We start from the raw sequence: 69,695 nt of genomic DNA, 5'->3' as shown, positions 1-69,695 counted from the left end.
ATGAGCCTGTCATAAATATAAAGGGAAGGGTAACCGCCTTTCTGTATACAGTGCGATAAAATCCCTCCCAGCCAGAGGCAAAACCCTTTCACCTGTAAAGGGTTAAGAAGCTAAGGTAACCTCACTGGCACCTGACCCAAAATGACCAATGAGGGGACAAGATACTTTCAAATGTGGAGCCGGGGGAACAAAGGGTCTGTCTGTCTGTGTGATGCTTTTGCCGGGAACAGATCAGAAATGCAAGCCTTCCAACTCCTGTTAAATTAGTAAGTAAGCTAGCTAGAAAATGCATTAGATTTCCTTTTGTTTAAGGGCTGGTAAAATAAGCTGTGCTGGATGGAATGTATATTCCTGTTTTTGTGTCTTTCTGTAACTTAAGGTTTTGCCTAGAGGGATTCTCTATGTTTTGTAAGGTATTTACCATCCTGATTTTACAGAGGTGATTCTTTTACCTTTTCTTTAATTAAAATTCTTCTTTTAAGAACCTGATTGATTTTGCATTGTTCTTAAGATCCAAGGATTTGGGTCTATGTTCACCTGTACCAATTGGTTAGGATTCTTATTAAGTCTTCCCCAGGAAAGGGGGTGTAGGGCTTGGGGGGATATTTTAGGGGAAGACATCTTCAAGTGGGCTCTTTCCCTGTTCTTTGTTTAAAACGCTTGGTGGTGGCAACATACTGTTCAAGGACAAGACAAAGCTTGTACCTTGGGGAAGTTTTTAACCGAAGCTGGTAAGAATAAGCTTAGGGGGTCTTTCATGTGGGTCCCCACGTCTGTACCCTAGAGTTCAGAGTGGGGAAGGAACCTTGACAGAGCCATATAATCACATCGTTCTTTTCTTAATTGAAATACCATTAGCACCCTGATGCATTCTTGTCACCTGATGTGTGTGACCCGAAGAACATAGCAGAACTGAGCCAGGCTGATGCACAGGGGAAACCCAGGGAGAGACACCCGCAATGGAGATTCACTTGTCACAATACCTAGACTCCCCAATCGCCCCACAGAGGAAATATTGCCCCAGAGATTCAAAAGAAAAACCTCAAGGATCCCAGACTGTCACATCGGTGACACCAAGGAGGCAGAGAAAAGCAGGAGAAATAACACAAAGAAGGACTCTACTGTACAGAAACACAAATAATTATCAACCCACAAACTTCTACAGAGTCGCTTGTGCTGAGAAACCTGTTCGTTCAGTGCATTTATCCCTTTTTTCTCTTCAGAAATCATCCACACAGTTGTGGTTCCCATTTGTGTAACAAACATATTCTGTGAATGTGTCGCCTCCCACAGGTCACTCCTGAACTATGGGCTTTGCCTATTCCTTATTTGATTTGTTGTCTGTCCGGTCACCTGGTTTTACTTCTGCTCTTTGACTGAATGGCTGGAAATTTAATGACTAGGAGGGGAGAAATCAAAGAGTTCAACACAACTCTGTGCAGACTTGTATCCTGAACCATTGTGCCAATGCATTCGCAAGACTGTTTGGTTTGTGCCATTTCTCTCTTTCAAGCCCCTGTCCTGCTCTCCCTCCCCACCAGAGATGTTCATGGAGAAGAAATTGAAAGGCGAATGAATCCCATTCAAGCGCATGGATGGGGTTAGAGCCCAATGGAAGTTCATGAACATTGAAATGCAACATATCCTCTGTGGGGCCACTGGGGGGTCTAGGTATTGTGACGAGTGAATCTCCATTGCGGGTGTCTCTCCCTGGGTTTTCCCCGTGCATCAGCCTGGCTCAGTTCTGCTCTGTTCTTTGGGTCACACATCATGTGACAAGAGTACATCAGGGTGCTAATGGGATCTAAAGCATCATCCCTGCTGTGGGGCTAATTAAGAAAAGAACGACATGATTCTATGGCTCATTAAGATATCTCTGCATGAGTCTTCTACTACGCGGCTGGGCCAGAGAGCCAGTGTGCAGAATAGGGAACGGGGAGGGGTCTCTCGCAGGGACAGATTCCACTAATTGCTCTAGAAACCCATGAAGGGGGTAAGGTTTCTGTGGCTTCACAGGCTGTGTCTAATGTTACCAGGGAATTGCCTGCTTCATTCCATGGCCATATCAGAGCAGGTGGGAGATCAGAGAAAGAGCAAGAACCAAGCAGCAGGCAGGGCACAATTTGCCCCTGGCAAGGGCTCAACAAGAAGAAAACGGAGCTGCCTTTGATCTCGGAATTACCCTACTCCACAGAGAAGTTTGGCAAACAACTGATGGAGAGAGATGAGAGCTGGTTTCCCTGGGGATAGAACCTAGATAGGCGTGGGGAGATTTGGGGGCTCATTAAAAATGCAACCTCCACCCCCCATCCTCTGACAGACGCCCATTCGCTATGCAGGAATGAGGAGCACCATCCGTTCTAGAGGCTCCCTGCACTAGACGGTTGTTTGTGGCTCACTTCGCGCTCTGGTTGTGTCACCATAGTCTTCAAAGCTGTTCCCTGAGCAGGTGAGTCGAGCATTTTGCCCTGGAGACACTGAAGGCGGCTGAGTCAGGTGAGAGAATCTGAGACAGCAGGAGAAAACACCGGGTAAAACAGACTCAGCACTGACTTTATCCCCAGTTAACATGATCTGCAGGGAGCCAAGGGAAAAACTGAACCCCTCAGAGCACCAGAGCAGTAAGTGAGCAGCGTGAGCAGCAGAGGGGCCCAGGCCATGGTGAGAATCCAGACGAGCTCGGCTTCCTGAGGCAAATGGGTCTGTGGCTGGGACCCTCCAATTCTCTCTTAAACCCCCATCACTGGAGAACGACCCCTTCATGGTCTCTCCCAGGGGGAGTGAATGGGCATTGCGTGGAGCAGTGCCCCCGCACTGATAGCAAGGGGAGGCTGAAATGTCTAAGGAGGAGCGATCGTTGTCTCATCGATTGCGGGCAGGAACCAAACTGTGCAGCTCATGCAAAGCACTGGCTGGAGCAGGACATGAAGGCAAGGGAGGTTTTTGTCTCAGTTCCCCATCTGGCTGGATCACTGTGATTCGCACTACCAGTCCATACAAGACAGTAATAGTCAGCCTCGTCTTCTGCCTGGACACCGGTGATGGTCAGGGCAGCGTTGTTACCGGAGATGGACCCCGAGAACCGGGCAGGGATCCCGGAGGGTCTGTTGTTAGTGTTGTATATAATCAGTTTCGGAGCAGAGCCAGGTTTCTGCTGGTACCAGGCTGGATAGTTGCTGGTGGTGACGGCTCCAGTGCTCAGGCTGCAGGACAGAGTGACAGCCCCTCCTGGGGCCACCGACATCAAGGGCTCCTGAGTCACCACGGGCTGCGAACTGACCCCTGAAATCAACAGTACAAACACACTCAGCACAAGGACTCTGGATCCTCACAGACAAACCTCCTCCCCTGCAAGTGCCCTTCATATTTTTGTCACTAAAGGAAACAATCCCCTCACCTGAGCAGTAAGTGAGCAGCGTGAGGAGCAGAAGGGCCCAGGCCATGGTGGCGAATCCAGAGGAGCTCAGTTTCCTGAGGCAAACGGGTCTGTAGCTGAAACCCTCCGATTCTCTCTTAAATCCCCAGCGCTGGGGAACGGCCCCTTCATGCAAATCTGCCTGATGCTGGTGTTATCTCGTATCGAAGCTGAGCCCCGGAGATTGCCTGGGCAAAATCGCTCTCTAAAGTCCCGTACGACAGAAGTAAGAAAGGCCCCTCTGCTTTATCCTTTGCTCAGGGAAAGCCAATGTGATCCCAGAGTGGAGAGCTCCGACTGGGAAATGTGCCATCACTCATCTACCTGCACAGAGCACGTGGATTACGATGGGATCTCCTAACTCCCTGCCCGCCCCCGGCACACACGTGCTCACAGGCACGGAATGAGCAGGAAGCGTTTGTGGTCCCATTAGCCCCGGGGAATGCTGCTGTGACAATACACCGCTGTTCTTAATTGTAATATTATTACGCGCCGAGCGTGGCATAATTATGGGGTATTTTGTGCAAGATGAGGCATGTGAGATATCATTGAAAAGGTTTTGATTTACTGACTGTGATTATCCTACTTGTATGCATGTATCAGTTTTGAATCTGTAGTTAGGAATATTGGCTACATATCTGTATTGCAAATACGTTTACCCCTGGGGAATGCCCACTAGGAAAAATGTAATCAGTCTCGATGGCTGGCTGGGAAGGGCCGTTAGGGAGAACAATAGGTCTTAGAAGATGCTAATCGCTCACTGGGGAACCTTCCTGAGGACACTAAAACAGCCTCTGACTCATGGCTGCTAGGACACTATGGGGTTATGTGACCAAGTCACCTGGTACTGGACTCCATCTTGGAATACCAGTGTTTGTCCACTGCAAGGTGTGGGAACTAAAGTTGGAGACAAAGGGTTCCTGCCATATTCAAAAGCTATTTAAGGCAGGGGAGTGACATCATCATGGTTCTTCTCTGACTCCCCACCCCAGGAGACTGCTGGAAACACCAGAGGAACAAAGACTGGACTAGGGGAGAAGGGCTGAACCCAGGCTAGAGGGATTTCTAGCCTGTGAAAGGAATACCTGGGATTTTAAGCTGCAAGCAAGTGCAGCTTGCCCTCAAGAATCTCTGAAAACTGCCTAAATCAACAGGGTGAGAATTTGCTACTCAGATACAATCTCTTTAGCGTATTAAACTTAGATTTGTGTTTTTGTTTTATTTGCTATGTAATCTGCTTTGATCTGTTTGCTATCCCTTATAATCACTTAAAATCTATCTTTTGTAGTTAATAAATGTATTTTTGCTTTGTCTAGAACCAGTGTGTGGAAATTATAACTTGGGGCCGAAAGCTGTTGCACATCTCTCTCCACATTGAGGGAGAGGGTGAATTTCATGAGCTTATACTGTACAGTTCTCTGTGCAACGCAAGATGGTATAATTTTGGGTTTACCCTTCAAAGGGGTGTGTGCACTTGAATAGCTGGGCAGTTCCTTACCTGACCTTTCCCATGCAGAGCTGATCTCAGCATCTGTGTGTGGCTGCAGCTGGGTGTGTCCTGGAGGGAGCTTGAGAGCCTGTCACAGCAGGACAGTGGAAAAGGAGCCCAGGCTGGGGGATTAGGCTGGCTCAGTGGCACCCTAGGGGGAACCTATCACATCGCTCTCCCGCGTGTCCTGTGGAGGTGCCCTGGGCTGACTGGTTCAGACTCTAGGGCACAGGACACAGCTCTGGTGACTGACACCTGGGGAAGTAGGTAGAGATAGGACGGGAGGAGGGAAGATGATGGGGTCCCATCCGGAAAAACTCTTGCTGGGAGCTCGTGTTCCTGCTCTGATCTCTGCTCAGATCCCGGCACAGGGACAGGTCAGTGTCACCCCCGAGAATGACACGTGCTGGGTCCCAGGAGAACGTTGAATTAAACTGTTGCTGCAAAAGTCACTTGGCTTCTAGCTTCGTACCCGCTCTGGGCACATGCCCCATCTGCACCGGCTTGTCTGCTGCCCACCCCTGTCTGCCCCTTTCCCCCAAATCAGTAGGGAGGGGGGGTCCCTGGAATCTGAAGCAGGTTGGGGAGGGGACGGACACTGGAGTACAGAGGGCAGGGGGATGCGTGAGGCTGGTTTCACACTATTGCAAATGGGAGATTTGTTTGTATAGGACACAGGTGAACACGCCCAAGAAGCCCAGAGAGGCCTCTGTGCCCAGCTGTTTGTAGCCTTATTCTTCTCTGGCCTGGACAATGGACATTATGGATGAAGAGCTCCCCCTGGTGGGGAAGGTCACATTTACAGCGGTTCCCAGCAGGCACTCTAAGCTGCAGAGCTCAGCGGTTTATAAGAATTGTCTCTAACCCCAAGGCTGCCTTGTTCGACCAGGATCTCTAGTCCCCTGGGATCTGGGCTCCTGGCAATTTATAACCCTGCTTGGGGAACACAGGCCTGGTGCTCAGGGCCTGCAGCTGCCCTCACTGCTGAGCATTGGCATGGAAAGAAGAAAAATTCTGCCTGATTCGACAATGATCAGCTGGGTAAACCAGGGGCTGAAGCAGCTGATGGCACCATTCCCGTCCCTCCAGAACTCCTCCCTTCCTGCCGAAACCTGCATTCTGCTGGGCTCTGGGCCGCCCTCCATGCTGCACAGCAGACAGTCAGGGGCGCGTTCAAATGGGGTTGGGGCCCTGCTTTGCTTCTTCCTGCTGAAGAAGGGGCTGAAAGGTTTGCAGCGAAACCCAGGCCCGACTCCCTGAGCTACGGGAGAATGGATCTGTGTCAGCACCACGGGGCCTGTGAGACAGTGGGAAAGTTAGCTGGCAAATTCCCAGGTCTCACAGGCAGGTTTTGTGTCACCAGGGTTAGGAGTGGGGGTCTGTGACCTGAGACTGTTTTCAACTGTGTCCTCAGCTTTCTTATGCCCTGCTGCCCCTGTGTGTGCGTCTCCAAGGACTGAGCCAGGGCTGCGGGCCAGAGCCCTGAACAGTCTCCAGAGCCCATTGGTGTATCTTTTGGGTAAGAACAAATGGGATTTTGCTGTAATCTATTATCTGATACATCCTGTATCTGGACACTTCATCCAGGCGTGGGGACGGGGACGCACTACGTGTTCTGATAGGTCTTTCTTTTATCCTCCAGGCCATTCAAGGGCTTGCCCAGCTGGTGGGGTAACACCAGGGAACTGGGTCAGGGGAGACGTGTCTCTACCCAAGGACCATGTGGCCGTGGGCTCCCAGTTTGAACCCGGTAGCGGTGGGTCTGCAACACAGGGATCTACAGGGCACGGAAAGCTGTTCCTGCTGGAGAGACGGAGCAGAGAGTATAAGAGCGGCTGACATCTCCCCGGGGAGTGATTGGGGAGCAGCGGAGCAGCGTCCCCTGCTGACGGCAATGGGTGGCTGAAATCCATAAGAAGGAGCAATTAATGTCTTATGTATTGCAGGAAGGAAACAAATTGTGCAGTCAGTGCAGAGCCCAGGCTGGAGGAGAAGACAGGGGAAGACAGGGGAGGTTTTTGTCTCAGTTCCCCATCTGCCTAGATCACTGTGAGACCAACTACTACTGCTACCCGTATACACAGTACAGTAATAATCAGCCTCATCCTCTGCCTGGACAGCGGTGATGGTCAGGGCAGCGTTGTTACCGGAGATGGACCCCGAGAACCGGGCAGGGATCCCGGAGGGTCTGCTATTGGTGCTGTATATAAGCAGCTTCGGAGCAGAGCCAGGTTTCTGCTGGTACCAGGCTGGATAGTTGCTGGTGGTGACGGCTCCAGTGCTCAGGCTGCAGGACAGAGTGACAGCCCCTCCTGGGGCCACCGACATCAAGGGCTCCTGAGTCACCACGGGCTGCGAACTGACCCCTGAAATCAACAGTACAAACACACTCAGCACAAGGACTCCGGATCCTCACAGACAAACCTCCTCCCCTGCAAGTGTCCTTCATATTTTTGTCACTAAAGCAAACAATCCCCTCACCTGAGCAGTACGTGAGCAGCGCGAGGAGCAGAGGGGCCCAGGCCATGGTGAGAATCCAGATGAGCTCGGCTTCCTGAGGCAAACGGGTCTGTGGCTGGAACCCTGCGATTCTCTCTTAAACCCCCAGAGCCGAGAACAGCCCTTTCATGCAAATCCGCTCTCTGTTCATTGGCTGCAGGGCTTTTGTAAATCTAAATCCTGATATTAACGAGTACAGAGATGGTCATGTTTCAAATTTAACCTCAAATTTATTTTAAATACATTTTCTTCTTGACAAAATAACCCCCCATAAAATTGTACATTTTCATGTATTATTTCAAGTTCAAATTGAAACAGGGTTTTGCTATTATTAATTTAATACAAGGGGTTTACTTTAACCTACGTCTTGAATAATATTTAGAACAAGCAGATGATGCAGCACACAGACTGCCAAGTTCTCTCTAACTGCCTGTGCAGGGAGCTAGATCTAGGAAAATGTGGATTTTTAGTTACGGGGAATCACATGTTTACAAGCTGCGCATGTAGCAGAGTAAATCTGGTCACTACTTTGTCTCTCTGACCAAACAATTTCTTAGCTGCAGCTGCTGCCAACAGACTATCTGCATGGAAGCAAACATCAATATTACATGGTGCCAAACACTTTGTAACGATTGTCGTCTAGATTCTCACCAGGGACTGAACAGGAGAATTCGAGAGCTAAAGCAGGAGTCTCTATATCTTGAGCCAAAGGAGAACGGGGCAGAGTTATGAAGGTGCCGAGCTACATCTTTGTGCATCTAAAAACCTTTACGTGAGCAGACGGGGATGTCAGTTCCATGTGGGTACAGCTGGGGGCGCTCAGCTCTGAATTTGGCCTTTACACTGTGAACGGCCGTTACGGGGTTGCTGGGAGGAGCCGTTAGCGTCATGTTAGCGCAGCACGTCTGACCTGTGGAGAACAATGGACGAGCTTTGCATCGCTGGACACACAGATATTTTCTATCACATGCCCATGGGGAGGGGTCACTGCCACCACCACTGCCGTGCAGCCGGGCCGGCTTCCCCCACACAGCCCCTCACGTGTGGACACGCGCCCTGGAAACACCCCCAGAACTATCTCATTCCCCTCCTTCCACCCACCCTCCCTCCAGCCCTCCTTTGCTATGATGCCTACAAACAAATTGCCAGCAGTGAGGCCGTGGGTGTGCTGAGACCCTTCCCATCCCGCTGCCAGGATTGTCTCATTGCTGCCTTCTGCTCCCACAGGTCGGTCTGTCGCCCCATGTTGTCTCTTGTCTCATACTGAGATTGCTCCCTCCTTAGCCGGGACCGTCTTTGTGTTCTGTGTTTGTACAGCGCCCAGCACAACGGAGACCCGGGCCGTGACCGGTCCTCCCAGGGGCTCCAGAAATACAGATACATAATAATCACAGTGATGCAGCCACCTCTGAAGGACATTCCTGGACAACATTTTGCAGAGATGTTCAGCATTAAATGTAATGTCAGTCAACTGAATTGTAATTTAAAAAACAAAAAAACACACATCACAGCAATTACAATGAGAAGTGGTTCAAAAATCTACAACCGAATACAGTACATTTGTGTGCCTCTGATTTTGTCTCTCACTCCTCCCCCGCCCCCACCACTTGGTCTGAATGAGGGAAATAAATGGCCGGAGCTGGTCAAACACCACGGTCTGTGCACCAGACTCCCGAAGATAAATGTGTATTTAACAGGTTTCAGAGTAACAGCCGTGTTAGTCTATTCGCAAAAAGAAAAGGAGTACTTGTGGCACCTTAGAGACTAATCAATTTATTTGAGCATGAGCTTTCGTGAGCTACAGCTCACTTCATCGGATGCATACCATGGAAACTGCAGCAGACTTTATATACACACAGAGAATATGAAACAATACCTCCTCCCACCCCACTGTCCTGCTGGTAATAGCTTATCTAAAGTGATCATCAAGTTGGGCCATTTCCAGCACAAATCCAGGTTTTCTCACCCTCCGCCCCCCCCCCCACACAAATTGTGGGGTGGGAGGAGGTATTGTTTCATATTCTCTGTGTGTATATAAAGTCTGCTGATCACCAGCAGGAGACTGAATTTGTGTGGGGGGGGCGGAGGGTGAGAAAACCTGGATTTGTGCTGGAAATGGCCCAACTTGATGATCACTTTAGATAAGCTATTACCAGCAGGACAGTGGGGTGGGAGGAGGTATTGTTTCATATTCTCTGTGTGTATATAAAGTCTGCTGCAGTTTCCACGGTATGCATCCGATGAAGTGAGCTGTAGCTCACGAAAGCTCATGCTCAAATAAATTGGTTAGTCTCTAAGGTGCCACAAGTCCTCCTTTTCTTTTTGTGTATTTAACAGTTACTTTATTCCATTGAAAACAATTCGTGACACAAAGGCAGGGAGACAGCGCCCCCTGCTGCCCATTCGTAACTGAACTATGTCACCCACCTGCGAGGCGTAGATGGGGAAATATCCAGGTGCATCTCAAATCCCCTTTTATTCTCTCCAGTTTCTGGAGTTTAAGGAGAGATTCATGACAGGTCCCAGCTACCCACAGCCCAGTTTATTATTTATGAGTGTGGCTGCGTGTTATTGTGTCCCTCCAATTAGTCCAGTTAGTCCTTCTGGGCTCATATTTACTTGAGGAACAGCTTGGACTTGGGAACCTCTGTGACTTGTCAGATACGCCTATCGCAGGACTGGGGCAAATGGTGGGGTCTTTACTACGTGGTTGCTCTCAATGTCCCTACCAGGGGGAAACCAGTCTACGTCTTGTTTATTCTGGTCATTTTGCAGGCTCAGCCATTCCTGATGGTGCTGTTTGTATCGTGGCCAGGATCTGTTCCTTTCCTGCCCTGGCTTTGTACTTGTGTGTGAAATGCCTGAGCTCTGAGATCTAACACCCAGCTGTTTGGGCTCTGAATCTCACTGGGTTTGCACTGAGGAGTGAGCTGGCATTTAACGGACAGGAGTCCCTCCTCTCAGAGCATGTCCTTGGGAACAGGACATTGGAGTGTTTTGGGGGGTTATCACTAAATCTAGGTATCACAGTGAGGCTCCATAAAGGGTGAAATCCTAGTCCCATGGACAATGAATGGCAAAATGCCCATTGGGTCACGGGGCCCAAGATTTGGCCTTCAATGTCCAGACCCTGATCATCCTTAGTAGCGCCCCTTACTGATGACAGGAATGTGCCTAATTAAACCCCAACACATCTGCGCGGAGGAACATCGCACCCAGACACACAGAGACTGGAGTCATGCACAGGGTGGGCTGCTGGAACACAAGGGTTTGGTCTAAGTTCTCCACCTGGCTGCATCACTGAGCTGCACCCCCACTCAGCGTGCCACAGAAATCACCAGCTCATCCAAGCAGTACCCGTCTTGTAACAGGGCTGGGACATCAGGCCAGTCTCTGCCGACAACTACAGGCCAGGGGAGGTCTCTTACTGGGCTGACCCTCGGCTTGTACATCTGAGCTTGTATTTCTCTGTCTAGCTCCACTGCTGGGCACACTCCTGTCACTCCATGTGCAAAAAAAAAAAAAAAAAGTGTGCACCAGAAAATGCCAATCGAGTGTGACAGCTGGGAGACTGCACCCGTGAACGAGCGCCTGCCCGCCCCTGGAGTCAATGAGTTCTCTCATTTCACGGGCGGCCACGGTACCAGTGGAGTGCGCCCCCTACCCGAACCCCAGGAGTGGACAGTCCTTTCGTAACCGGCCCATCTGACCACACAACCGTGTTCTCCTGACTGATTCCTGGGCTTGTCCCATGATGACTGAGGTGCTGCTACCTCCTATGGTACGGTAGAGACCAGGAGGCCTAAGAATTTCTCTCCCCAGATGTCCCCCTCGCCAGGCCACGGTCGGGGTCTCTGTCCCCTTGCTTCCCTCACAACAGTCGCCTGGAACAAACCCTTTGGTCGGGTGGCTCAGCATGATCAGCTTCCATGTAGGTCAAAACCTCCAGACCCAGCTCTGGGCTGCAGCCGTGGGAATGGCTCAAAGAGGACAAGGTCTGTCGCCTTGTCGAAGGAGTTTGTGGCAGGCTCCAGCCGTCGTGTGACCATAGCTTGTAAACCTTGTGCTGCCCCTGCCAGGGCACGCCCGGGGCAAAGGCTCCGGCCTGACCTGGTGGCAGAGTGCTTCCGGGCTCAGCCCCAGCCTGTACACACTGGCTTCTTCTACCGCTCTGTAGGACTGCGCCCTGCTCATCCGACAGAGCTCAGGAGCTCCCGTGAGCTTCTCCCGAGAGGAACGGGGCCACTCCAGCTGCCCAGGAGGATTCTGCCCATCCTGCTGCACTCGCTGCCCTCTCAAAACGCCTCCGAGTTGTCACCTGGGCCTAATTTTGCCCAGACGGGCCCTGCTCTGGCAGAATTTTCTTCTCCCAAAACTACCTGGGTCCCTGAGGTCCACTTCCCTGGGCACAGCAGGAAATGTTCCTGCTGAGCCTGTTGCACGTCTACCTGTTGTGGCTGCCCTGTGGGGCTGCCAGCGTGGGGGCTACACCCTCCATGTTCCCCGACGGAGAAACAGAGCCTTAGTCTGTCTGTCTGTCTGTCCCTCCCCTCTGAGACAGTCTACCCCTCTCTCAGAGGGGGTCCCCCACAACCCCATTTCTGGCACCAATATGTGGTGGGGCGCACTCATCCTCGGAGCGCCCCCTGCGTCCAGGTGCAACATCACTGGTCTCTTCGGCTCCCGGGCCACCCGCTGCCTGTTTGCCTCTGGCCCGGACCTGCTGTGGCTCAGGCCTCCGGCCCCGTCACAAAGTTCAAACCCTCCCTGGGCATCATGAACATGTGCAAATGAATCTGCCTAATTCCTCTGCCGCCTCAGGCTGCTTCAAAAACCCCATCTCCGGGCTTCCCCTGTAAGAGCCGACCCTGCCCCTGGAGCAGTTTCCCCCCTTTATCCTCCGGTTAAAGCCTGGCTCTGGGCTTCTCCCTGCCAGAGACCTGCCTCCCCTGCTGTCTCCCTTGCAACTGAGCCATTCAGTCTGTTTAGTATGGCTTAGCTCCGCCCCCTCAGCCCGGGAGCCAATTGGCTCCTCACCTGCCCAGGTGCAAAGCGTGACTCCCTGGGTGCACTCACTCACCTTGCAGGTGAGGGGGGTGAAGCCCAGCACTGTGGACATGCACTTTGCAATGCACTGTGGGGCTGGTTTGCTCTCTGAAAGGGGCGATGCTGCATTTGGACGTAGCTGACGCTGCGTGTGAGGGACGCCAGCCATACCCTGGCTGAGAACACGCCCTGCATGAACTGAAGACTAGCTCTGGTCAGGGGCATGCTCAGATAATGCCTCCCAGGGCTGAGTGTGAGAAGAAAGGTCACTTGGCAGCTTGATTTGTGGCTTCTGAGGAGGAACATGCCGTGAGTGCTCTGCTGGCCCTCTCAGGGCTCAGAACATCCCGTCTGCCAGCTCCAAACACTTCACATCCTCTTGCCCAGGTGGTCTTCTCTGCTGCTATGGTCTTCAGTGAAGGCAGCACATGCCTCTCCCCCGGTACCACTAACATAGCCACATTCCCGCCTCCCCTCTTTTACTGGGATGGGAACCAGAGCCCACCCGGACATACATGCAGGGGACGACGTTCTCCTCTGCCTCGGCTGTAAACCAGACTCTGCAGAGCGTGGGTGCCAGAACGCAGGCTGAGGGAAGGGAGGTTTTTGGCTCAGTTCCCCATCTGACAATATCACTGTGAGTTACGCTACCACTGCTGTACCACATGCTACAGTAATAATCAGCATCGTCTTCTGCTTGGGCATTGGTGATGGTTAAATAACCAACATTGCCAGAGGTGGGACCAGTGAACCGGTCTGGGATCCCATCGCCTCTGCTGGTGGTACCGGACAGCACAAAGCGAGGGGCTTCCCCAGGTTTCTGTTGGAGCCAGGAGATTGTCTTCATGCTCCTGCTGATGGTGTTGTCACGGAGTGTGGGGGAGTCCAGGCCCTGCACCCCTCTTCCTGGGATCCACTGAGACTCTCAGCCAGCCAGTAAAACAGAAGGTTTATTGGACAACAGGAACACAGTCCACAACAGAGCTTGTGGGTACAACCAGGACCCCTCAATCACGTCCTTCTGGGGGAGCAGGGAGCTTAGACCCCAGCCCTGGGGTTCCCTGTGTTCCTCCCCCCAGCCTCCCAACTGCCAACCCAACTCACCCCGCAGGTTCCCTGCTGCAGCCTCTGTTCACATTCCTGGGCAGAGGTGTTACCTCCCCCTCCCCCTCCTGGCTCAGGTGACAGGCTCTCAGGTCTCCCATCCCCAGGGCACATTCCCAGGTCAACACTCCCCCCTCCCTGCTGAGTCACATCGTCACATCTCTCCCCCCTTCGAACTGAACTGAGCGGGGTCACTGTGACCAGTGACCTGGGGAAGTTCGGGGCCCCCTCTCCGGGACAGCGCATCCGCTATCAGGTTGGCACTTCCCTTCACGTGGACCACGTCCATGTCGTAATCCTGCAGGAGCAGGCTCCATCTCAGGAGCTTGGCGTTGGCTCCTTTCATCTGGTGCAGCCAGGTCAGGGGCGAGTGGTCGGTGTACACGGTGAAGTGCCGCCCGAAGAGATAGGGCTCTAGTTTCTTGAGGGCCCACACCATGGCCAGGCACTCCTTCTCGATGGCCGCGTAGTGTTGCTCCCGGGGTAGCAACTTCTTGCTCAGGTACACGATGGGGTGTCTCTCCCCCTTTTCATCCTCCTGCATTAACACCGCCCCCAGTCCCGTGTCGGAGGCGTCGGTGAACACCACAAAGGGCTTGTCAAAGTCTGGGTTTGCCAGAACTGGGCCACTGACCAGAGCCTCCTTCAGCGCCCGGAAAGCCTCCTGGCACTGCTCGGTCCAGACCACCTTGTCTGGCTTCCCCTTCTTGCATAGCTCAGTGATGGGGGTGGCTATGGCGCTAAAGTGAGGCACAAATCTTCGGTAGTATCCTGCCATCCCAATAAAGGCGTGGACCTGCTTTTTGGTGTGGGGAGCGGGCCAGTCTCTGATCACCTCCACCTTGGCTGGTTCCGGCTTTAGGCGGCCGCTCCCCACCCGATGGCCCAGGTAAGACACTTCCGCCATCCCCACCTTGCACTTCTCCGCTTTTACAGTCAGCCCAGCCCCCTGGAGTCGGTCCAGCACTTGTCTAACCTGGGACACGTGGTCCTCCCAGGTCTGGCTAAAGACACAGATGTCATCAATATACGCCACGGCAAAACTCTCCATCCCCCTCAGGAGCTGGTCCACCAGGCGCTGGAAGGTGGCCGGCGCTCCCTTGAGGCCGAAAGGCAGGGTCAGGAACTCATAGAGCCCCAGAGGGGTGATAAAGGCCGATTTCAGCCGGGCCTCTGCATCCAGCGGCACTTGCCAGTAGCCCTTTGTAAGGTCCATGGTGGTAAGGTACCGAGCTCCTCCCAGCTTGTCTAGGAGCTCGTCCGGCCTGGGCATGGGGTAGGCATCAGATACAGTGATGGCATTGAGCTTCCGATAGTCCACACAGAACCGGACCGACCCATCCTTTTTGGGGACCAGCACCACCGGCGAGGCCCAAGGGCTGGCAGATGGCTGGATCACCCCCAAAGCCAGCATGTCCCGGACCTCTCTTTCCAGGTCCTGAGCAGTTTTCCCTGTGACTCGGAAGGGGGAGCATCTTATCGGCGGGTGCGACCCTGTCTGCACCCGGTGGACAGTCAGATTAGTGCGTCCAGGCTGGTTGGAAAACAGCTGTCGGTACGGATGCAGCACCTCCCTGACCTCATCTTGCTGGGCAGGGGTTAGCTGATCCGAGAGGGGAATTGTTTCCAGGGGGGAACCAGCTCTAGTCCCAGGGAATAGATCCACTAAAGGGTCATCTCCCTGCTCTTCCCACTGTCCACACACGGCCAACACCACATTCCCCCTGGCATAATATGGCTTCATCATATTCACATGGTACACCCGGCGGTGGTGCGCCCGGTTCGACAGCTCCACCACATAGTTTACCTCATTGAGCTGCTTGACGACCTTGAAAGGGCCCTCCCAGGCGGCCTGTAGTTTGTTCTTTCTCACTGGGATGAGAACCATCACCGGATCCCCGGTGGCGTAGGCACGGGCCCTTGCCGTGCGGTCATACCAGACCTTCTGCTTCTTCTGGGCTCTGGCCAGATTCTCCCTGGCCAGGCCCATGAGTTCAGCAAGTCTCTCTCGGAAGATCAGGACATACTCCACCACTGACTCTCCATCGGGAGTGGCCTTCCCCTCCCACTCGTCTCTCATCAGGTCCAGGGGGCCCCTCACCCTCCTTCCATATAACAGTTCGAAAGGCGAAAATCCGGTAGACTCCTGTGGCACCTCCCTGTACGCGAACAGCAGGTGAGGTAAGTACTTGTCCCAATCCTGTGGGTGCTGGTTCATAAAGGTTTTCAGCATCATCTTTAGCGTCCCGTTAAACCTCTCCACCAGCCCGTTGGACTGGGGGTGATAAGCTGAGGCCCAGTCGTGCCGGACCCCACATTTCTCCCACAAGCACCGGAGCAGGGCCGACATGAAGTTGGAGCCTTGGTCTGTCAAGACTTCCTTGGGGAACCCCACTCGGCTGAAAATGGTCAGGAGCGCATCGGCCACGGTGTCTGCTTCAATGGAAGCTAAGGGCACTGCCTCGGGGTAGCGGGTGGCAAAATCTACCACCACCAGAATGTATTTCTTCCCCGACCGGGTCGTCCTGCTGAGAGGCCCCACGATGTCCATGGCCACCTTCTGGAAAGGCTCCTCTATGATGGGCAAAGGTCTCAAAGCCGCTTTCCCCTTGTCCCGGGCCTTCCCCACCCTCTGACAGGGGTCACAGGATCGGCAATACTGCCGGACCGTGGTAAAGACCCCGGGCCAGTAAAAGTTCTGTAGCAACCTCTGCCGGGTGCGCCGGATTCCCTGGTGCCCTGCGAGGGGGATGTCATGGGCCAGGTACAGGAGCTTGCGGCGATACTTCTGGGGGACCACCAGCTGCCTCCTGATCCCACAGGACTCTACTTCCCTTGTGGGAGCCCATTCTCGGTATAGGAACCCCTTCTCCCACAGGAACCTCTCCTGGCAGCCTCTGCTCATGGTCCGTACCACCCTGAGGTCGGCCAGGTCCCTGAGCTTCCGCAAGGAGGGATCTTTCCTCAACTCGGCCTGGAACTCAGCAGCTGGGGAAGGGATGGGGACCGGTTCCCCCTCAGTGGCCAGGTCTGAGGCCTCAGCCTCTCTGAGCCGTGCCCCTCGGCCCTCCCTTCCCACCAGGGTAGGGTCCTGCGCCTCCGGTGCGGTACCCTCCCCGAGGTCAGGGAGCAGTGGCCCTCGCCGGCTCTGGCTACGGGTCACAACCAGGGCGGTCTGGGGCTTGCTTGGCCAGTCCTCTAGGTCTCCCCCCATCAAAACTTCAGTGGGCAAATGGTGGTGTACCCCCACATCCTTGTGGCCCTCCTTGGCCCCCCATTTCAGGTGTACCCTTGCCACGGGCACCTTAAATGGGGTCCCACCCACCCCTGTCAGGGTCAGGTAGGTGTTGGGCACCACCCGATCTGGGGCCACCACCTCGGGCCGGGCCAGCGTCACCTCCGCACCCGTATCCCAGTATCCATTGACCTTCCTCCCATCCACCTCCAGGGGAACAAGGCACTCTCTCCGGAGGGACAGCCCCGCGCCCACCCTGTAAACTGAGCGCCCTGAGTCCAGAGCATCCAGCCCTCTGGTGGAGCTGGCCTGGGGTACTCTTCCCTCCGGGGCAGGTGGTAAACTGGCAGCCCCCCTTTCCTGAGTCGTCTGCCCCTTGTCCAGCTGGGTCCCTACCCAGTTAACCCTGGGTAGGTTGGGTCTGCTCAGTTTGTCCCTGAGCCCAGGGCACTGGGACCGTACGTGGCCTCTCTGGCCACAGTGATAGCAGCTCAGGTCACGTTGGTCCCCTCGAGCGGGTCGGAGGGGCCCGACGCCAGGCGTTCCCCTTGGGAGGGGGTTCTCCCTATTTCCCCGCTGGGAGGCCCCCTGGTGACTCTCTCTCTGCATCGGGGGGGGCCTGTTCTTTTGGGACTCCTCCCGGCTACCCCCTGACCGACTGTTCACAAACTCGTCGGCCAGCTGCCCTGCGTGCTGGGGGTTCTCGAGCTTTTTGTCCACCAACCACAGCCTCAGGTCGGAAGGGCACTGTTCATACAGCTGCTCCAGTACAATTAGGTCAAGCAGGTCCTCTTTAGCTCGGGCCCCCGCTGTCCACTTGCGGGCATACCCCTGCATCCGGTTGGCCAGTTGTAGGTAGGTGACCTCAGGCGTTTTACGCTGACTCCGGAACCTTCTCCGGTACATCTCGGGGGTCAGCCCAAACTCACGGAGCAGGGCCTGTTTGAACAGTTCATAGTCCCCTGCCTCCGGCCCTGTCATCCGGCTGTACACCTCCACGGCTTTGGGGTCCAGTAAGGGGGTGAGAAACTGGAGCCTGTCTGCAGGGTCAACCCTGTGCAGCTCACAGGCATTCTCAAAGGCCGTCAGGAAGCTATCTATGTCCTCCCCCTCCTTACGCTGGGCCAGGAAGCACTTATCAAAGTTCCTTGCAGTCTTGGGTCCCCCCTCACTCACCACAGCCGGGGCCCCACTGCTCTTCAGCCTGGCCAGCTCCAGTTCGTGCTGTCTTTGTCTCTCCTTCTCCTGACGCTCATGTTGACGTTGTTTTTCCTTCTCCTCCTGCTCATGTTGACGTTGTTTCTCCTTCTCCTCCTGCTCATGTTGACGTTGTTTTTCATGATCCTCCAGCTCCCTCATTTTCATCTCCCTCTCCCATTCCAGCCGCCTCCGCTCCAGGGATGGGGAGCTCCGCCGGGAGGATCCCCTGCTGGGTGCTGGGGTCAGGGTGCCCTCGGTATCCGCTGGGCTTCCCCCAACCCCTCCCCCAGACATAGGTAGGAAGGGTCTCGGGATGTCCTCGGCAGCAGTCTGACCCCTCCCAGCCCGGTCAGGCCCCAGGGCCCACGCTGCGTCTGCCGGGCGGCTCCCCTCCGGGATAGGGATCGGGTCATCCAAGCGATCCCTCTCCTCCAACTGGGCAATCAGTTGTTCCTTGGTGGACCTCCCGATGCGCAGCCCCCTCTGCCTGCACAGCTCCACCAGGTCACTCTTAAGGCGTTTAGCGTACATCTCCCTGCTGGCCACTCGCAGGCCGGGCAGCTTCCCACGGTTTCCAGGAAAAGCCCTTAGTGTGCCAGTCCTTCTTGAGGTCACCACCTCTTTGCCAGGGTCGAGCTGCAGACTCCTCCGCCCCTGGGACTGCTCGCTGCAATCCCCCGGGGGACCCTGTTACTGCAAAAGTCTTTCTCTCTGGTCACACGTTCCCAGGGGTTAACCGCCCCCCGAAACCGTCTCTGAATCTTCAGCACGCCTGGTCCCCGTCAATTCCCCTTCGTTTTACTGTTCCCCAGTCACTTACTGCAGGAAGCGCCGTTCACGGGGTGCAGTAGATCCCACCGCTGCCACCAGTTGTCACGGAGTGTGGGGGAGTCCAGGCCCTGCACCCCTCTTCCTGGGATCCACTGAGACTCTCAGCCAGCCAGTAAAACAGAAGGTTTATTGGACAACAGGAACACAGTCCACAACAGAGCTTGTGGGTACAACCAGGACCCCTCAATCACGTCCTTCTGGGGGAGCAGGGAGCTTAGACCCCAGCCCTGGGGTTCCCTGTGTTCCTCCCCCCAGCCTCCCAACTGCCAACCCAACTCACCCCGCAGGTTCCCTGCTGCAGCCTCTGTTCACATTCCTGGGCAGAGGTGTTACCTCCCCCTCCCCCTCCTGGCTCAGGTGACAGGCTCTCAGGTCTCCCATCCCCAGGGCACATTCCCAGGTCAACACTCCCCCCTCCCTGCTGAGTCACATCGTCACAGGTGTTTCACGGTGTTCCCCGGAGATACTGACACTGAGGGTGGTTGAGTCAGGGTGGGCTGCGAGTTGGACCCTGTAATGAGAAGAAATGACAATAAATTACCAGTGCACACAAGACCTGTTAGTGACTCCTGACGCCCCACAGTGCTGACAAACTGAAGAGCTCTTCCTTAGGCCCGTGCATGATTTGGAAGAAAACATCGACTGCTATTTGTTCAGAGACTTCGGAATGTAATCGTCTCTCACCGGAGCAGTAAGTGAGCAGCACGAGGAGCAGAGGGGCCCAGGCCATGGTGGATCCAGACGAGCTCGGCTTCCTGAGGCGAAAGGGTCTGTGGCTGGAACCCTCCAATTCTCTCTTAAACTCCCAGTGCTGGAGACCGGCCCCTTCATGCAAATCTGCTCCCTGGCTGCAGCTGGCACCTCCCTCTCGCTATGTGAGGGGCAGAGGCACAGGGAGACCCCTCTGTATAAATCACCCTCTGTCCAGAAGCAGGGGGGGACTGGGTTTCTTTTTACCGGCAGAGTGGAATGCACAGAGCCCCAGAGATGAGGTGCTCTGGCTGATCAATCAGTAATTTTTTACTATTCGTTTATCGGCGGCAATGGGCTTGCTGCTGAACGGGTCCCGGATACAAAGACACTCTCCCCTTTGAAGAGCCTCCCCTCCGGTGGCTCTGCACTGCACAGTTAGCTCCAGGGATCTGTACTCCAGGAGCTCCTGGCTGAGAACAGACACGGTGCAAAGTAACACTGGACTCACTGCGAGCCTAGGCTGAGCTGCTGCATCCGCCCTGGCGCTGCAGTCACAGTGTGCGGTGCTGAGACTTCTGGGGCACGTCCCCTGGGCCTTAGTGCTGCTCTGTTCCCTCTTTCCCAGTGCATTGTGGGAGAATTTGTCTGTCCTTTCTGGGCACAGGGGGGAATGTGGTGTGAACATGGCAAAGCATTCAGGGAAACCCCTCCCAGCTGGGCCCAGACAGAGAGGGTCAAGTCATGTTGGGGGACACACAGGAAAGGGTGGGAAAGGAGCCTGGGAAATCATTGCAGACCTAGATTGAGGGCAGCAGGGACTCGGCTCGGAGACAGGTGTCGGAGCTGGGGCTAGTGTCACTGGCAAAACCAAAGGGGGGATGGGAGACAGGTCTGGACGTGTCAGCTGCAGCAGAACTGGGCAGAACCAAGTCAGCCCAGACACAAAGCCCCGGTGGGATCCCCTGGTGTTAGAGGGGCTGGTGATGGCGTTAGAAGAGTGGAGTGACGGGGTCGGAGTCTCAGAAAGGGTAGATGAGTTCAGAATCTGCACTTTGCACCGACTCAAGATGAGTGATTTCGGAGTCAGGGTGGCCAAAGCAGAGGATGTCACAGGAATCAGGGTGACAGTGGATCAGGGCCAGGTCCCATGTTTTAGCCATTGGGTCACGTCTCATGTACCGTGTGTTGGGTAAGAACAGGAGAGGACTCCATGTTTCCAAAATGAAACTGGCTCTTCACTCAGAGAACTAGTCACAGAGATGCCGCAGCTGCTGCTGACATTCCAATCATGTGCACACAGACTGGCCTCCCGGTGCCTCCTCCAAACTCTTCCTCCTGCAGCCTGAGCTCCCCCGTCCAGCTTCCCTGCAGGTTGCTCCAGAACAGCCAGGAAGCGTCTGGTTGTCTCTATGCTGTGGAGGAAGAGGTGGCGAGATGTGATGAGGCTGAATGAGCAGAGGAGCAGGGGTTGGGGGGAGGGGGCAGGAGTCCGTGACCCCACATGGTCACTGGCATTGGAGAAGGAAGGAAATGGAGAGGGCTGAAGAGTTACAATGAGAAGTTTGGGCTTGGCTGTGCGTAACTGGAGCTGGCAATGAGCCACCCGAACCAAGAGTCAGAGACAGCCACATACATGGTGCTGGCTGGAGGGGGACGAGTCACGCACGGGGAGGGAGATTTGTGAGTCCCGAGCTCAGAAATGATGTGTGAGGCAATGGAGGGTGGGGTCGCAAACCCAGGGAATGGGGGACGGGGGGAGGGGGAAGAGGCAGGGACAAGGCCAGAGCCCTGTGAAGTCCCCCAGAGAGAGGGATGGGGGGAGTAGACAATCGCTGAGGGAGCAGAGAGAAATGGGAGGAGAACTAGTCCCCTGTGTCTACACTAATGTTCCTCGGGAAATCTCCTGCCGTTACACCCCATGGGCGCGAGCAGTAATGGGAGCCCTAGTGTAGACAGTGTTTTACCCCCGGGTCACCTAACCCTGCTCAGAGCAGGGGGCAGGGCAGTGGGGGAGGGCAGTAGTGTGAGGCCAGTAGTGTGAGGCCTGTCCTCTAGTCATCTAGAGGACAGGGGTCAGAGAGGAGGCGGAGCTTTGGGACACAGCCACCAACACGCCTGCTTTGGCTAGGACAGCCCCGGCCTTTCCCGCAGCGGGACACTGACTCTGCAGCCAAGAGATGAACTTTTCTGTTGAGGTTTTTATGCCGCACCCATCCCTGCGGTACCTGAGCTCCTAGACTGGCCCACGGGGAACTAGACGTGACCACGGGCCTGTGGCTTGCTGGACTGCAGGGGCCAGGAGGAGCAGGGCCATGGAGGCACTAATGAACTTCTGGAGGGGACCGAGGAAGCTGCCAAGCAGCTGGGATGGGGCCAGAGAGGAGGTTCCAGGGAGGAGGGATTTTGATATCATCTGTTATCTGATACACCCTGTGTCTGGACACTTCATCCAGCCCTGGCAACTGGAATGGACGAAGGGATCTGAGAGGTCTTTCCTACGTTTCATAGATTCATAGATATTTAGGTCAGAAGGGACCATTTTGATCATCTAGTCTGACCTCCTGCACAACGCTGGCCACAGAATTTCACCCACCACTCCTGCAAAAAACCTCACACCTATATCTGTGCTATTGAAGTCCTCAAATCGTAGTTTAAAGACTTCAAGGAGCAGAGAATCCTCCAGCAAGTGACCCGTGCCCCATGCTACAGAGGAAGGCGAAAAACCTCCAGGGCCTCTTCCCATTTTGTATTTTGTCCCATTTACCATTGACTTCAATGTCCTTAACTACCTTCTCCTTCAAAATTTTTTCCAAGACCTTGCATACTACAGATGTCAAACTAACAGGCCTATAATTACCAGGATCACTTTTTTTCCCTATCTTAAAAATAGGAACTATGTTAGCAATTCTCCAATCATACGCTACAACCCCTGAGTTTACAGATTCATTAAAAATTCTTGCTAATGGGCTTTCAATTTTATGTGCTAATTCCTTTAATATTCTTGGATGAAGATTATCTGGGCCCCCCGATTTAGTCCCATTAAGCTGTTTGAGTTTCACTTCTACCTCAGATATGGTAATGTCTACCTCCATATCCTCATTCCCATTTGTCATGCTACCATTATCCCTAAGATCCTCTTTAGTCTTATTGAAGACTGAGGCAAAGTATTTGTTTAGATATTGGGCCATGCCTAGATTATCCTTGACCTCCACTCCATCCTCAGTGTTTAGCGGTCCCACTTCTTTCTTTGTTTTCTTCTTATTTATATGGCTATGGAACCTTTTACTATTGGTTTTAATTCCCTTTGCAAGGTCCAACTCTACTTGACTTTTAGCCTGTCTCACTTTATCCCTACATGTTCTGACCTCAATAAGGTAGCTTTCCTTGCTGATCTCTCCCTTTTTCCACTCCCTGTATGCTTTCTGCTTTTTCTTAATCACCTCTCTGAGATGCTTGCTCATCCAGCTTGGTCTACAGCTCCTGCCTATGAATTTTTTCCCCTTTCTTGGGATGCAGGCTTCCGATAGCTTCTGCAGCTTTGATTTAAAATAATCCCAGGCCTCCTCTACCTTTAGATCCATAAATTCTTCAGTCCAATCCACTTCTCTAACTAATTTCCTTAATTTTTGAAAGTCAGCCCTTTTGAAATCAAAAACCCTAGTTGCAGATTTATTTTTGTTAATCCTTCCGTTCAGTTTGAACTGAATTAGCTCATGATCACTTGAGCCAAGATTATCCCCTACAACCATTTCTTCTAGGAGGTCCTCACTACTCACCAAAACCAAATCTAAAATGGCATCATCCCCTCTAGTCGGTTCAGCAACTACTTGATGAAGGAATCCATCAGCTATCGCATCTAGGAAAATCTGAGCCCTATTATTATTACTAGCAGTCATCCTCCAGTCTACAGCTGGGAAGTTAAAGTCTCCCATGATCACGCAGTTTCCATTAGTATTTACTGTATTAAAAACATTAAAAAGGGCTCTATCCATATCCAAATTAGATCCTGGTGGTCTATAGCACACCCCAAGTACTATCCCAGGGGAGGCTCTAATAGTTTTCTTCCCCAATGTAATTTTTGCCCAGACGGACTCAGTCTTATCCATTCCATTGCTTCTTATTTCTTTACATTCTACCGCATCATTGATATACAAGGCGACTCCACCACCTTTACCTTTATTTCTGTCTTTCCTAAACAGCACATACCCTTCAATACCTGTAGTCCAGTCATGACTACTATTCCACCACGTTTCTGTTATCCCTAGAATATCTGGTTTCACTTCCTGCACCCAGTAGCTCTAGTTCCTCCATTTTGTTACCTAGGCTCCTCGCACTGGTGTACAAACATCTTAATTTTTGCTGTTTGGCCTCGCTCACATTCTGTACCCTATTAGGCACGGTCATTCTACAGCCAGTGTAACCTATTAGACTGGTACCTACACTGCCCTTCCTCCTACCCACGGCTGTAGCCTCTCTTATTTCGCTCTCTCTCCTCTCAATGCTAAAATCTGGCGTGGAGATTACCGGGACATCTCCCAACCATCTCCCCCAAATTCCTAGTTTAAAGCTCTCTTAATCAGTTGTGCCAGCCTCCATCCTAGAAGTCTATTTCCTTCCCTACTCAGGTTTCAGAGTAACAGCCGTGTTAGTCTGTATTCGCAAAAAGAAAAGGAGTACTTGTGGCACCTCAGAGACTAACCAATTTATTTGAGCATGAGCTTTCGTGAGCTACAGCTCACTTCATCGGATGCATACCGTGGAAACTGCAGCAGACATTATATACACACAGAGAATATGAAACAATACCTCCTCCCACCCCACTGTCCTGCTGGTAATAGCTTATCTAAAGTGATCATCAGGTTGGGCCATTTCCAGCACAAATCCAGGTTTTTTCACCCTCCACCCCCCCACACACAAATTCACTCTCCTGCTGGTGATAGCCCATCCAAAGTGACAACTCTTTACACAATGTGCATGATAATCAAGTTGGGCCATTTCCTGCACAAATCCAGGTTCTCTCACCCCCTCACACCCCTCCCAAAAACCACACACACAAACTCACTATCCTGCTGGTAATAGCTCATCCAAAGTGACCACTCTCCCTACAATGTGCATGATAATCAAGGTGGGCCATTTCCAGCACAAATCCAGGTTTTCTCACACCTCCCCCCACCCCCATACACACACAAACTCACTCTCCTGCTGGCAATAGCTCATCCAAACTGACCACTCTCCAAGTTTAAATCCAAGTTAAACCAGAACATCTGGGGGGGGGAGGGGGTAGGAAAAAACAAGGGGAAATAGGCTACCTTGCATAATGACTTAGCCACTCCCAGTCTCTATTTAAGCCTAAATTAATAGTATCCAATTTGCAAATGAATTCCAATTCAGCAGTTTCTCGCTGGAGTCTGGATTTGAAGTTTTTTTGTTTTAAGATAGCGACCTTCATGTCTGTGATTGCGTGACCAGAGAGATTGAAGTGTTCTCCGACTGGTTTATGAATGTTATAATTCTTGACATCTGATTTGTGTCCATTTATTCTTTTACGTAGAGACTGTCCAGTTTGACCAATGTAAATGGCAGAGGGGCATTGCTGGCACATGATGGCATATTTCACATTGGTGGATGTGCAGGTGAACGAGCCTCTGATAGTGTGGCTGATGTTATTAGGCCCTGTGATGGGGTCCCCTGAATAGATATGTGGGCACAATTGGCAATGGGCTTTGTTGCAAGGATAAGTTCCTGGGTTAGTGGTTCTGTTGTGTGGTATGTGGTTGTTGGTGAGTATTTGCTTCAGGTTGCGGGGCTGTCTGTAGGCAAGGACTGGCCTGTCTCCCAAGATTTGTGAGAGTGTTGGGTCATCCTTTAGGATAGGTTGTAGATCCTTAATAATGCGTTGGAGGGGTTTTAGTTGGGGGCTGAAGGTGACGGCTAGTGGCATTCTGTTATTTTCTTTGTTAGGCCTGTCCTGTAGTAGGTGACTTCTGGGAACTCTTCTGGCTCTATCAATCTGTTTCTTTACTTCCGCAGGTGGGTATTGTAGTTGTAAGAAAGCTTGACAGAGATCTTGTAGGTGCTTGTCTCTGTCTGAGGGGTTGGAGCAAATGCGGTTGTATCGCAAAGCTTGGCTGTAGACGATGGATCGTGTGGTGTGGTCAGGGTGAAAGCTGGAGGCATGCAGGTAGGAATAGCGGTCAGTAGGTTTCCGGTATAGGGTGGTGTTTATGTGACCATTGTTTATTAGCACTGTAGTGTCCAGGAAGTGGATCTCTTGTGTGGACTGGACCAGGCTGAGGTTGGTGGTGGGATGGAAATTGTTGAAATCATGGTGGAATTCCTCAAGGGCTTCTTTTCCATGGGTCCAGATGATGAAGATGTCATCAATATAGCGCAAGTAGAGTAGGGGCTTTAGGGGACGAGAGCTGAGGAAGCGTTGTTCTAAATCAGCCATAAAAATGTTGGCATACTGTGGGGCCATGCGGGTACCCATAGCAGTGCCGCTGATCTGAAGGTATACATTGTCCCCAAATGTGAAATAGTTATGGGTAAGGACAAAGTCACAAAGTTCAGCCACCAGGTTAGCCGTGACATTATCGGGGATAGTGTTCTTGACGGCTTGTAGTCCATCTTTGTGTGGAATGTTGGTGTAGAGGGCTTCTACATCCATAGTGGCCAGGATGGTGTTATCAGGAAGATCACCGATGGATTGAAGTTTCCTCAGGAAGTCAGTGGTGTCTCAAAGGTAGCTGGGAGTGCTGGTAGCGTAGGGCCTGAGGAGGGAGTCTACATAGCCAGACAATCCTGCTGTCAGGGTGCCAATGCCTGAGATGATGGGGCGCCCAGGATTTCCAGGTTTATGGATCTTGGGTAGTAGATAGAATATCCCAGGTCGGAGTTCCAGGGGTGTGTCTGTGCGGATTTGATCTTGTGCTTTTTCAGGAAGTTTCTTGAGCAAATGCTGTAGTTGCTTTTGGTAACTCTCAGTGGGATCATAGGGTAATGGCTTGTAGAAACTCGTGTTGGAGAGCTGCCGAGCAGCCTCTTGTTCATATTCCGACCTATTCATGATGACAACAGCACCTCCTTTGTCAGCCTTTTTGATTATGATGTCAGAGTTGTTTCTGAGGCTGTGGATGGCATTTCGTTCCGCATGGCTGAGGTTATGGGGCAAGTGATGCTGCTTTTCCACAATTTCAGCCCGTGCACGTCGGCGGAAGCACTCTATGTAGAAGTCCAGTCTGCTGTTTCGACCTTCAGGAGGAGTCCACCTAGGATCCCTCTTTCTGTAGTGTTGCTAGGGAGACCTCTGTGGATTAGTATGTTGTTCAGAGGTATTTTGGAAATATTCCTTGAGTCGGAGACGTCGAAAATAGGATTCTAGGTCACCACAGAACTGTATCATGTTCGTGGGGGTGGAGGGGCAGAAGGAGAGGCCCCGAGATAGAACAGCTGCTTCTGCTGGGCTGAGAGTATAGTTGGATAGGTTAACAATATTGCTAGGTGGGTTGAGGGAACCATTGCTGTGGCCCTTTGTAGCATGTAGTAGTTTAGAAAGTTTAGTGTCCTTTTTCTTTTGTAGAGAAGCAAAGTGTGCATTGTAAATGGCTTGTCTAGTTTTAGTAAAATCCAGCCACGAGGAAGTTTGTGTGGAAGGTTGGTTTTTTATGAGAGTATCCATTTTTGAGAGCTCATTCTTAATCTTTCCCTGTTTGCTGTAGAGGATGTTGATCAGGTGATTCCGCAGTTTCTTTGAGGGTGAAGTCCATCCCGAGAGAACTGTCCTCTGTCCATGAATGCCTCCCAGTGGCTATACATCCCAAAGCCCTCCTTATAGCACCACTGCCTAAGCCATCTGTTGATAGTCATAATCTCGTCACACCTTTGTTGCCCTTCTCTAGGAACAGGCAGAATCCCACTAAAGATCACCTGAGCCTCGATTTCCTTAAGCGTCTTCCCCAGCCTAGCATAGTCCCCCTTAATACTTTCCAGCGAGAATCTAGCCGTATCATTTGTTCCCACATGAAGGATAATTAGGGGATTCTTTCCTGCTCCCTTTAGAATCCTTTTCAACCTCAGGTCTACATCCCGTATCTTAGCACCTGGAAGACAGTACACCCTCCTATTCTCTAGATCAGCTCTGGTTACAGGCCTATCTATTCTTCTCAGTAAAGAGTCCCCGATCACATAGACCTGCCTTTTCCTGGTGATGGTGCTATTCTCCAGTCTATCCCCTGTTCCCTCTGGCTGCAAGTTCTTTCCATTCCTATTCTCCCTTGTGATCCTCTTTAACCCATCCTGTATCCTCCTGGAGCTCAAACTTAGTGTACTCTCCATTAACTCTTCCCCTTTTCCTATAGGACTAGCCGCTCTTCTCTTCTTCCTTGCCCTTCCACCTTCAGTGACTACCTGCTGAGCCCCTTCTTCATTTTCCAACTCTGGAAACCTATTCTTCCTATTTCCTCTAACTTCCAGGCCATTTTGGGTGTTGTCCAGCTCGTGGGATAACACGGGGGAACTATGTTCGGGGAGACGTGTCTCTTTACCCAAGGAGCTTGTGGCTGACTGCTCCCCGTGGGAACCAGGCAGTGGTGGGTCTGTTACCCAGGGATCTAGAAAGCTGGAAAAGCTGCTCCTTGTAGAGACCGAGCAGCTGCCATCTCCCCCAGACAGAGTGACTGGGGAGTGAGCGGAGCAGCACCCCCTGCTGACAGCTAGAGGCTGAAATTCCTCAGAAGGAGCCATCAGGGTCTCGTGTCCTGCAGGTAGAAACCAAATTGTGCAGCCAGTGCAGGGCCCAGGCTGGAGGAGCTGATGGGGAAAGACAAGGGAGGATTTTGTCTCAGTTCCCCATCTGCCTAGATCACTGTGAGTCCAGCTACTACTGCTACCTGTATACACAGCACAGTAATAGTCAGCCTCATCCTCTGCCTGGACAGCGGTGATGGTCAGGGCAGCGTTGTTCCCGGAGATGGACCCCGAGAACCGCGCAGGGATCCCGGAGGGTCTGTTGTTAGTCTGGTACATAAGTAGCTTCGGAGCAGAGCCAGGTTTCTGCTGGAACCAGGAGGGATAGTTGCTGGTGGTGACGGCTCCAGTGCTCAGGCTGCAGGACAGAGTGACAGCCCCTCCTGGGGCCACCGACATCGAGGGCTCCTGAGTCACCACGGGCTGCGAACTGACCCCTGAAATCAACAGTACAAACACACTCAGCACAAGGACTCCGGATCCTCACAGACAAACCTCCTCCCTGCAAGTGCCCTTCATATTTCGGTCATGAAATGAAACAATCCCCTCACCTGAGCAGTAAGTCAGCAGCGTGAGGAGCAGAGGGGCCCAGGCCATGGTCGATCCAGACGAGCTCGGCTTTCTGAGGCAAATGGATCTCTGATGGGACCCTCCAAAATCTCTCTTAAACCCCCAGCGCTGTAGAGTGGCCCCTTCATGCAAATCTCCTCCCTGTACATTGGCTGCGGGTTTTTTAATCCTGAGTTTGAACAAATACAAAGACGCTCACATTTCAAATTTAACTTCCAGTTTTGACTTCATTTAAATAAGATTTTTTAGTAAAAAAAAAGTACCTCCCTATAAATTTGTATATTTTCAATTATTATTACAGGATCAAATTGAAACAGATTTTGCTAGCATCATTGAATAAAGAGGTCCTTACTTTAATATACTCCTTAAATAAAATTAACACGACCAGATGGTGCTATCACACAGACTGACAAGTTCTCTCTAACTGTCTGTGGAGGGAGCTAGATCTGGGAGAAATGTTTGTTTTTAATTATGGGGAATCACAGTTTGACAAGCTGCGCATGTAGCAGAGTAAATCTGGTCACTACTTTGTCTCTCTGACCAATTAATTTCTTAGTCCGTAGGCAGCAGTTGCAACTATCTGCATGGATGCAAACGTAAATATCACATGGTGCCAAACACTTTGTAATGACTGTTATATGGGTTATCCCCAGGGATTGAACAGGAGCACTGTGGAGCTGAAGCAGGAGCCTCTATATCCTGAGCCAAAGGACGAAGGGGCAGTTTTTTAAAGGTCCCTACTTAGATCTTTAGGACACTAAATCCCTTTACAAATCAGGTCCTAAGTCCTCTGCTTGGTATCTATCCTGTGTTCTGGACAGACAGAGAAGCGTGATCCACACTGAATAGAGGTCCAAATAAGGTCCTAAGCTTCTCCCCTGTCTCCCTTCCTCCTCACAGTGAGAGAGAAACAAACTTGGGTCATTCCCGCGGAATCAGCCTCACCGGGCCAAACCCAGCGGGCGGGTGGAAGGGGATGTCAGTTCCATGTGGGTACAGCTGGGGGTGCTCAGCTCTGAATTTGGCCTTTACTCTGTGAACGGCCGTTACGGGGCTGCTAGGAGGAGTCGTTAGCGTCCCGTTAGTGCAGCAGGTCTGACGTGTGGAGAACAATGGACGAGCTTTGCATCGCTGGGCACACAGATATTTTCTATCACATGCACGTGGAGAAGGGTCACTGTCACCACCACTGCCGTGCAGCCGGGCCGGGTTCCCCCACACGGCCCCTCACGAGTGGACACGCGCCCTGGAAACACCCCCAGAACGAACTCATTCCCCTCCTTCCACCCTCCTTCCAGCTCTTCTTTGCCATGATGCCTACAAACAAATTGGCAGCAGTGAGGCCGTGGGGGTGCTGGGTCCCTTCCCATCCCGCTGCCAGGATTGTCTCCTTGCTGCCTTCTGCCACCCACAGCCCGGTCTGTCACCCCCTGTTGTCCCTTGTTTCATACTGAGATTGTTCGCTCCTTAGCAGGGACTGTCTTTGTGTTCTGTGTTTGTACAGCGCCCAGCACAACGGGGACCTGGGTCATGACCTGTCCTCCCAGGGGCTACAGTAATACAGACAAGTAACAATCACAGTGATGCAGCCACCTCTGAAGGACATTCCTGGGCAGCATTTTGCAGAGGTGTTCAGCATTAAATGGAATGTCTGTTAAATTACATGGAATGAAAAAAACACTTTGGAAAGAAATACCCAGCAATTCCGTTAAGAAGTGGTTCATGAATCTACAAAGTAAATCAGTACATTTGGGTGCCTCGGACCTCCTGTCTCTCCTCCTCCCCCACCATCAGGTCTGAATGAGGGGTCTGAAAAGACGCAGCTGTTCAAACACCACGGTCTGTGCACCAGACTCTTAAGGAACAAATGTGTATTGAGCAGTTACTTTATTCTGGTATAAAGAGTTCATGATACAAGTGCAGGGAGACAGCGCCTCCCGGTGCCCAGTCAGAACTGAATCATGTCACCCCTCTGCCGAACAGTAGTTGGGGAAAATCCAGGTGCATCTCAAATCACATTTTGTTCTCTCCAGGCTCTGGTGCCCAGAGTTACACCTGCACGACATCGACTGGGGAAAACTAGCTGCTTCTCACATCCCATTGATTTCTCTTCAATCTCTGGGGTTTAAGGAGAGATTCATTCCAGGTCCCAGCTACACACAGCCCAGTTTGCCATTTGTGACTGGGGCTGCGTGTTATTGTGTCCCCCCAACTCACCTCCTGGACTCTACCTAAGATGATGTAGGCTGAGAGACCCCAAACACAATAACTGACAGGGACAATCTCGAAAGGGACTAGTCCAGTTGCTGATTTGCTCAGGTTTGTATCAGGTCTCTATCAAGCCAGCCTGGCATTTTTTCTATAAGTTGCCGCGGGTGTGGATTCCTTGTTTCCCCAGCCCCTCACCAGTGGTGGGACATTGATTGTAGCCTCCCTCGGCTAGGGAAGAGAGAGAACCTTAATTTGTTAACAGTTAGGGGTGGAAGGTCCCGGGACGGTTGGGGTTTGTTCTGAATTCAGTGCTGCAGGCTGCCGGCTGGGAGAACAAAACCCAGGGGGATGAGTCCGCTGAGCAGCCACCAACACTCCTGCTTTGGCTAGGACAGCCCTGGCCTTTCCCGCAGCAGGACTCTGACTCCGCAGCCAGCAGATGAACTTTTCTACTGAGGTTCTTATGCCGCACCCATCCCTGCGGTACCTGAGCACCGAGACTGGCCCACGGGGAAGTAGACATGGCCACGGGCCTGTGGCTTGCTGGACTGCAGGGGCCAGGAGGAGCAGGCCCATGGAGGCACTAATGAACTTCTGGAGGGGACCGAGGAAGCTGCCAAGCAGCTGGGATGGGGCCAGGGAGGAGGTTCTAGGGAGGAGAAATTTTGATATCATCTATTATCTGATACACCCTGTGTCTGGACACTTCATCCAGCCTTGGCAACTGGAATGGACGAAGGGATCTGAGAGGTCTTTCCTATGTTTCCTCTAACTTCCAGGCCATTTTGGGTGTTGTCCAGCTCGTGGGATAACACGGGGGAACTATGTTCGGGGAGACGTGTCTCTTTACCCAAGGAGCTTGTGGCTGACTGCTCCCCGTGGGAACCAGGCAGTGGTGGGTCTGTTACCCAGGGATCTAGAAAGCTGGAAAAGCTGCTCCTTGTAGAGACCGAGCAGCTGCCATCTCCCCCAGACAGAGTGACTGGGGAGTGAGCGGAGCAGCACCCCCTGCTGACAGCTAGAGGCTGAAATTCCTCAGAAGGAGCCATCAGGGTCTCGTGTCCTGCAGGTAGAAACCAAATTGTGCAGCCAGTGCAGGGCCCAGGCTGGAGGAGCTGATGGGGAAAGACAAGGGAGGATTTTGTCTCAGTTCCCCATCTGCCTAGATCACTGTGAGTCCAGCTACTACTGCTACCTGTATACACAGCACAGTAATAGTCAGCCTCATCCTCTGCCTGGACAGCGGTGATGGTCAGGGCAGCGTTGTTCCCGGAGATGGACCCCGAGAACCGCGCAGGGATCCCGGAGGGTCTGTTGTTAGTCTGGTACATAAGTAGCTTCGGAGCAGAGCCAGGTTTCTGCTGGAACCAGGAGGGATAGTTGCTGGTGGTGACGGCTCCAGTGCTCAGGCTGCAGGACAGAGTGACAGCCCCTCCTGGGGCCACCGACATCGAGGGCTCCTGAGTCACCACGGGCTGCGAACTGACCCCTGAAATCAACAGTACAAACACACTCAGCACAAGGACTCCGGATCCTCACAGACAAACCTCCTCCCTGCAAGTGCCCTTCATATTTCGGTCATGAAATGAAACAATCCCCTCACCTGAGCAGTAAGTCAGCAGCGTGAGGAGCAGAGGGGCCCAGGCCATGGTCGATCCAGACGAGCTCGGCTTTCTGAGGCAAATGGATCTCTGATGGGACCCTCCAAAATCTCTCTTAAACCCCCAGCGCTGTAGAGTGGCCCCTTCATGCAAATCTCCTCCCTGTACATTGGCTGCGGGTTTTTTAATCCTGAGTTTGAACAAATACAAAGACGCTCACATTTCAAATTTAACTTCCAGTTTTGACTTCATTTAAATAAGATTTTTTAGTAAAAAAAAAGTACCTCCCTATAAATTTGTATATTTTCAATTATTATTACAGGATCAAATTGAAACAGATTTTGCTAGCATCATTGAATAAAGAGGTCCTTACTTTAATATACTCCTTAAATAAAATTAACACGACCAGATGGTGCTATCACACAGACTGACAAGTTCTCTCTAACTGTCTGTGGAGGGAGCTAGATCTGGGAGAAATGTTTGTTTTTAATTATGGGGAATCACAGTTTGACAAGCTGCGCATGTAGCAGAGTAAATCTGGTCACTACTTTGTCTCTCTGACCAATTAATTTCTTAGTCCGTAGGCAGCAGTTGCAACTATCTGCATGGATGCAAACGTAAATATCACATGGTGCCAAACACTTTGTAATGACTGTTATATGGGTTATCCCCAGGGATTGAACAGGAGCACTGTGGAGCTGAAGCAGGAGCCTCTATATCCTGAGCCAAAGGACGAAGGGGCAGTTTTTTAAAGGTCCCTACTTAGATCTTTAGGACACTAAATCCCTTTACAAATCAGGTCCTAAGTCCTCTGCTTGGTATCTATCCTGTGTTCTGGACAGACAGAGAAGCGTGATCCACACTGAATAGAGGTCCAAATAAGGTCCTAAGCTTCTCCCCTGTCTCCCTTCCTCCTCACAGTGAGAGAGAAACAAACTTGGGTCATTCCCGCGGAATCAGCCTCACCGGGCCAAACCCAGCGGGCGGGTGGAAGGGGATGTCAGTTCCATGTGGGTACAGCTGGGGGTGCTCAGCTCTGAATTTGGCCTTTACTCTGTGAACGGCCGTTACGGGGCTGCTAGGAGGAGTCGTTAGCGTCCCGTTAGTGCAGCAGGTCTGACGTGTGGAGAACAATGGACGAGCTTTGCATCGCTGGGCACACAGATATTTTCTATCACATGCACGTGGAGAAGGGTCACTGTCACCACCACTGCCGTGCAGCCGGGCCGGGTTCCCCCACACGGCCCCTCACGAGTGGACACGCGCCCTGGAAACACCCCCAGAACGAACTCATTCCCCTCCTTCCACCCTCCTTCCAGCTCTTCTTTGCCATGATGCCTACAAACAAATTGGCAGCAGTGAGGCCGTGGGGGTGCTGGGTCCCTTCCCATCCCGCTGCCAGGATTGTCTCCTTGCTGCCTTCTGCCACCCACAGCCCGGTCTGTCACCCCCTGTTGTCCCTTGTTTCATACTGAGATTGTTCGCTCCTTAGCAGGGACTGTCTTTGTGTTCTGTGTTTGTACAGCGCCCAGCACAACGGGGACCTGGGTCATGACCTGTCCTCCCAGGGGCTACAGTAATACAGACAAGTAACAATCACAGTGATGCAGCCACCTCTGAAGGACATTCCTGGGCAGCATTTTGCAGAGGTGTTCAGCATTAAATGGAATGTCTGTTAAATTACATGGAATGAAAAAAACACTTTGGAAAGAAATACCCAGCAATTCCGTTAAGAAGTGGTTCATGAATCTACAAAGTAAATCAGTACATTTGGGTGCCTCGGACCTCCTGTCTCTCCTCCTCCCCCACCATCAGGTCTGAATGAGGGGTCTGAAAAGACGCAGCTGTTCAAACACCACGGTCTGTGCACCAGACTCTTAAGGAACAAATGTGTATTGAGCAGTTACTTTATTCTGGTATAAAGAGTTCATGATACAAGTGCAGGGAGACAGCGCCTCCCGGTGCCCAGTCAGAACTGAATCATGTCACCCCTCTGCCGAACAGTAGTTGGGGAAAATCCAGGTGCATCTCAAATCACATTTTGTTCTCTCCAGGCTCTGGTGCCCAGAGTTACACCTGCACGACATCGACTGGGGAAAACTAGCTGCTTCTCACATCCCATTGATTTCTCTTCAATCTCTGGGGTTTAAGGAGAGATTCATTCCAGGTCCCAGCTACACACAGCCCAGTTTGCCATTTGTGACTGGGGCTGCGTGTTATTGTGTCCCCCCAACTCACCTCCTGGACTCTACCTAAGATGATGTAGGCTGAGAGACCCCAAACACAATAACTGACAGGGACAATCTCGAAAGGGACTAGTCCAGTTGCTGATTTGCTCAGGTTTGTATCAGGTCTCTATCAAGCCAGCCTGGCATTTTTTCTATAAGTTGCCGCGGGTGTGGATTCCTTGTTTCCCCAGCCCCTCACCAGTGGTGGGACATTGATTGTAGCCTCCCTCGGCTAGGGAAGAGAGAGAACCTTAATTTGTTAACAGTTAGGGGTGGAAGGTCCCGGGACGGTTGGGGTTTGTTCTGAATTCAGTGCTGCAGGCTGCCGGCTGGGAGAACAAAACCCAGGGGGATGAGTCCGCTGAGCAGCCACCAACACTCCTGCTTTGGCTAGGACAGCCCTGGCCTTTCCCGCAGCAGGACTCTGACTCCGCAGCCAGCAGATGAACTTTTCTACTGAGGTTCTTATGCCGCACCCATCCCTGCGGTACCTGAGCACCGAGACTGGCCCACGGGGAAGTAGACATGGCCACGGGCCTGTGGCTTGCTGGACTGCAGGGGCCGGGAGGAGCAGGCCCATGGAGGCACTAATGAACTTCTGGAGGGGACCGAGGAAGCTGCCAAGCAGCTGGGATGGGGCCAGGGAGGAGGTTCTAGGGAGGAGAAATTTTGATATCATCTATTATCTGATACACCCTGTGTCTGGACACTTCATCCAGCCTTGGCAACTGGAATGGACGAAGGGATCTGAGAGGTCTTTCCTATGTTTCCTCTAACTTCCAGGCCATTTTGGGTGTTGTCCAGCTCGTGGGATAACACGGGGGAACTATGTTCGGGGAGACGTGTCTCTTTACCCAAGGAGCTTGTGGCTGACTGCTCCCCGTGGGAACCAGGCAGTGGTGGGTCTGTTACCCAGGGATCTAGAAAGCTGGAAAAGCTGCTCCTTGTAGAGACCGAGCAGCTGCCATCTCCCCCAGACAGAGTGACTGGGGAGTGAGCGGAGCAGCACCCCCTGCTGACAGCTAGAGGCTGAAATTCCTCAGAAGGAGCCATCAGGGTCTCGTGTCCTGCAGGTAGAAACCAAATTGTGCAGCCAGTGCAGGGCCCAGGCTGGAGGAGCTGATGGGGAAAGACAAGGGAGGATTTTGTCTCAGTTCCCCATCTGCCTAGATCACTGTGAGTCCAGCTACTACTGCTACCTGTATACACAGCACAGTAATAGTCAGCCTCATCCTCTGCCTGGACAGCGGTGATGGTCAGGGCAGCGTTGTTCCCGGAGATGGACCCCGAGAACCGCGCAGGGATCCCGGAGGGTCTGTTGTTAGTCTGGTACATAAGTAGCTTCGGAGCAGAGCCAGGTTTCTGCTGGAACCAGGAGGGATAGTTGCTGGTGGTGACGGCTCCAGTGCTCAGGCTGCAGGACAGAGTGACAGCCCCTCCTGGGGCCACCGACATCGAGGGCTCCTGAGTCACCACGGGCTGCGAACTGACCCCTGAAATCAACAGTACAAACACACTCAGCACAAGGACTCTGGATCCTCACAGACAAACCTCCTCCCCGGCAAGTGTCCTTCATATTTTTATCACTAAATGAAACAATCCCCTCACCGGAGCAGTAAGTGAGCAGTGCGAGGAGCAGAGGGGCCCAGGCCATGGTCGATCCAGATGAGCTCGGCTTCCTGAGGCAAACGGGTCTCTGGCTCGGACCCTGTGATTCTCTCTTAAACCCCAGAGCTGCAGAACGGCCCCTTCATGCAAATCCGCTTCTGGTTCATTGGCTGCAGGTCCTTTGAAAATCTAAATCCTGCCTAACTGCCTGTGTAGGGAGCTAGATCTAGGAAAATGTTTATTTTTAGCTATGGGGAATCACATGTTTACAAGCTGCGCATGTAGAGTGACCAGATGTCCCGATTTTGTAGGGACAGTCCCAAGCTGGGGGCTTTTTCTTATATATATATGCACCAATTACATCCGACCCTGTCCTGATTTTTCACACTTGCCCTCTGGACACCCGATGTGCATGTAGCAGAATAAATCTTGTCACTACATTACCTATCTAAGTTGCAGCTGCTGCCCACAGCCTATCTGCATGGATCCAAACATAAATATCACGTGGTGCCAAACACTTTGTAACGATTGTCGTCTAGATTCTCACCAGGGACTGAACAGGAGAACTGGAGAGCTAAAGCAGGAGTCTTTATATCTTGAGCCAAAGGAGAATGGGGCAGAGTTATAAAGGTGCCGAGCTACATCTTTCTGCGTCTATATACCTTTATGCGGGTGGAAGGGGATGTCAGTTCCATGTGGGCACAGCTGGGGGTGCTCAGCTCTGAATTTGGCCTTTGCTCTGTGAATGGCCGTTACTGGCTGCTGGAAGGAGTCGTTAGCGTCACGTTAGCGCAGCACGTCTGACGTGTGGAGAACAACGGACGAGCTTTGCATCGCTGGGCACACAGATATTTTATTTCACATGCCCATGGGGAGGGGTCACTGCTGCCACAACTGCCATGCAGCCGGGCCAGCTTCCCCCACGCTGCCCCTCACGCTTGGAGACGCGCCCTGGAAACATCCCCAGAACGAACTCATTCCCCTCCTTCCACCCTCCCTCCAGCTCTCCTTTGCCATGATGCCTACAAACAAATTGCCAGCAGTGAGGCCGTGGGTGTGCTGAGGCCCTTCCCATCCCGCTGCCAGGATTGTCTCATTGCTTCATTTTTCTGCTCCCCACAGGCCGGTCTGTCGCCCCCTGTTGTCTCTTGTCTCATACTGAGATTGTTCGCTCCTTGGCCAGGACTGTCTTTGTGTTCTATGTTTGTACAGAGACCAGCACAACGGGGATCTGGGCCATGAGCTGTCCTCCCAGGGGCTGCAGAAATACAGATACGTAATAATCACTGTGATGCAGCCACCTCTGAAGGACATTCCTGGGTAACATTTTGCAGAGATGTTCAGTATTAAATGTAATGTCAATTTAATGAAATATCATTATAAAAGCACTTTGCAAAGAAATACCCAGCAATTCCGTTGAGAAGTTGGTCATAAATCTACAGCCGAAATCAGTACATTTGGGTGCCTCGGACCTCCTGTCTTGCAGCCTCCCCCACCACGCGGTCTGAATGAGGGATCTGAAAGGACGCAGCTGTTCAAACGCCACAGTCTGTGCACCAGACTCTTAAGGACAAATGTGTATTGAACAGTTACTTTATTCTGTGACAAACAGTTCATGATACAAGTGCAGGGTGACAGCGCCCCCTGGTGCCCAGTCAGAACTGAACCACACGCAGCAGCGTAGATGGGGAAAATCCAGGTGCATCTCAAATCACATTTTATTCTCTCCAGGCCCTGGAGTTTAAGGAGAGATTCATTCCAGTTCCCAGCTGCACGCAGCTCAGGTTTAGCCTTAGGAATGTAGCTACCTTCAGACTCCACTTGCGTGTTAATATTTTACATGTAGAGACATCATGGACCCAGGAACCCTCTGTAACTCATCAGACAAGTACAGGGCAGGGTTCTGGAGGGGAGGGGGCATGCAGGGGAAGGGATCTTTCTACTCAGTGGGTCCCAGTGAGGCTTTGATCTCTATTAACACAATCATTCGCAGGCTCACACTTTCCTAATGAGACTTTTCTTACGCTGATGGACTCTTCTTTTTCCACCCTGGCAGCGTATGTGTGAAACGTCTGGGATCTAACTCCCAGCTGTTCATTCTAAAAATCTCACTGGGTCTCCATTTAATTACAAACTTGTGTTTAACTGTAATGGCCTTAGCTCACCGCACATATTTGGGAAGCAGGTTTTAAAAAGTTTAATGATTTTTTTTTAGAATGATAGTTTACCCAAACTAAGGACTAAGATTGTATTAAGGGTCAGATCCTGGCTCTACCAAAGTGAAAGGCCAAACATCAACTGGTTCCAATGGGAAGAAGATTTGGTATGAACTAGTCAGAAAGTGGTAAAGCTCATGAGATACTGTCACAGGGGACTGGCCCAATGAGCCCACAGAACAGCAGCAGTAACTTAGTGACACAGGATGAACTCGTGCTGGGCAGAGGTTGAAGGACAGAAGTGGGAGGTTTGTGTCTGAGTTCCCCATTTGCCTGCATCGCTGTGCACTCCCTGCAGCACAGTAATAATCAGCCTCATCTTCTGCCTCGGCGCTGGTGATGGTTAAGTAGCCGATTTTATTAGAGGCGTCTTTGGAACCAGAGAAGCGACTGGGGACCTCAGAGCCCTGGTGCTTGTCCGAGTCAGTTTTGTACCTCAGAAGGTATCTTGGGATGTTCCCATTTTTTTGCTGGTACCAGGCAACACTTCCAAATGCGTATCCACTGCTCATGGCGCAGGAGAGTTTAACTGTGTTGCCAATGGACACCGACACTGCGGGCGGCTGAGTCAAAGTAAACTGGGAGAGGGACCCTGGAAACAAATAGAAACCTCTGGATTAACTCTTCTGCTTGGAGGTGACAGAACCAGGAATCCATGTAAACAAGAAAAATCACAAGGTCAGTGACAGAAACATTTAAAATTAAACCACAGAAGAAGAATCCTTTCCTTACCCGAGCAGTAAGTGAGCAGCGTGAGGAGCAGAGAGGCCCAGGCCATGGTCGGGAATCTAGACGAGCTCGGCTTCCAGAGGCAAACGGGTCTCAGGCTGGAACCCTGCGATTCTCTCTTAAACCCCCAGGGCCCGAGAACGGCCCCTTCATGCAAATCTGCTCCCTGCTCACTGGCTGCTGCTGTCAGCATCTACCTCATTCCCAGGTGGAGGAAAATAAAGACTTTAAAAGGGCAGGTCTTCCCCGTTTGGGTGTTAACCAGGAAGATCAAAAAGGGTTTATTTCCTTGTCTGCTGTAACTGCAATCTGCTCTCTGTCCATCTCCAAAGAATACTGCCAATGCCTCCCCACAGAGACCCTTCCAGGCAAAACCCTTTGTAACCGTTCCCTTCCCATTGCATTAGAATAATCTTCTACTCGTGCAGGGCTAGGTACAAGCAGCATTTCCTGTGTTGTAATTTTTCTTTCATGGGACTTTGCCCAATTTCTCACACAAGAGAGAAATTCATTCTGGCTCTTTTAACGACAGCGAATTAAATGTCTAACTGGGGCCATGTCCAGTCCAATGCTATTTATTTTCTGGGAAGCCCCCGTGAGTCCTGTGTTCTGTTCACTCCGCCCAGTGCTTCATTTGTGCCAGGGCTAAGCCCCGGTGCCTCTGGGCCGGGCAGTTCACACCCCAGCATCGCTGAGCTTGCCTCGTCAGTTATGAAAGTAAAAAAATTGCTCAAGCCACAGCTTCTAACTGCTTGAGCCCCAGCACCTTTTTCGTCACAAACCAAGCGCTGACTCTGTTCCCTCTAGGGCCTGGGGCTAATATTTGCAGACCCCAAACAGGATGGGCCTTACAGACCCTAGATAGGATGACGGACAGGGACAGTATCTAAAGGGAGGAGGCCCGTTGCTGAGATTTCTATCAGGTCGACATCAAGCCAGCTAGGTATTGTTTGTCTAAATTGCCATGTGTGTGGATTCCCTTTCCCGCAGGCATGGACCAGCGGCAGGGAGGTGATTCTCTGCTAGGGAAGAGAGAGCATCTTCGTCTCTTTTCCAATTTAGCGGGGGGAAGCTGCGGAACGGTTGGGGTTTGGTCTGAATTCAGTGCTGGAGGCTGGGCCACTGACACCCACCGTGATGAGTCTGCCGAGCAGCCGCAGGTCGCAGGTGAAGGCAGGAAGGTACCACGGCGAATGGGGGACGGTTGGTGAGAAGTGTAGCAAAGGGTCTGGGAGGAGCGTGACATCGCCGGCGGATGGCAGAGAGGCTCTCAGGACCCAGCAGGTGTTAGAGCCCATAGAGCCTAGAAGCTGAAGCCCAATGCCTGTCTCTGAGTCGTGGTCCAGCTGGCTCTCTGCCAGGTATTGTCTCAGCAGGACAGTGCTGTGTCTCACAGCACTCCAGCCACCCCACCAGGGGGCGACAATTCCACTATTTCGCTCTAGAGAACGACCAGCAGAACCTGCTCCTGACACGGCCTCACGAGTGGGACTCGGCCCTGGGCCAGCTCTGGGGCGACAGGTGTTCAGTCCTCAAGGCCGCTCCAGACGTGGCTTCTTTGCCGAGCCTGTGAGCTCAGCCCCTGGGTGTGAGCTAGCGACTGGATTAGTGTCACACTCAACACTGGGCCGGCCCCTGTAAGGATAAAGGGGGCTTCCGTCATGTCATCAGGAAGGCCTAAAAATAGCCATCGCTTCAGTCTCTCTCCCTTGGGGCAGATGGGGGAGCTGCTGCAGCAGTTCCTACAGCGAGCCTGGCTTCTCTTCTGCATTCAGGCTTCCTTCCTCCCCTCAGACACACGGCGCTGTCTTGTCATGCGCCACCTGAAAGCAGCGTTCTCCGCGCTCCGACACATTACCCTCGACACAAACGCACCATAACGCCCGCTCCGGGGGGCGCCGCCTCTTCTCCCAGATGCCTGCGAAAGGGAAAGACCTGTTTCATTGGTGCACGAAGAAAGGATGATTTTGAAAACTCCTCTAGCCTCCTCCCCCACAGCTCCTTTGTCTTAGTGAAAGGATCTTGGGGCCAGCTGTCACCTGGTCGGGAATAAGCTTCACTCCCATGGCTGCTTGGAATCTTACTTTAGATTATTTCAAAATTATGAACTCCCCTTCTGTGAGAACATGCTCCACTTAGTGAGGTCAAGGCCCACCATGTAACTCATCAGACATGCCCAGGGCAACACACCAGGACGGAGGGGGGTTCTGTGCTACTCAGTAGTCTGCAATGTGGGCCCTGTGCCTTGTTTAACGGGGGCTGGGAGGAGTGTGACACTGGAGGTGGATTTCAGAGCGGTTCTTGGGACCCACCAGGTGCTAGAATCCACAAGACCTAGTAGCTGACGCTCGCGCCTGTCTCTGTGTCGTGGTCCACCTGGCTCCCGTCTACTGTCCCAGGAAAAAGGTTGGTGTCTCACAGTGCTCCAGCCACCCCAGCAGGGGGCGACGATTACACACTATTTCCCGACAGAGAGTGACCAGCAGAACCTGCTCCTCAGCCGTCAGACTCCCCTGGGTTCGCTCTGGGTGACAGGGGAGTTCCCTTTTCACGGCCATTTCACTTACAACAATGGTGGTGTTATTAGAGTCACCAGATGGGCCTGTCTCAGCAAGTGGTACAAGTTCTCTTGAACTGACTGTGAGATCTTGGCATGGTCCTTTTGTAGCAGCTGATCATATACCAGAAACAATCTGTTCACTTCTTAGTCTCCCTAGAGCAAGACAGAAGAGCTCAGCATTGCTACACAGAGAGACGTTTTATAAGAGATATACCTGGGCAAGGATTACGTCACCCACCCCTGCAGTGCAGCCACCTCTGCAGAACATTCCTGGGCAACGTTTGGTTGCACAGTTGGACATTAAATGTACGTGTTAAAAAAATCTTTATAATTCTGTGTCCAGCAGCTACACCAGACTGGTTATTTATAAATCTACAACCTAACTCAATGGATCTGGGTTCTTTCAATGTTCTATCTCATCCCTACCCCGCCCAATCTGTCTGCACCAGGGATTGGAAAGGAAGCAGCTCTTTGAACACCACAGTCTGGTACACACACAGGTGAAAATAAACATGTATCAGTTACTTAATTCCAGTGTAGACAGTTCACAGTGCAAATGCCGGGAGACGTCGCCCTCAGGGGCCCCAATTGTAACTGATCCCCGTCACTGAGCTGCAGAAGAGTAGAGGGGTAAATCCAAGTACCTCCCAAATCTCATTCGTATTTTCTTTCCATCTCTGGAGTTTAAGGAGAGATTCACTGTAGTTCCCAGCTCAGACAGCTCAGTTTGTCTTATGAATGAGGCTCTGTGTTAATACGTCCCTTCAACTCCCCTCCTGTGCTCCTATTTCACATGTAGAGAGAGCCCGGACTTCACTGTTGTTCTCTTACTAAACTCTGAAGCGAGACCGTGGGCCACCAATAGCGGTGGGTGGGAGAACGGGGCTGGCTTAGAGACGACTATCAGTGCAGGCAGTAACCTCTGCTGTGATTTCTCCTGGTCATTAATTGGTCTCTGGGACCCAGCTCTGTGTTTACAGGAAAAAGAAAAGGAGTACTTGTGGCACCTTAGAGACTAACCAATTTATTTGAGCATGAGCTTTCGTGAGCTACAGCTCACTTCATCGGATGCATATGAAGTGAGCTGTAGCTCACGAAAGCTCATGCTCAAATAAATTGGTTAGTCTCTAAGGTGCCACAAGTCCTCCTTTTCTTTTTGCGAATACAGACTAACACGGCTGTTACTCTGAAACCTGTGTTTACAGGGAGATCCAACACTGTGTGCGGAAGGGAAAGCCCATCTCAGGGAATCAGAGCGGAGAAGGTTTTGTCAAGTCTATGGCTGAATACACCAGTGGATAGCATTCCTTCAGCTGAGATGGATTCACATTACTTGTAACCCTTAGTCCTTGACTAGTTATTTATCACCGAGGGGGGAGAACTGTTCCTGACTGTTTAGACGTTGGGAAGAGAGCTCTGGGGGGCTGAGAGGGGGAAGAGCCGTCTATGCAGCCTGCAGAGGCCAAGTAAGGAAACAACACGTAAAAGCTGCTGTGGCCCTCTGCAAAGGCTGTGAAGAGGGACGGGAGGAGACCTTCCCTCTTCGACTGTGGGCAGCTGGAATTCTCAGTGCCCAATAATCAGCTGATCTGTTGAAAGTAAAATGCAAAGCTCTGCATAGGGTGTGGGACCCAGTTCTGCACAGCCTGGGTGAGGGGAGGTTTTTGTCTCACTTCCCCATTTGACTGTGTCATGGTGAGTTACCCATAGCTGCTACCACTGCCATAATCTGCACCACAGTAATACATCGCCTCATCCTCTGGCTGGAGGTTGGTGATGGTTAAATAGCGAATGGCTCCGGAGCTGGAAACAGTGAATCGATCTGGGACGCCATCTCCTTTGGTGCTAGAGCCGTACCAAAGGAACCGAGGGGCCTGGCCGTCTCTCTGTTGGTACCATCCAACGTTGTAGCTGCTGTGCTGACTGCTCAGAGTGCAGGAGAGTTTCACAGTGGTTCCCGGGGACACGGAGTCCGAAGGCGGCTGGGTCAGCGTGGGCTGTGAGCTGGCCCCTGGAAAAAGGACAGGAATGAACTGATTATCATCTATTGGTTACACACTGCAACAGAATCAAGGGCGAGAAATGGGAAATGGGGAAAACGGGAAAAGAGAGCTTCCTAAAGCACAGCGTGTGTTCAACCCTCCCCCGCACAGCACCTGAGCAATAAGTGAGCAGCGCGAGGAGCAGAGGAGCCCAGGCCATGGTGGATCCAGACGAGCTCGGCTTCCTGAGGCAAATGGGGTCTGTGGCTGGGACCCTCTGATTCTTCCTTAAACCCTCGAGCTGGAGAACGGCCCCTTCATGCAAATCAGCTCGCTGCTCACTGGCTGCTGCGGCCAGCACCTCCCTCCTCCTGCCTCTGAGAGGAACCAGAGGCTGTTAAAGGGGCGCTCAGGTGGCGCTGGGAGCCAGGGGGTGCTCAGATCTGAGTGGGAGGAGAGACGTATAGGGGCCTTCATAAGACGGAGAGAGAATGTTCCCCTGTGACATTGCTTGGCCAGCTCCAATGGCAAATTCCATCCCAGTCCCCAGCTTGTACCATAAACGGCCTCCTCCCTCACAGTGAAATCATGTACAGAGCACACTTTTCTTCAGGTAACACCCTTTGCTTCTCTTCTAGAAATGATCGGTCACACTCCACCTCGTGATCACTGCTGGGAATTCAGAGGAGAGTGTCTTTATGGCCAGACAGGAGTATAAAACAAAAGGAACTGAGCCCAACTCTGCTCCTGGTGAATTCAACAGCAAAACTCCCACTGGCTGCAATTGTGCAGGATCGGGCCCATGGTTTGCATTTTCACGGAAGATTATTTAATCTGCCTTTGAACAGGCTCCAAGCCCAAAAAACGCAACCAGCTGGAGTTGAGACACCAGTACAGCCAAGGAGAGGGGAAGGGATTTCCTGAAGATAGGGCGCCATTCATCCCTGCTGACCACATGGATTTCAGAGGTCTAGCACAGAGGCTGGACTTGGGCCAGCATGTGCAGGGGACTCTGCCAAAGGCTCCATGGCCAGCACCACCGGGCACAATTTCATAAAGGGCAACGGGCAAGTGCTGGGAGGAAAGTGTCCCATGGGGCAGGTGATCAGATGCCCGTGTGCAGCCGAGCCTCCTTCCATCCCGCAAAGTGCTATCAGCGTTATTCATAGAATAATAGAATCATAGAATATCAGGGTTGGAAGGGACCTCAGGAGGTATCTAGTCCAACCCCCTGCTCAAGGCAGGACCAATCCCCAACTAAATCCTCCCAGCCAGGGCTTTGTCAAGCCTGATCTTAAAAACCTCAAAGGAAGGAGTTTTCACCACCTCCCTAGGTAACGCATTCCAGTGCTTCACCACCCTCCTAGTGAAACAGTGTTTCCTAATATCCAACCTAAACCTCCCCCACTGCTACTTGAGACCATTACTCCTTGTTCTGTCATCTGCTCCCACTGAGAACAGTCTAGATCCATTCTCTTTGGAACCCCCCCTTCAGGTAGTTGAAAGTAGTTATTAAATCCCCCCTCATTCTTCTCTTCCGCAGACTAAACAATCCCAGTTCCTTCAGCCTCTCCTCATAAATCATGTGTTCCAGTCCCCTGAACATTTTTGTTGCCCTCTGCTGGACACTTTCCAGTTTTTCCACATCCTCCTTGTAGTGTGGGGCCCGAAACTGGACACAGTACTCCAGATGAGGCCTCACCAATGTCGAATAGAGGGGAACGATCACGTCCCTTGATCTGCTGGCAATGCCTCTACTTATACATCCCAAAATGCCATTGGCCTTCTTGGCAACAAGGGCACACTGTTGACTCATATTCAGCTTCTCGTCCACTGTAACCCCTTGATCCTTTTCTGCAGAACTGCTGCCGAGCCATTCAGGCCCTAGTCTGTAGCGGTGCATGGTATCCTTCTGTCCGAAGTGCAGGACTCTTTTCTTGTCCTTGTTGAACCTCATCAGATTTCTTTTGGTCCAGTCCTCTAATTTGTCTAGGTCCCTCTGTATCCTATTCTTTTGCAGAGATGTTCAGCATTAAATGTAATATCTGTTAGTTGAAATGAAATTTAAAAAACACATTGCAAATAACGACCAAGCAATTACAATAAGTGGTTCATACATCTACAACTTAAATCAATACATTTGGGTGCCTCTGATTTTGTGTCTCACTCCTCTCCCACCACTCGGTCTGAATGAGGGATCTGAAAGGACGCAGCTGGTCAAACACCACGGTCTGTGCACCAGATTCTTGAAGAAAAGCAGACTTCGACTCCCTCAGGGAACGGATTGGCAGGATCCCCTGGAGGACTAACATGAAGGGGAAAGGAGTCCAGGAGAGCTGACTGTATTTCAAGGAATCCCTGTTGAGGTTACAGGGACAAACCATCCCGATGTGTCGAAAGAATAGTAAATATGGCAGGCGACCAGCTTGGCTTAGCGGTGAAATCCTAGCGGATCTTAAACATAAAAAAGAAGCTTACAAGAAGTGGAAGGTTGGACATATGACCAGGGAAGAGTATAAAAATATTGCTCGGGCATGTAGGAATGAAATCAGGAGGGCCAAATCGCACCTGGAGCTGCAGCTAGCGAGAGATGTCAAGAGTAACAAGAAGGGTTTCTTCAGGTATGTTGGCAACAAGAAGAAAGCCAAGGAAAGTGTGGGCCCCTTAATGAATGAGGGAGGCAACCTAGTGACAGAGGATGTGGAAAAAGCTAATGTACTCAATGCTTTCTTTGCCTCTGTCTTCACGAACAAGGTCAGCTCCCAGACTGCTGCGCTGGGCATCACAACATGGGGAATAGATGGCCAGCCCTCTGTGGAGAAAGAGGTGGTTAGGGACTATTTAGAAAAGCTGGATGTGCACAAGTCCATGGGGCCGGACGAGTTCCATCCGAGAGTGCTAAAGGAATTGGCGGCTGTGATTGCAGAGCCATTGGCCATTATCTTTGAAAACTCGTGGCGAACGGGGGAAGTCCCGGATGACTGGATAAAGGCTAATGTAGTGCCAATCTTTAAAAAAGGGAAGAAGGAGGATTCTGGGAACTACAGGCCAGTCAGCCTCACCTCAGTCCCCGGAAAAATCATGGAGCAGGTCCTCAAAGAATCAATCCTGAAGCACTTACATGAGAGGAAAGTGATCAGGAACAGTCAGCATGGATTCACCAAGGGAAGGTCATGCCTGACTAATCTAATCGCCTTCTATGATGAGATTACTGGTTCTGTGGATGAAGGGAAAGCAGTGGATGTATTGTTTCTTGACTTTAGCAAAGCTTTTGACATGGTCTCCCACGGTATTCTTGTCAGCAAGTTAAAGAAGTATGGGCTGGATGAATGCACTATAAGGTAGGTAGAAAGTTGGCTAGATTGTCGGGCTCAACGGGTAGTGATCAATGGCTCCATGTCTAGTTGGCAGCCGGTATCAAGTAGAGTGCCCCAGGGGTCGGACCTGCGGCGGGTTTTGTTCAATATCTTCATAAATGATCTGGAGGATAGTGTGGATTGCACTCTCAGCAAATTTGCAGATGATACTAAACTAGCAGGAGTGGTAGATACGCTGGAGGGCAGGGTTAGGATACAGAGGGACCTAGACAAATTGGAGGATTGGGCCAAAAGAAATCTGATGAGGTTCAATAAGGATAAGTGCAGGGTCCTGCACTTAGGACGGAAGAACCCAATGCACAGCTACAGACTAGGGACCGAATGGCTAGGCAGCAGTTCTGCGGAAAAGGACCTAGGGGTGACAGTGGACGAGAAGCTGGATATGAGTCAGCAGTGTGCCCTTGTTGCCAAAAAGGCCAATGGCATTTTGGGATGTATAAGTAGGGGCATAGCGAGCAGATCGAGGGACGTGATTGTCCCCCTCTATTTGACATTGGTGAGGCCTCATCTGGAGTACTGTGTCCAGTTTTGGGCCCCACACTACAAGAAGGATGTGGATAAATTGGAGAGAGTCCAGCGAAGAGCAACAAAAATGATTAGGGGTCTGGAACACATGACTTATGAGGAGAGGATGAGGGAACTGGGATTGTTTAGTCTGCAGAAGAGAAGAATGAGGGGGGATTTGATAGCTGCTTTCAACTACCTGAGAGGTGGTTCCAGAGAGGATGGTTCTAGACTATTCTCAGTGGTAGAAGAGGACAGGACAAGGAGTAATGGTCTCAAGTTGCAGTGGGGGAGGTTTAGGTTGGATATTAGGAAAAACTTTTTCACTAGGAGGGTGGTGAAACACTGGAATGCGTTACCTAGGGAGTTGGTAGAATCTCCTTCCTTAGAAGTTTTTAAGGTCAGGCTTGACAAAGCCCTGGCTGGGATGATTTAATTGGGGATTGGTCCTGCTTCGAGCAGGGGGTTGGACTAGATGACCTCCTGAGGTCCCTTCCAACCCTGATATTCTATGATTCTAAGATAAATGTCTATTGACCAGTTACTTTATTCCATTGTCAACAATTCATGACACAAAGGCAGGGAGACAGCGCCCCCTGCTGCCCAGTCGTAACTGAACTATGTCACTCATCTGTGAGGCGTAGATGGGGAAATTCCAGGTACATCTCAAATCCCCTTTTATTCTCTCCAGTCTCTGGAGTTTAAGGAGAGATTCATGACAGGTCCCAGCTACCCACAGCCCAGTTTATCATTTATGAGTGTGTCTGCATGTTATTGTGTCCCTCCAATTAGTCCAATTAGTCCCTCTGGGCTCATATTTACTTTAGGAACAGCTTGGACTTGGGAACTCCCGTGACTTGTCAGATACGCCTATAGCAGGACTGGGGCGAATGGTGGGGTCTTTACTACTCGGTTGCTCTCAATGTCCCCACCAGGGGAAGCCCCTTCTATGTCTTGTTTATCCTGGCCATTTTGCAGGCTTGGCCGTTCCCCATGGTGCTGTTCGTATCATGGCCAGAATCTGTTCCTTTCCTACCCTGGCTTTGTACTTGTGTGTGAAATGCCTGAGCTCTGGGATCTAACACCCAGCTGTTCAGACTCTGAGTTTCACAGGGATTTCACTGAAAAATAACCTGGTATTTAATAGACTCAAACTACCTCCTCTCACAGCATGTATCTGGGAACTGGATTTTGGAACGTTTCTTTTAGGATTATAACTGAATCTTAGTGCTGCAGGAGCACTGCATTGCAGGGGTCAAATCCTGGCCCCTTTGAAGAAATGGTAAAACTTCTGTTCAGTTCCCTGGGACAAAGACTTTGCCTTAAATTTCCAGATCAAGTCAGTGAGCTGCCATCACAGGGGAGTGGGACAGCGCATGGGGACACCTCAGTGATTTCAGACTGGCTGAATGATCATAATTTAGCTCTGACACAAGATGAACTCATGCACCATTGATGGAGGAAAGAGCAGGTTTGTGTCTGAGTTCCCCATCTGGCTGTGTCACTGTGCAGCACCATCACTGGTCCCTGCACCACAGTAATAGTCAGCTTCATCCTCTGCCTGGACACTGGTGATGGTTAAGTAGCCGATTGTCTTCGAGGCATCTTTGGAACCAGAGAAGCGACTGGGGACCCCAGAGCCCTGGTGCTTGTCCGAGTCAGTGTTGTACCTCAGAAGGAATCTTGGGCTGTTCCCATCTTTCTGTTGGTACCAGGGGACACTTCCAAATGTGTATCCACTGCTAATGGCACAGGAGAGTTTAACTGTGTTGCCAATGGACACCGACACCGAGGGTGGCTGAGTCAGAGTAAATTGGGAGAGGGAACCTGGAAAGAAATAGGAAATGCTGCAACATCATCATGGCCTGGAGTTAACGCCTGCACGTTTCCTGCTGAGCCAGGAGTCTGGGAATCAGAAATACAGAGGAATTCAGCGAAAAGTCCTTCTAAATAAATCTGAGATCAGAAACATCCCCCTTACCAGGGCAGTAAGTGAGCAGCGTGAGGAGCAGAGGGGCCCAGGCCATGATGGGGAATCCAGACAAACTTGGCTTCCTGAGGCAAACGGGTCTGTGGCTGGGACCCTCCGATTCTCTCTTAAACCCCCAGCGCTGGAGAACGGCCCCTTCATGCAAATCTGCTCCATGCTTATTGACTGCTGCTGTAGAGTGTGTGTCCGCCAGGGGGGTTCTCATTCGCGTTCTCTGCCTCCCCACTGCAAACACCTCCTGACCTGAGCGTGTCCTTCGTCCTATTGATCACCGCTGGCTAGTCACTTTCTGCTAAGCCCCTTTGAGTCCTGTGTTCCTTTCAGCCTTCTCCCTTTTGTGTTCTTGGCTAATATTTTCTAGACCCCAATAATATGGGGCTTGCACATTTTAAATAGGATGGGGCCCAAACACAATGACTGACGGACAATCTCTAAAGGGACGAGTCCTGTTGCTAATTTGCTCAGGTTTGTATCAGGTCTCTATCAAGCCAGCCTGGCATTTTTTCTATAAGTTGCCAGGGGTGAGGATTCCTTGTTTCCCCAGCCCCTCGGCAGGGGTGGGACAGTGATAGTAGCCTCCCCCGGCTAAGGAAGAGAGAGAATTTTTATTTGTTAACAAAAAGAAAAGGAGTACTTGTGGCACCTTAGAGACTAACCAATTTATTTGAGCATGAGCTTTCGTGAGCCACAGCTCACTTCATCTGATGAAGTGAGCTGTGGCTCACGAAAGCTCATGCTCAAATAAATTGGTTAGTCTCTAAGGTGCCACAAGTACTCCTTTTCTTTTTGCGAATACAGACTAACACGGCTGTTCCTCTGAAACCTGTCATTATTTGTTAACAGTTAGGGGTGGAAGGTCCTGGGACGGTTGGGGTTTGTTCTGAATTCAGTGCTGCAGGCTGCCGGCTGGGAGAACAAAACCCAGGGTGATGAGGCCATTGAGCAGCCGTGAGGCCCAGCGGAAGGGAGGGCGGTTCTATGGCGGACGGGCGGGTGGTTTGTGAAGTGTGACGCACGGGGGTTGGGAGGAGTGCAACACTGGAGGAGGATTTCAGGGCAGTTCTTGGGACCCACCAGGTGCTAGAATCTACAAGACCTAGTAGCTGACACTCGGCATCTGTCTCTGTGTCGTGGTCCATCTGGCTCCCGTCTACTGTCCCAGGAAAAAGGTTGGTGTCTCACAGTGCTCCAGCCACCCCAGCAGAGGGCGACAAGTACACGCTATTTACCCACAGAGAGTGACCAGCAGAACCTGCTCCTCAGCCATCAGACTCCCCTGGGTTCGCTCTGGGTGACAGGGGAGTTCCCTTTTCACGGCCATTTCACTTACAACAGTGGTGGTGTTATTAGAGTCACCAGATGGGCCTGTCTCAGCGAGTGGTACAAGTTCTCTTGAACTGACTGTGAGATCTTGGCATGGTCCTTTTATAACAGCTGATCATATACCAGAAACAATCTGTTCACTTCTTAGTCTCCCTAGAGCAAGACAGAAGAGCTCAGCATTGCTAGACAGAGAGACGTTTTATAAGAGATATACATGGGCAAGGATTACGTCACCCACTCCTGCAGTGCAGCCACCTCTGCAGAACATTCCTGGGCAACTTTTGGTAGCACAAACTGACATTAAACGTACGTGTTAAAAAAATCTTTATAATTCAGTGTCCAGCAGCTACACCAGACTGGTTATTTATAAATCTACAACCTCACTCAATGCACCTGGGTTCTTTCAATGTTCTATCTCACCCCTACCCCGCCCAATCTGTCTGCACCAGGGATTGGAAAGGAAGCAGCTCTTTGAACACCAGAGTCCGGTGCATACACAAGTGAAGATAAATATGTATCAGTTACTTCATTCCAGTGTAGACAGTTCACAGTGCAAATGCCAGGAGATGTCGCCCTCAGGGGCCCCATTCGTAACTGATCCCCATCACTGAGCTGCAGAAGACTAGATGGGAAAAATCCAAGTACCTCCCAAATCTCATTCGTATTTTCTTTCCATCTCTGGAGTTTAAGGAGAGATTCACTGTAGTTCCCAGCTCAGACAGCTCAGTTTGTCTTATGAATGAGGCTCTGTGTTAATACGTCCCTTCAACTCCCCTGCTGTGCTGCTATTTCACATGCAGAGGAGCCCGGACTTGGGAAGACCCGGTGACTTGTCAGATATGTGGACACCAGGACTGAGGAGAGAAAGTGTGTGGGTGGGGGGTAGGGTGGGAGCGTCTTTAGTCCCACCATGTTGATCTCCATGTGGTTTGTGCGTGTTGTGTAGCTTGATCACTTTGCAGGCTCGGCCTTTCCTCGTGGGGCTGTTTTTATCAGGCCCAGGGGCTGTTCTTTTCCTGCCCTGGCTTTGTTTGTGTGAAACACCTGAGCTCTGGGACCTAACACCCAGCTGTTCGGGCTCTGAATCTCGCTGGGTTGGCACTGAAGAGTGAGCTGGCATTGAAAGGACCAGACTCCCTCCTCTCAGGGCATCTACTTGGGAATGGGATGTTGAGTGTTTTCTTTGGGATTATAATTGAATCTAGGTACCACAGTGAGGCTCCATAATCCTCGTCCCATGGACAATGAATGGCAAAATGCCCATTGGGTCAAGGGACCCAAGATTTGGCCTTAAATGTGCAGACCCTGATCATCCTTCATCATGCCCCTCACTGATGACTGGAACGTGCCTAGTTAAAGCCCAGCACATCTGCGCGGAGGAGCGTCACACCCAGACACACACAGACTGGAGCCATGCACGGGACGGGCTGCTGGAACACAAGGGTTTGGTCGAAGTTCTCCACCTGGCTGCATCACTGTGCAGCATCAGCAGCCCCACTCTATGTGCCACAGTAATAATCGGCCTCATCATCTGCTTGGACATCGGGGAGGGTTTGATGGTTGTATTAGCCGCATCTTTGGAACCGGAGAAGCGACTGGGGACCCCAGAACCCTGGTGCTTGGCAGCATTGGATTTGTACCACAGAAGATATTTTGGAGCATTTCCAATTTTCTGCTGGTGCCAGGTGGCATGTGTCATCGGGTACCCACTGCGGATGGTGCAGGAGAGTTGAACTGTGTTTCCTAGGGACACGGACATCGAGGGCGGCTGCGTTAGTGTAAACTGGGAGAGCGATCCTGGGAACAAACAGAAAATTCTTTATTAACATATTTCTTCAGGAATATGGAGAAAGTCAGAGACAGATGAAATTTAAATTAAAGCAGGGAACAGAAACCCTTTCCTCACCCGAGCAGTAAGTGAGCAGCGGGAGGAGCAGAGGGGCCCAGGCCATGGTCGATCCAGATGAGTTTGGCTTCCAGATGAGCCCCGGCCCACCCTGTACCGGCAAGTTCCTCCTTCCCCCTCCCCGGGGTAACAGCCGCAGCTGGAGGCTCTGGCAGCGGTTTAAAGGGCCCAGGGCGGTAACGGCGGCCGAGTCCTGGCCCCTTTAAATCGTCCCCAGAGGCCCGCCGTTGCTTCCCCAGGGCTCCGGCAGCAGGGCTCCGGTGACGGGGCTCCGGCCACCACTACCGCCCCGTGCCCTTTAAATCGTCCCCGGAGCCTGCCGGAGCCCTAGGGAAGGGCCCAGGGCTCGGCCGCCGCTACCGCCCCAGGCCCTTTAAATCACTGCCCCAACCCCGCAATTTAAAGGGCCGGGGGCTCTGGCAGCAATTTAAAGGGCCGGGGGCTCCAGCCACTGCTGGGAGCCACAGGCCCTTTAAATTGTGCCTGCGGAAGCTGATCCACCCCGGTATGGTGCACCGGCTCTTGCCGGTACGCTGCACCGGGACATACCGGCTTACTTTCACCTCCGCTTAAACCCCCAGAGGTGGAGATCGGCCCCTACATGCAAGTCTGCTCCCTGGCTGCTGCTGGCACCTCCCTCCCGCTATGCGAGGGGCAGAGGCACAGGGAGACCCTCTGTATAAATCACCCTCTGTCCAGAAGCAGGGGAGGACTGAGGGCAGCGGGGAGTCAGCTCGGACACAGGTGTCGGAGCTGGGGCTAGTTTCACTGGCAAAACCAAAGTGGGGATGGGAGACAGGTCTGGACGTGTCGGCTGCAGCAGAACTGTGCAGGAGCAGGTCAGCCCAGACTCAAAGCCCCTGTGGGAGCCACTGGGTCAGAGGGGCTGGTGATGGCATTAGAAGAGAGGAGTGACGGGGTTGGAGTCTCAGGAAGGGGAGACGAGTTCAGTATCTGCACTTTGCATCGACTCAAGGTGAGTCACGTTGGAGTCAGGGTGGCCAAAGCAGAGGATGTCACAGGAATCAGGGCGACAGCGGATCAGGGCCAGGTTCCATGTACCGTGTGTCAGGTAAGAACAGGAGGGGACTCCATGTTTCCAAAATGAAACTGGCTCTTCACTCAGAGAACTAGTCACAGAGACGCTGCAGCTGCTGCTGACATTCCAATCATGTGCACACAGACTGGCCTCCCGGTGCCTCCTCCAAACTCTTCCTCCTGCAGCCTGAGCTCCCCCCTCCAGCTTCCCTGCAGGTTGCTCCAGGACAAGCAGAAAGAGTCTGATTGTCTCAATGCTGCAGAGGAAGAGGTGGCGAGATGTGATGAGGTTGAATGAGTGGAGGAGCAGGAGGTGGTGGTGATGGGGGGCAGGAGTCTAAGATGACCCCCACGTGATCGCTGGCATTGGAGAAGGCACGAAATTGAGGGGACTGAAGAGTTACAATGAGAAGTTTGGGCTTGGCTGTGCGTAGCTGGAGCTGGCAATGAGCCACTGGAGTCAAGAGTTAGAGACAGCCACGTGCATGGTGCTGGCTGGAGGGGAGCCAGTCACACGTGGAGAGGGAGATTTGTGAGTCCTGAGTACAGAAATGATATGTGAGGCAATGCGGGAGGGGGTCGCAAACCCAGGGAATGGGGTGGGGGGGAAGAGGCAGGGATGAGGCCAGAGCCCTGTGGAGTCCCCCAGAGAGGGGGAGAGGGGAGGAGACATCGCTGCGGTAGCAGAGAGAAATGGGGGGAGAACTAGTCCCCCGTGTCTACACTATTGTTCCTCGGGAAATCTCCTGCTGTTACACCCCCTGGGTACAAGCAGTAATGGGAGCCTGTAACGATGCTGGTTCTGCTGGGACCCAACTGAGAGTGCCAATTCAGGACAAATTGCTTAAAGCAGGGCAGTTGCAGCCCAAGGCTGGGGTTCCTTTGCACACCAAGGCAAACCAAAGCAGCCAAACAGAGAAGACTTCGGTTTTGCCCTCCTGGCTAACCACAATCATACAAGCAATTCCCTTAGACACTCCAGTTTCCCAGTATCACCACCAGTGCCCCTTGTTATGGGGACACATGGTTATGAAAACCAATACCCCGGTAAAAGAAAAAAGGGTTCTCTCGATCCCAAAGGACCAAGCCCCAGACCCAGGTCAATGTACAAATCAGATCTTACCCACCAATCACGCTGTTGCCAATCCTTTCGACTCTAAAATCTAAAGGTTTATTCACAAAAGGAAAAAGAGATTGATGAGAGCAAGAGTTGGTTAAATGGAACCAATGACATACAGTAATGGCCAAGTTCTTGCTTCAGGCTTGTCGCAGTGATGGCACAAACTGCAGGTTCAAATCAAGTCTCTGGAGAACAGCCCCAGCTGGGGTGGGTCACTCAGTCCTTTGTTCAAAGCTTCAGTGTAGCAAAGTCCCTCCAGAGGAATGAAGCAGGATTGAAGACAGGACGGATGTGAGGCATCAGCCTTTTATAGTCTTTTCCTGGTGTAAGAACCCCGCTTTGTTCTTACTGGGGAAAATTACAGCAAAATGGACTTTGGAGTCACATGGGCAAGTCCCTGCATGCTTTGCTGAGTCACAAGGCGTATCTGCCTTCTCTCAATGGGTCAGTTGTAGATCTGATGGTCCTTAATGGGCCATCAAGCAGGCTAGGTAGAGCTGACACCAACTTGTCTGGGGTGTCACCCAGAAGCACAGCATAAGTTTGAAATACAGACAGTATCGATCCAATATTCATAACTTTAACAACAAAAATGATACACACATATAGACAGCATAATCCTAACCAGCAAACCATAACCTCTCCCTAGACCCCTTACAGGGCAACCTTTATACAATATTTGCTGCAAATATATAAGCGTGGTTGCAACAGTGATCTATACAGTTACAGATTATGTCAATAACGTCACAGAGCCTGAGTGTAGACAGTGTATTACCCCCATGATACCTAAGCCTGCTCAGAGCAGGGGGCAGGGCTGTGGGGGAGGGCAGTAGTGTCAGGCCAGGCTCTAGAGGATGGGGGTCAGGGAGGAGGGGGAGCTTTGGGACACAGCCACCAACACTCCTGCTTTGGCTAGGACAGCCCCGGCCTTTCCCGCAGCAGGACACTGACTCCGCAGCCAGCAGATGAACTTTTCTACTGAGGTTCTTATGCCGCACCCATCCCTGCGGTACCTGAGCACCGAGACTGGCCCACGGGGAACTAGACATGGCCACGGGCCAGTGGCTTGCTGGACTGCAGGGGCTGGGAGGAGCAGGGCACTAATGGAGGCACTAATGAACTTCTGGAGGGGACCAGGGAAGCTGCCAAGCAGCTCGGATAGGGCCAGGGAGGAGGTTCTAGGGAGGAGGGATTTTGATATCATCTATTATCTGATACACCCTGTGTCTGGACACTTCATCCAGCCCCGGCAACTGGAATGGACGAAGGGATCTGAGAGGTCTTTCCTACATTTCCTCTAACTTCCAGGCCATTCAGGGTGTTGTCCAGCTCGTGGGATAACACGGGGGAACTATGTTCAGGGAGACGTGTCTCTTTACCCAAGGAGCTTGTGGCCATCTGCTCCCCGTGAGAACCAGGCAGTGGTGGGTCTGTAACCCGGGGATCCAGAAGGCTGGAAAAGCTGCTCCTTGTAAAGAGACTGAGTTGAAAGCATAAGAGCGGCTGCCATCTCCCCAAGAGAGAGTGAATGGAGAGTGGGTGGAGCAGCGCTCCCTGCTGACAGCAAGTGGCTGAAATTCCAAAGAAGGAGCCATCAGGGTCTCATGAATTGAAGAGAGGAAGCAAACTGCGCAGTCAGTGCAGAGCCCAGGCTGGAGGGGATGAAGACAGGGGAGGTTTTTGTCTCAGTTCCCCGTTTGGCTGGATCACTGTGATTCGCACTACTAGCCCACACAGCACAGTAATAGTCAGCCTCGTCCTCTGCCTGGACACCGGTGATGGTCAGGGCAGCGTTGTTACCGGAGATGGACCCCGAGAACTGGGCAGGGATCCCGGAGGGTCTGCTATTGGTGCTGTATATAAGCAGCTTTGTAGCAGAGCCAGGTTTCTGCTGGTACCAGGAGGGATAGTTGCTGGTGGTGACGGCTCCAGTGCTCAGGCTGCAGGACAGAGTGACAGCCCCTCCTGGGGCCACCGACATCGAGGGCTCCTGAGTCACCACGGGCTGCGAACTGACCCCTGAAATCAACAGTACAAACACACTCAGCACAAGGACTCTGGATCCTCACAGACAAACCTCCTCCCCGGCAAGTGTCCTTCATATTTTGGTCACTAAAGGAAACAATCCCCTCACCTGAGCAATAAGTGAGCAGTGCGAGGAGCAGAGGGGCCCAGGCCATGGTGGATCCAGATGAGCTCGGCTTCCTGAGGCAAACGGGTCTCTTATGGGACCCTCTGAAATCTCTCTTAAACCCCCAGCGCTGTAGAGCGGCCCCTTCATGCAAATCTCCTCCCTGTTTATTGGCTGCTGGTTTTTTAAAAATCTTAGTCCTGAGTTTTAACGAATACAAAGACGCTCACATTTCAAATTTAACTTCCAGTTTTGGCTTCATTTTAAATAAGATTTTTTGGTAAAAAAAAAGTACCTCCCTATAAATTTGTACATTTTCAATTATTATTTCATGTTCAAATTGAAATAGGTTTTGCTAGTATCATTGAATAAAGGGGTCCTTACTTTAACATACTCCTTAAATAAAATTAACACGACCAGATGGTGCTATCACACAGACTGACAAGTTCTCTCTAACTGCCTGTGCAGGGAGCTAGATCTGGGAGAAATGTTTGTTTTTACTTATGGGAAATCACAGTTTGACAAGCTGTGCATGTAGCAGAGTAAATCTGGTCACTACTTTGTCTCTCTGACCAAATAATTTCTTCGTCCGTAGGCAGCAGTTGCAACTATCTGCATGGATGGAAACGTAAATATCACTTGGTGCCAAACACTTTGTAATGACTGTCAGCTAGATTATCCCCAGGGATTGAACAGGAGCACTGTGGAGCTAAAGCAGGAGCCTCCTATATCTTGAGCCAAAGGACTAAGGGGCAGATTTTTAAAGGTGCCTAGTTACATCTTTAGACACCTGAATCCCTTTACAAATCAGGTCCTAAATCCTGTTCTTGGTATCTGCGCTATGTTTTGGACAGACGGGGATGCGTGATCCCCACTGAATGGGGGGTGATGCTACAACACCTCCCTGTGGCCTCTTGTCCCTGGCTTTTCTAGCTACTCCCCTGTCCCCCTTGCTCCTCACAGTGAGAGAGAAACAAACTTGGATCATTCCCGCCGAGTCAGACTCACTGGGAGAAACCCAGCGGGCGGGTGGAAGGGGATGTCAGTTCCATGTGGGCACAGCTGGGGGTGCTCAGCTTTGAATTTGGCCTTTACTCTGTGAACGGCCGTTACTGGCTGCTGGGAGGAGTCGTTAGCGTCACGTTAGTGCAGCACGTCTGACGTGTGGAGAACAATGGACGAGCTTTGCATCGCTGGGCACACAGATATTTTCTATCACATGCCCATGGGGAGGGGTCACTGCCACCATCACTGCCATGCAGCCGGGCCAGCTTCCCCCACACGGCCCCTCACGCGTGGATGCGCCCCCTGGAAACACCCCCAGAACTAACTCATTCCCCTCCTTCCACTCTCCCTCCAGCTCTCCTTTGCCATGATGCCTACAAACAAATTGCCAGCAGTGAGGCCGTGGGTGTGCTGAGACCCTTCCCATCCTGCTGCCAGGATTGTCTCCTTGCTGCCTTCTGCTCCCCACAGGCCGGTCTGTAACCACGTCTTGTCTCACACTGAGATTGTTCCCTCCTTAGCCGGGACCGTCTTTGTGTTCTGTGTTTGTACAGCGCCCAGCACAATGGGGACCTGGGCCATGACCTGTCCTCCCAGGGGCTACAGAAATACAGATACATAATAATCACAGTGATGTAGCCACCTCTGAAGGACATTCCTGGGCAACATTTTGCAGAGGTGTTCAGCATTAAATGTAATGTCAGTTAAATTACGCGTAAATAAAAAACATTTTGCAAATAAATATCCAGCAATTACAATTAGAAGTAGTTCATAATTCTGCAACCTAAATCAGTACAATTGGGTGCCTCGGACCTCCTGTCTCTCCTCCTCCCCCACCACTCAGTCTGAGTGAGGGATCTGAAAGGACGCAGCTGTTCAAACACCATGGTCTGTGCACTAGACCCTTGAAGACAAATGTGCATTGAACAGTTACTTTATTCCACTAGAAACTATTCACAATACAAGTGCAGGGTGACAGCGCCCCCTGGTGCCCAATCATAACTGAATCACATCACCCATCTGCAGAAGCGTAGATGGGGAAAATCCAGGTGTATCTCAAATCCCGTTTTATTCTCTCCAGTCTCTGGAGTTTAAGGAGAGCTTCATTACAGGTCCCAGCTACCTACAGCCCAGTTTGCTATTTGTGAGTGTGGCTGCGTGTTACTGTGTCCTTCCAATTCACCTTCTGGGCTAATATTTACATTTAGGAATAGCTAGGACTTGGGAACCCCTGTGACTTGTCAGATACAAGTATAGCAGGACTGGGGTGAGTGGTGTGCACTATTCCCCCTCAGCTGTGCATGTGCACACACATCCTAAACCCCGCACACACGGCGAAACACTGCACGCACAAAAAATGAAATACTACATCGGAGCCAGGCCGACATATCATTTACAGGCAACTTTTGACATTGTTCGCCCGCCATCTATCAACGCAGCCAGATTCTACTAGCTGGCAAGGGGGGCAAAGGGAAAGGAGGGCAATGAATCGTACCTCTCCCCTCCAGCATTTGGAACGTGGAACGCTGATCACGTCGGGACGGTCGGGACCCACACATCTCCATTTTCCCACGTTTTTTGGCTGCAGATGCACGGACGTGATCGGAGCTAGGCACAGACTTCCTGTATCCTGATCTGAATGATCTCCCATTTGCCGTTTTATCTAGTCACACTGTTAAGCACATTGAAATAGTAGCCATACAATAAAAGTATTAATTTTAAATAAACCAATCTGGTAAAAAATCAATCCCAAAATGTCACTGTCTTGAGGTCTAAAGCGTAAAAGAACAGCGACTTCATTTAAATCTGGATGGCTGGATGAGACTATAGAGACAGTTACACCGAAGTCACATAGTGTAATGCTTGTTAAACTTCATGAAATATTCATATATCATGAGGACAACGGAGTGGTTTGTGTATATTGTCGAGATGCCAGAGCTTCGGGAGAATTTTCAACAGGAAGAATGTGGAACGATGTATGGACGTTGGATTTCTTAAAGCGTCATCTATCAAATCCCTGTGTTCAAAATACAAAGACTTTTTTGCTGAAGAGATTGTTATAGTCAGTCAGTACAATGACTTCAAGTTTGCAGTAGCTGAAAGAATCAAAAGCCAATTGGTTTTAAGTTTCCCAGATATGGTGACATTTGCTCACCAGAACGAACAGTTTCAGGATCTTGCAAAGTTGATGGATATTGGAGGAACATTCCTAGCATCAAATGCAGAATGTGAGCGTGGCTTTAGCTTAATGAACACTCTAAAAAACAAACTATGGAATCGTTTACAAGTAGCTCATTTGGACATGCTGATGTGTATTCAGAGTTACCAGCTGGATGGAGGACTGATGGATCTGGACAGAGTTTACATTGAATGGGCAAATGAAAAAGATCGCAGGAAAAAACAGTCAGGTTAGTTTAGCAGTCTTTGACATTTTGACCAATAAGGAAATTAAAATGCATTTGTAATTACATATCTTATTCTTGGCTGATAATCATTTATTGGGGTTTTTTTAGGAACATTTTAAATTTAAAACACAAACTCTTGTTTTTCTTTTTTTACTTATGATGTCTCTATTTGAAAACCCACATAAATTGACATAATGGCATACTTATTAAATTGTCTTTATTATATGTTTATCAAAATCTTTTCAGACATGTGTATAGAATGCAAGGTGAAAGTGGACACCAACGGGCAGAAGCCTATGGACTGATAATGATCATGATTAATATGTGCTTGATATATGCTCATGATTGTCTATAAAAAAGATCATAAAGCGTAGTGCTTAAAACTAACTTCTGCTTCATGAAGAATGGTTACATTTCCTTTTCCTAAGTATTTAAAAATGACATTTATAAAATAACGTGGTGTAAAACTATTATTATCACAAGTTGCAAATTAAAACTTTTTAAATGTATAAGCATTTTACTCACTTGGGCGCATTTGCCTCCTGGTATACAAATTTGAACTCTGCTTCAAAAATTTGCACAGAAGAACCATTTGGGGCACACGGCAAAAATTAGAGGGAACATTGGTGGTGGGGTCTTTACTACATGGTGGCTTCTGTGTTTTGTTTAACCAGGCCATTTTGCAAGCTCAGCCTTAACTAACAGGACTGTTCTTATCATGGCAAGGATCAGTTTCTTATCTACCTTGGCTCTGCTTTTGTGTGAAATGTCTGGGCTCTGGGATCTGACACCCAGCTGTGCGGGCTCTGAGTTTCATTGAAGAATGAGCTGGCATTTAACAGACAGATACTGCCTCCTCTCAGGGCATGAATCTGGGAACTGGAGTTTGGAATGTTTCCTTTAGGATTATAACTGAATCTTACTGCTGCTGCCAGGCTGTAGAGGGGGTGGGGTCAAATCCTGGTCCCACTGAAGGAAATGATAACACTGCCATCCAGTGCAGTGGGACAAAGACTTTGCCTTAAATTTTCAGAGGTTGATCAAGTTAGTGAGCTGCCATCACAGGGGAGTGGGACAGCACATGGGGACACCTCAGTAATTTCAGATTGGCTGAATGATCATATCTTAACGCTGACACGATGGGCTCATGCAGCGTTGGAGGAGGGAAGAACAGGATTTTGTCTGAGTTCCCCATCTGGCTGTGTCACTGTGCAGCACCATCACTGGTCCCTGCACCACAGTAATAGTCAGCTTCATCCTCTGCCTGGAAGCTGGTGATGGTTAAGTAGCCAGTTGTCTTCAAGGCGTCTTTGGAACCAGAGAAGCGACTGGGGACCCCAGAGCCCTGGTGCTTGTCCAAGTCAGTGTTGTACCTCAGAAGGTATCTTGGGCTGTTCCCATCTTTCTGTTGGTACCAGGTGACACTTCCAAATGTGTATCCACTGCTCAGGGCGCAGGAGAGTTTAACTGTGTTGCCAGTGGACACTGACACTGATGGCGGCTGAGTCAGAGTAAACTGGGAGAGGGAACCTGGAAAGAAATAGAAAATGCTGCAAGATCATCATGGCCTGGAGTTAACGCCTGCACGTTTCCTGCTGAGCCAGGAGTCTGGGAATCAGGAATACGGAGGAATTCAGCGAAAAGTCCTTCTAAATAAATCTGAGATCAGAAACCCTCCCCCTTACCAGGGCAGTAAGTGAGCAGCGTGAGGAGCAGAGGGGCCCAGGCCATGGTGGATCCAAACGAACTTGGCTCCCTGCAACAAACAGGTCTCTGGCGGGGACCCTCTGATTCTCTCTTAAACCCCCAGTGCTGGAGAACGGCCCCCTCATGCAAATCCTCTGCCTGCTCACTGGCTGCTGCTGTAGAGTTAGTGTACACCAGGGGGGTTCTCATTAGAGTTCTTTGTCCCTCCTCCCCCCGCCCGCCAACTCCAAGCAGCTCCTGATCTGAGTGTGTGCTTACCTCGTATTGGTCACTGCTGGTTATTACTTTCTGTTCAGCACCTTGAGTCCTGTGTTCTTCTCAGCCTTCTCCCTTTTGTGTTTTGGGCTAATATTTTGTAGACCCCAATAAGACGGGGCCCAAACACAATGACTGACGGACAATCTCTAAAGGGACGAGTCCTGTTGCTAATTTGCTCAGGTTTGTATCAGGTCTCTATCAAGCCAGCCTGGCCTTTTTTCTATAAGTTGCCACGGGTGTGGATTCCTTGTTTCCCCAGCCCCTCACCAGCGGTGGGACAGTGATTGTAGCCTCCACCGGCTAGGGAAGAGAGAGAACTTTTATTTGTTAACAGTTAGGGGTGAAAGGTCCTGGGACAGTTGGGGTTTGTTCTGAATTCAGTGCTGTAGTCTGCCAGCTGGGAGAACAAAGCCCAGGGCGATGAGTCCGCTGAGCAGCCGCATGGCCCAGCGGAAGGGAGGGAGGTTCCACGGTAGATGGGCAGGTGGTTTGTGAAGTGTGATGCACGGGGGCTGGGAGGAGTGTGACACTGGAGGTGGATTTCAGAGCGGTTCTAGGGACCCACCAGATGCTAGAATCCACAAGACCTAGTAGCTGACACTCGGCGTCTGTCTCTGTGTCGTGGTCCACCTGGCTCCCATCTACTGTCCCAGGAAAAAGGTTGGTGTCTCACAGTGCTCCAGCCACCCCAGTAGGGGGCGACAAGTACATGCTATTTACCCACAGAGAGTGACCAGCAGGACCTGCTCCTCAGCCATCAGACTCCCCTGGGTTCGCTCTGGGTGACAGGGGAGTTCCCTTTTCACGGCCATTTCACTTACAACAGTGGTGGTGTTATTAGAGTCACCAGATGGGCCTGTCTCAGCGAGTGGTACAAGTTCTCTTGAACTGACTGTGAGATCTTGGCACGGTCCTTTTGTAGCAGCTGATCAAATACCAGAAACAATCTGTTCACTTCTTAGCTTCCCTGGAGCAAGACAGAAGAGCTCAGCATTACTACACAGAGAGACATTTTATAAGAGATATACATGGGCAAGGATTACGTCACCCACCCCTGCAGTACATTCCTGGGCAACTTTTGGTTGCACGGTTTGACATTCAGTGTATGTGTTAAAAAAATCTTTATAAATCAGTCTCCAGCAGCTACCAGAGCAGATATGTATAAATCTCCAACCTAACTCAATGCATTTGAGTTCCTTCAATGCTCTGTCTCACCTCTACCCCACCCAATGTGTCTGCACAAGGGATTGGAAAGGATGCAGCTGTTTGAACACCACAGTCCGGTGCACACACAGGTGAAGATAAATATGTATCAGTTACTTAATTCCCGTGTAGACAGTTCACAGTGCAAATGCCGGGAGACGTCACCCTCTGATGCCCAGTCGAAACTGATCCTCATCACTGAGCTGCAGAAGAGTAGATGGGGAAAATCCAAGTACCTCCCAAATCTCATTTGTATTTTCTTTCCATCTCTGGAGTTTAAGGAGCGATTCACTGTCGTTCCCAGCTACAGACAGCTCAGTTTGTCTTATGAATGAGGCTCTGTGTTAATACGTCCCTTCAACTCCCCTCCTGTGCTGCTAGTTCACATGCAGAGGAGCCCGGACTTGGGAAGACCCGATGACTTGTCAGATACGTGGACAGCAGGACTGGGGAGTGAAAGTGCTGGGGGGTCTTTACAACTCAGTTGCTCTCAATGTGGCTTCTGTGTGTTTTGCAGCGTGATCAGTTTGCAGGCTCAGCCTTAGGTCCTGGGGCTGTTCTTATCAGGGCCAGGGGCTGTTCTTTTCCTGCCCTGGCTTAGTTTGTGTGAAACACCTGGGCTCTGGGACCTAACACCCAGCTGTTCGGGCTCTGAATCTCACTGGGTTGGCACTGAAGTGTGAGCTGGTAATTAAGGGACCGGACTCTCTCCTCTCACAGCATGTACTTGGGAACGGGACACTGGAGTGTTTTCTTTGGGGTTATTACCTCGATCTGGGTAGCACAGTGAGGTTCCATAAAGTGACTCATCCTCATCCCATGGACAATAAATTGTCATTCCCATTGGATCAAGAGCCGAAGATTTGGCCTTAAATGTCCAGACCCTGATAATCCTTCGTACTGCCCCTCACTGATGATTGGGATGTGCCTCGTTAAACCCCAACACATCAGCAAGGAAGATCGTTGCACCCAGACACACATACATTGGAGTCATGAGCCATACAGGCTGATCGAACACAAGGGTTTTGTCTAAGTTTCCCATCTGGTCGCATCACTGTGCAGCATCGCACTCCCTGTTCCACAGTAATAATCAGCCTCATTTTCCTCTTGGACATCAGTGACAGTTAGGTTGATGGTTGTATTAGCCACATCTTTAGAACCAGAGAAGTGACAGGGGACCCCAGTGCCCTGGTGCTTGGCGGCATTGCATTTGTACCACAGAAGATATTCTGGAGTATTTCCAATTTTCGGCTGGTGCCAGGTGGCATGTGTAATCAGATACCCACTGCTGAGGGTGCAGGAGAGTTGAACAGTGCAGCTAGTTCCCGCTCAAGTCGCTGCCAACAATTCTTTTTGTACCAGGTCTGGTCTTGGCCGAATCAGTACTCGCTTTGGTTTTGCAGCCTCCTCTATCATTGTCTATCATGAGGCTTTCACCTGCCCCAGCGCTTGGTTTGCAGTCTGTAACTGTGTTTCCAGGGCCTGTAGTTGACTTAGCATCTCTTCCTCAACTCTCTGGAGCCACTGCCCTGGGCTGTCCAGATCACACACCTCAGTCTTTCCCTGGGCCCCTGGCCCAAGAGCCCGTGTCCAAGTGAGGATCGTCCTATGGTCAGCTCGTCCAAACAGTAGCCGTCTTGTAACAGGGCTGGGACACGAGGCCAATCTCTGCCGACAATTACAGGCCAGGGGAGGTCTCTTACTAGGCTGACCCTCAGCTTGTTCATCTCAGCTTATATTTCTATGTCTTGTTCCATTGCTGGGTACACTCCTGTTTCACTATGTGCACACAAAATGTGCACCAGCAACTGGCAATCTAGTCTGACAGATGGGAGTCTGCACCCACGAACTAGCGCCTGTCCACACCAGGAGTCGATCAGTCCTCTCATTTCATGGCCAGCCATGTTAGCAGTGGAGTGCGCCCCCTACTGAGGGACCATCCCAAGCCACAGACCTGGCTGTGGTAGTAATGCAAATACCCGCACTCCATGAGTGGACAGTCCTTTCTTAGCTGACCTGTTTGGCCACACTGGAAACATACCACTGTGTTCTCCTGACTGATTACTGGGTTTGTCCCATGATAATTCAGGTGCTGCTACCTCCTCCGGTCTGTTAGGTACCAGATTGTCTCAGAATTTGTCTCCCCAGATGTCCCCCTCACCATTCTACCGTCGGGGTCTCTGTCACCTTGCTTCCCTCAGAACAGTCCCCCTGAACTAAACCTTTGGTCGGGTGGTTCAGCCTTATCAGCTTCCATGTAGGCCTCCACCCTTGCCACGGCCTCATCAGTAGAAGTTGGTCAAAACCTCCAGACCCAACTTTGGGCTCCAGTAGGCAAGACCCATAGGAATGGTTCTAAGATTACAAGGTCCACCGCCTTTGTGACGGGTTTCCCCCCAGGTGCCACCTAGAACTGGGGTGCAGCTAAGCCCTCTGTCTCACCAATCTAGGTACCCTTTTACACTGTCACAGTGTGATCAGCTGCAAAGCCCTCCAAGCTTGCACTCACACCAGCATCCACAGGCAGGGATCACACACAGGTGTATTCATGAATATCCTGGCCAGCCACTGCATGAACCAGCACAGAGCGGCTCCAGCCAAAATACCCTCAGCTCCCCAGCCTAAGACCCCAGAGCTGTCAAAAACCCGACCAGTATGAATTTATTACAATTACCCAGTTCGCCCCTCCCTCCATGTGAAGAGGAATATGCACAAATTTTTAACTAAGCTGAAATTTTTCCCAAACACTTCCCTCAAACCGCAGTGTTTTAGAAGTAAAATATAAAATAGATGTATTAACTACAATAGATAGATTTTAAGTGATTACAAGTAATAGCAAACCAACCAAAGTAGATTACCTAGCAAATAAACAAAATCCCAATCTAAGTTTTATCGACCAGATAGGATTTGTATCAAGCAGTGTCTCACTGATAATATAAACAGTCCCTCAAGTTTCCTTCTTCCCTGCATGGGACCCCCCCTTCCCCATTTCAATCTTTGTTCCTAAGGTGTTTCCAGGTGCTTTGTTGTGGGGAGAGAGAGTCCAGTCATGATGTCACTTCCCCCTTTTATATCTTCTTCCAACTTGCTGGAAATTTCTTTTGCTGTGACCTGGGTCAAACAGTCCCCCTTGTATAGTTGTGATGTCTCCGAGAGGTTTCTCTTGCACCCAGTTCCTGGAGTAAACCTTGTGAGTGTGCATATTTCCTCAATAGGCCATCAATATTGTTTGACCTCCTTAGTGTTGTACCTGAAAGGCTGCCTGTGGGTGTTCCCAGCCTCGCAACATGTTTCAGTAGCACATACACAGCAAAACTTCATAACTTCACATACAATGATAGCTGGGGGGGCAACTTTCTATTTGCAGAAAACCAAACACCCTTACCCCACTCACTGACCGGCCCCGTCTCCAAGGGCCTGCCCCCAGCTAACTCCATCCCCCATCCCGCCATCACTCACTCTCACCCACTGTCATTCACTCGCTCATTTTTGGGCTGGGGCAGGGGCTTGTGTTGTGAGAGGGGGGTGAGAGCTCCGGCTGGGGGTGTGGGCTCAGGGGTGGGGCTGGGGTTTGGAGTGCAGGAGGGGGCTCAGGGCTGGGGCAGGGGCATGGGAGGGGGTATGGGGAGTGGGCTCCAGATGGCACTTACCTCAGGCAGCTCCTGGGAAGCAGCGACATCTCCCTCCGGCTCCTAGACAGAGGGGCAACCACGTGGCTCTGTGTGCTGCCCATGCCTGCAGGCACTGCCCCCTCAATTCACATTGGCCAATGGGAGCTGTTGAGCTCGTGCTTGGGGCGGGAGTGGCACACAGAGTCCCTCTGGCCATCCCTCTGCCCAGAAGCTGCACGGAGCCAGGTAGGTAGCCTGCCTACGCTGCCAACTGGACATTTAATGGCTTGGTCAGTGGTGCTGACCAGAGCCATCACGATCCCTGTTCGACTGGGCGTTCCTGTCGAAAACCGGTCTCCTGGCAACCCTATTGATAGCACATAAAACTTAACAGGATATTCATGTTCAACAGATTAAGATGTTTAGAACGATGCCTCACTTGGCATACTTTATACAAAACACATGATAATTATATCACCAGGGTGAATGTGGGGGTGCCAAGGTGTTGCTTTGGGGCACAGAGAGTCACAGCCTTGTCTAAAGAGTTTGTGTCAGGTTCCAGCCATCGTGTTACCAGAGCTCAGAAATATTGTGCTGGCCAGTGGCTTGCTGGATGGCAGGGGCCAGGAGGAGCAGGGCCATGGAGGCACTAATGAACTTCTGGAGGGGACCGGGGAAACTGCAAAGCAGCTGGGATGGGGCCAGAGAGGAGGTTCTAGGGAGGAGGGATTTTGATATCATCTATTATCTACTACACCCTGTATCTGGACACTTCATCCAGCACTTTCAACTGCAATTGACTAAGGGATCTGATTGGTCTTTCTTATGTTTCCCCTAACTTGCAGGTCATTCAGGGTGATGTCCAGTTGGTGGGGTAACACAGGAAAACTCTGTTAGGGGAGATGTGTCTCTTTACCCAAGGAGTATGTGGCCGTCTGCTCTCCGTTGGAACCAGGCTGTGATGGGTCTGTAACCCAGGGATCTATAAGACAGGAAAACTGCTCCCTTTGCAGAGACCCAGCAAAGAACATGAGTGGCGGCCATCTCCCGCAGACAGAGTGAATGGGGAGTGGGTGGAGCAGCACCCCCTGCTGACAGTAAGAGGCTGAAATTCCTAAGAAGGAGCAATCAGGGTCTCGTGTCCTGCAGGTAGAAACCAAACTGTGCAGTCAGTGCAGAGCCCAGGCTGGAGGGGATGAAGACAGGGGAGGTTTTTGTCTCAGTTCCCCGTTTGGCTGGATCACTGTGATTCGCGCTACTAGCCCACACAGCACAGTAATAGTCAGCCTCGTCCTCTGCCTGGACACCGGTGATGGTCAGGGCAGCGTTGTTACCGGATACCGGGCAGGGATCCCGGAGGGTTGGCTATTGTTGTTGTATATAAGCTGCCGAGGAGCAGAGCCAGGTTTCTGCTGGAACCAGGCTGGATAGTTGCTGATGGTGACGGCTCCAGTGCTCAGGCTGCAGGACAGAGTGACAGCCCCTCCTGGGGCCACCGACATCGAGGGCTCCTGAGTCACCACGGGCTGCGAACTGACCCCTGAAATCTACAGTACAAACACACTCAGCACAAGGACTCCGGATCCTCACAGACAAACCTACTCCCCTGCAAGTGTCCTTCATATTTTTAAAAAGAAAAGGAGTACTTGTGGCACCTTAGAGACTAACCAATTTATTTGAGCATGAGCTTTCGTGAGCTACAGCTCACTTCATGCATCTGATGAAGTGAGCTGTAGCTCACGAAAGCTCATGCTCAAATAAATTGGTTAGTCTCTAAGGTGCCACAAGTACTCCTTTTCTTTTTGCGAATACAGACTAACACGGCTGTTACACTGAAACCTTCATATTTTTGTCACTGAAGCAAATAATCCCCTCACCTGAGCAGTAAGTGAGCAGCGCGAGGAGCAGAAGGGCCCAGGCCATGGTGGGGAATCCAGATGAGCTTGGCTTCCTGAGGCAAACGGGTCTCTGGCTGGGACCCTCCAATTCTCTCTTAAACCCCCAGAGCCCGAGAATGGCCCCTTCATGCAAATCCGCTCCCTGTTCATTGGCTGCAGGTTCTCTGAAAATCTAACTCCTGACTTTTAAGAAGTACAGAGATGTTCACACATCAAATTTAGCCTCAAATTTGGGCTTTTTTTTAATAAGATTTTTT

At 51.3% G+C, this 69,695-nt stretch overlaps 4 protein-coding genes across 4 annotated transcripts; all 4 read right to left on the bottom strand.

Annotated features, from left to right (window-relative positions):
- Positions 1–2,832: 2,832 nt before the first annotated feature.
- On the bottom strand, positions 2,833–7,463 carry LOC125623069 (uncharacterized). The gene is made up of 5 exons (XM_075120189.1): positions 7,386–7,463; positions 6,965–7,270; positions 6,170–6,201; positions 3,398–3,512; positions 2,833–3,282 (listed from the first exon to the last, which is right to left on the bottom strand). Exons 1-5 carry the CDS (start codon positions 7,429–7,431, stop codon positions 2,897–2,899), a joined length of 885 nt encoding a protein of 294 aa, XP_074976290.1. The 5' UTR covers positions 7,432–7,463; the 3' UTR covers positions 2,833–2,896.
- An 18,786-nt stretch (positions 7,464–26,249) lies between these two features.
- LOC125623071 (uncharacterized) lies at positions 26,250–28,942 on the bottom strand. Its single transcript, XM_075120270.1, has 2 exons — positions 28,809–28,942; positions 26,250–28,694 (listed from the first exon to the last, which is right to left on the bottom strand). Exons 1-2 carry the CDS (start codon positions 28,852–28,854, stop codon positions 27,241–27,243), a joined length of 1,500 nt encoding a protein of 499 aa, XP_074976371.1. The 5' UTR covers positions 28,855–28,942; the 3' UTR covers positions 26,250–27,240.
- Positions 28,943–49,344: 20,402 nt separating this feature from the next.
- Positions 49,345–53,108, bottom strand: LOC125623073 (putative non-functional immunoglobulin lambda variable 5-48). The gene is made up of 2 exons (XM_075120188.1): positions 53,063–53,108; positions 49,345–49,670 (listed from the first exon to the last, which is right to left on the bottom strand). Exons 1-2 carry the CDS (start codon positions 53,106–53,108, stop codon positions 49,345–49,347), a joined length of 372 nt encoding a protein of 123 aa, XP_074976289.1.
- A 2,140-nt stretch (positions 53,109–55,248) lies between these two features.
- LOC125623134 (uncharacterized) lies at positions 55,249–62,492 on the bottom strand. Its single transcript, XM_075120187.1, has 4 exons — positions 62,447–62,492; positions 61,968–62,291; positions 57,355–57,576; positions 55,249–57,239 (listed from the first exon to the last, which is right to left on the bottom strand). Exons 1-4 carry the CDS (start codon positions 62,490–62,492, stop codon positions 56,815–56,817), a joined length of 1,017 nt encoding a protein of 338 aa, XP_074976288.1. The 3' UTR covers positions 55,249–56,814.
- Between the last annotated feature and the right edge of the window lie 7,203 nt (positions 62,493–69,695).

Source organism: Caretta caretta, chromosome 15, assembly GCF_965140235.1.
Source record: "Caretta caretta isolate rCarCar2 chromosome 15, rCarCar1.hap1, whole genome shotgun sequence".
Lineage (NCBI taxonomy): Eukaryota > Metazoa > Chordata > Testudines > Cheloniidae > Caretta > Caretta caretta.
This window is presented reverse-complemented; position numbering and strand designations above follow the sequence as displayed.

Bases quoted from the DNA above. Each gene is read 5' to 3' on its own strand.
- LOC125623073 (XM_075120188.1), bottom strand. From the start codon at position 53,108: ATGGCCTGGGCCCCTCTGCTCCTCCCGCTGCTCACTTACTGCTCGG. The intron at 49,671-53,062 runs GTGAGGAAAGGG...ATTTCTTTCCAG, and splicing joins GCTGCTCACTTACTGCTCGG to GTTCCCTCTCCCAATTTACT.
- LOC125623071 (XM_075120270.1), bottom strand. From the start codon at position 28,854: ATGGCCTGGGCCCCTCTGCTCCTCACGCTGCTGACTTACTGCTCAG. The intron at 28,695-28,808 runs GTGAGGGGATTG...TGTTGATTTCAG, and splicing joins GCTGCTGACTTACTGCTCAG to GGGTCAGTTCGCAGCCCGTG.
- LOC125623069 (XM_075120189.1), bottom strand. From the start codon at position 7,431: ATGGCCTGGGCCCCTCTGCTCCTCGCGCTGCTCACGTACTGCTCAG. The intron at 3,513-6,169 runs GTAGCTCAGGGA...TGGGGATTTAAG, and splicing joins TGACACAGATCCATTCTCCC to AGAGAATCGGAGGGTTTCAG. The intron at 3,283-3,397 runs GTGAGGGGATTG...TGTTGATTTCAG, and splicing joins GCTGCTCACTTACTGCTCAG to GGGTCAGTTCGCAGCCCGTG.
- LOC125623134 (XM_075120187.1), bottom strand. From the start codon at position 62,492: ATGGCCTGGGCCCCTCTGCTCCTCACGCTGCTCACTTACTGCCCTG. The intron at 57,577-61,967 runs GACACAGCCAGA...TTGAAATGTGAG, and splicing joins CAGTGATGGTGCTGCACAGT to CGTCTTTGTATTCGTTAAAA. The intron at 57,240-57,354 runs GTGAGGGGATTG...TGTTGATTTCAG, and splicing joins ACTGCTCACTTATTGCTCAG to GGGTCAGTTCGCAGCCCGTG.